This window comes from Poecilia mexicana, unplaced genomic scaffold (assembly GCF_051168715.1).
Source record: "Poecilia mexicana isolate PSO_F unplaced genomic scaffold, ASM5116871v1 scaffold_6, whole genome shotgun sequence".
Taxonomy (NCBI): domain Eukaryota; kingdom Metazoa; phylum Chordata; class Actinopteri; order Cyprinodontiformes; family Poeciliidae; genus Poecilia; species Poecilia mexicana.
This window is the reverse complement of record NW_028263375.1, coordinates 11,076,837-11,148,746: the sequence shown is the minus strand read 5'-3', so window position 1 is coordinate 11,148,746 and position 71,910 is coordinate 11,076,837. Positions and strand designations below refer to the sequence as shown.

At 39.4% G+C, this 71,910-nt stretch overlaps 3 protein-coding genes across 3 annotated transcripts; all 3 read left to right on the top strand.

The window, feature by feature from the left end:
- Window positions 1–24,071: 24,071 nt before the first annotated feature.
- Window positions 24,072–29,528, top strand: skor1b (SKI family transcriptional corepressor 1b). Its single transcript, XM_015010192.2, has 7 exons — window positions 24,072–25,775; window positions 26,096–26,189; window positions 26,303–26,407; window positions 26,508–26,567; window positions 27,011–27,085; window positions 28,384–28,458; window positions 28,810–29,528. The coding sequence occupies exons 1-7, from the start codon at window positions 24,072–24,074 to the stop codon at window positions 28,905–28,907; spliced, it is 2,211 nt and encodes a 736-aa protein (XP_014865678.2). The 3' UTR covers window positions 28,908–29,528.
- A 480-nt stretch (window positions 29,529–30,008) lies between these two features.
- Window positions 30,009–40,088, top strand: pias1b (protein inhibitor of activated STAT, 1b). Its single transcript, XM_015010180.2, has 14 exons — window positions 30,009–30,067; window positions 31,505–31,937; window positions 32,117–32,201; window positions 32,324–32,371; window positions 33,144–33,234; window positions 33,342–33,476; window positions 33,589–33,694; window positions 35,002–35,075; window positions 35,287–35,447; window positions 36,119–36,252; window positions 36,345–36,522; window positions 36,836–36,972; window positions 37,109–37,146; window positions 38,055–40,088. Exons 1-14 carry the CDS (start codon window positions 30,044–30,046, stop codon window positions 38,379–38,381), a joined length of 1,971 nt encoding a protein of 656 aa, XP_014865666.2. The 5' UTR covers window positions 30,009–30,043; the 3' UTR covers window positions 38,382–40,088.
- An 829-nt stretch (window positions 40,089–40,917) lies between these two features.
- Window positions 40,918–46,160, top strand: morf4l1 (mortality factor 4 like 1). Its single transcript, XM_015010182.2, has 12 exons — window positions 40,918–41,071; window positions 42,549–42,595; window positions 42,685–42,752; window positions 42,839–42,925; window positions 43,071–43,148; window positions 43,232–43,257; window positions 43,365–43,456; window positions 43,587–43,688; window positions 44,265–44,353; window positions 44,472–44,644; window positions 45,535–45,619; window positions 45,701–46,160. The coding sequence occupies exons 1-12, from the start codon at window positions 41,032–41,034 to the stop codon at window positions 45,783–45,785; spliced, it is 972 nt and encodes a 323-aa protein (XP_014865668.1). The 5' UTR covers window positions 40,918–41,031; the 3' UTR covers window positions 45,786–46,160.
- Window positions 46,161–71,910: the final 25,750 nt, after the last annotated feature.

Below are 71,910 nucleotides of genomic sequence, written 5' to 3'. Positions count from 1 at the left end.
ACTGTATCTTTAGTTGTTTACTGGACTTTAAATGCCCTCCAGTTTTCATTAGTGTAACTCTTTAAAAGTAATGTGATTATGTTAAGAAGGGATTTTATACCGACTCGCGCAACAATGGCAGTTCTTTTTCTATTTGACTTTTTATGTACCTTTGGGCATTCACGTAGTTGCTTATCTTCAAAAAATGAACTTCACAGTGAGGATCTTTGATTAAAAATTATTTTCCATTTAAATGACACTCCATTCCATAAGTGTCGTTCTAATAAAGTGCAGACAGTTTTCTTACCAACCAATTTTCTCCTATACATGAACATCAATAGCTATAGTTTTTGTCAAGGATACAGGATCGGGAGCCCCATTTAGAGTCTTTAACAGGAATGAGCCAATATCAGAGTACCGTATTTTCCGCACTATAAGGCGCACTGGATTATAAGGCGCACCTTCAATGAACGGCCTATTTTAGGACTTTTTTCATACATTAGGCGCACCGCATTATAAGGCGCATAGAATAGACGCTTCATACTCTATTATTAATAAATTAATAAAGAAATGGTCCCCAAGTACTTTATATAGTAGGCTGCCCCAGCCGTTGTTTCACTCACGGTGTTGCGATATTATGCCCAACTGCTTTCTGGGTAACACAGACCAACCGACACGCTGCCGCTGCAGTCTCTGTCTCTCTTCCCCTGCCCCTCCCCTCCTTTAAATGTATTATCAAACTTTATTAACAAACCAGTGTTCTGACAACTATCCCAGCATGCACCGCGCACTACTTCTTCTACGGGAAAAAGAAGTTGGCGGCTGCTTACCATAGTGGACCAACTAGTAATCAGCCTACTGCATGTCTGTGTAAACATGACGTCTTTCATTTCGATCTGAGTTAATTAGCGTAGCATTTCTGCCGGATTTTCACAACATATCAGCCACGACAATGGACAGGGGAACCAACAAGTTCATGTCATCTTTTTTGGACGACATCAAGGTGTTTGAGCCACTGGATGCCTCCAGCATTGTGTGCGTCACAGCTAACAGCTACCGATAGATGAGGAAAACAGCAGATCCTCACACCCTCAGCATAAATATAGCTGTGGACAAGATGACTGATGCCTATTGTTCTTGCAAGGCTGGGTAAGTCGGCATTCATGGTTTTGATGGTCCACAATGTACATTAGCATATGTTTACTACTGTAGCTTGTGTTTGTGAGACGGTCACGCACGTGGTAGCTGCACTGTGACCTAAAATGGGCATTAGCCAATGAAACGCGGCCCCTGTGGTAAGGTCCGTTGCTGGACCTGTTGTGGCTCAATATTGGTCCATATATAAGGCGCACCGGATTATAAGGCGCACTGTCGGCTTTTGAGGAAATTGAAGGTTTTTAGGTGCGTCTTATAGTGCGGAAAATACGGTAATGGGATGATAACCTTGAGCAAAAACACCTGCTTACAAAATTGAAATACTGAAACACAACTGCCAGCTTTAATAATCAAAAAAATTATATCACATTTGTCACAATAGTGTTGACTCTTTTTACATTTTTGTATTCATTTTCTATTATTCCTTATTAGATCTGAAGAGTTGGGCACGTCTGATAACAGTGCCTCATGTTTTCATAGTGATTCTAATGTCAGCATTAGATGTTGTGAAAATCAAGGCTGAAAAGCTAATGCAGTAATTTAGTATTAAGTTGAAGTAAATTACAATATGTGAGCACCAAAGGAATAGCATCTGGTGTTATCTGAGCACCAGAAGAAAAAAGTTTTTTCTTTTCTTTTTTTTTTTTTTACAGATCTGCACAGTAGGATAATACATGTGCAAAAATGTACAATAAACACTAAATAAGTATTGTCGAAGTATTGAGCTTAAGATAAAAAAAAAAAATTGTGATCATCTTTAAGCAAAGATTACTGTTGTGTTTTGTTTTTCTCCTGCACCACATACAGATTTGATTTACACTGTAACATATGCTATTTGATGTCCTGAGATTTAATTTCAATAGACTTTTGGACAGGCCACAACTTGGAGACGCCATACAGTTATTAGCAACATTAGCTTCTCGCTAATATGCGCTTCAAAGAAGATTTAATCTAAAGTGTAAGGTGTGTTTCACTTGTAAACATCATAAAAAAACACCTGAAAAAAATGCAGATTTGATCCATTTTAACAAAGGAAAAGATAAAAGCAAATTTATTAATTTTTTGAACATATGTGCATAAGCTTATTGCACACTTGCATAGCAATAAGTAGAGCAGTGGAAAGTGTTGCTTTATGGCCAATAGAAATAAATAAAACTTGGGAAATCTTTCAATTTTATGGTTCCTTTATGTCTGTATAAAATGAGCTGTACAGTGAATGAGGAGCTGTTTTTCTATGCTGTTAAATGTGTTGTATAAGCAGATAAAAATAATGTTTAAAAAATTAAAAAACCTAAATCTAAAAATGAAAACCTCTGATATTTACTGAGTCTTTAGTGAAATACATGACTCCCTCTAGATTTGTATTGGTACTGTATATGTTTTTGACATATGTAACCAGTTCTTTGCCTATCAAAAATATTTATAATTTCGTCACCACACTGATTTTCTTTTTTTTCTTTTGCTTCTAAATCATATGTTCACCTACTCACTCCTCCCTGCATTTGCTCCTGTGTTGGGTTATGAAATGTAGTCCTTGCCAAACATTTTTAGGATTTTTCTGTGGAGATATTTTGGCTGAGACTCCTAACTGAGCTTCCCCCCAACCCCCATCCCCATCAACCTTTTGTGACAGAGATAGTTCCTGTGGTTTTGGACAGAGTTTAATGGATCTGTTGGCCTTTGCATTTCCTCCGCTCCTGAAACATGGGCTCAGCTGAGACTTGTGCAGAACACCATCCATTTACACCTAATGGCCGTTGCCTTTTTGATGTGTTGAGTTGTGAACAACAAGAGTCCATTTTTGTGAGCCTGTGTGTGGTTTGCGTGTGAAAAGCTACAAGGACAAAATGCATTCTGCGTTTAATGAGTGTGGGCCAAAGGGAACCTGGGTAGTTAAAACTGAGAGTTGGCGAGACTATTTTGTCCCTTGTTACCTGACTCTTCTGTTGCACCTTTAAACTACAACATGCCACTAAACTACTCTGATGGTCTCCCAGGACCGATATGGAGGCAGCCGCCCTGTGCGAATGGAATTGATGGACCACATTAAACTCTGAGCTTCATCCTGCTTAAATGCTTTTGCACTTTAAATCTTTTCTTTTGCAGCACGGTGGGAAGAGCACACACTGTGGAAGATTTATCAAAGGGACTGCCGGATTGTCACCTGAGCAGTATATATGTGTTTGAACTGCATGAACAAAGATAAATTCCCTTTGTTTACACTGAAGCATCTCCCAAATGCCTCCCTGAATGTCTGCTGTTTTCCTCAGAATCTGCACTGAAATGTGATTAGTTTAATGCACGGAAAATATGGATGTTGTAATTACCATTTGCACAAACGAGACACTGGCTTCATTGATATGCTGCTGCTGATAAGACAAGAGCCTGGCAGTGAGACAATGGCTGGGGCCACGAGGGGCTCGCCAACACCAGGGACATAGGACTGTCCTACCTCCTCAGTCAATGCAAGGGGACCAACAAAGGCTGCCCGTCATTCACCGCGCACAGACGTTTTTAATTAATTTTCACTCGGCTCTCCTCAAAGTGCTTACGTGGGGATGTTGACCCCGAGATCTGAATGTAGATCCTCAGCTCCGGCTGTCAGAAGGTCAGCCGTATGGACTCCCTGAGCTGGAGCCCTGTTTTCTATAGCTGTGGACTCAGGAGGCCGTGATCATTGTCCTGACAAGAAGGTCAGCGAAGAAAATGGCAACGCTGTTTCATAAGAGCACGCCTCACACGGTAAACAGCACCAGCTAACTACTTCATATCAAGGTTATCTGGAGCAGCTATCCACTGGTATGCCTTGAAAAGACTCAACAGGATGTGCTGCTTTTATTTATTTCATGTAAAAAGGTCGAACAGGAGAAGCTGTTGATAAGATCTTTGGGAGAAAAAAAATTTAAAACCATGCAGTCACTTTAGATTACAAGGAGTAATATGACTAGTGACGTTCCTTTGATATTTCTCAATGATAAACCATTCAGTTGTGCACATGTGAATAGTGAAACCTGTGCATGTGGATTATGCTATAACAGTATTCCACTTTATGATTTGTAAGTCAACTCGTGTTTCTGTTTGGCTCAACAGATCAGATTTGAAGTTTGGTGCAAACTTTTGGAGGGCCACATTTTACATTCACCCATCTAAAGTACGAGACCCAACAAACATGGAGCAAATCAAAATGAAAATAAAAACAACTTTACAAATAAAGCCACTTTGGTAGTGAAAAATATCCATCCATTTTCTTTACACCCTTGTCCCTCAGTGGGGTCAGGAGGGGTGCTGGTGCCTCTCCAGCTATCGTTCTGGGCGAAAGGCGGGACACACCCTGGACAGGTCGCCAGTCTGTCGCAGGGCAACACAGAGACACACAACCATGCATATACACACTCACACCTAGGGGCAATTTGGAGAGGCCAATTAACCTGATAGTCATGTTTTTGGACTGTGGGAGGAAACCAGAGTACCCGGAGAAAACCCACAGAGAGAACATGCAGAAAGACCAGGGCTGGGAATCGAACCCAGAACCTTCTTGCTGCAAGGCAACAGCTCTACCAACTGCGCCACTGTGCAGCCCGTGAAAAATATTAAATATCAAAAATAATTTTCTTATAAACCCACAAACATTGATTAGCTATAATTAAGAAAGAAAATTATTCTCAAGTTGTATTTTAGTAAGTATATCCCAATGGCGGCACATTCGACTTAAAGGTTGTTTTTGGATGGCATTTTTTCCTGAGTGAAGAAAATTCTTAATTGGAAACTTTCTTTTGTCTTTATAGAAGATTATTTTTACTTAAAATTAAAATTTGTTTGCTCTTTGAAACATGTTGGTGTGAGGAAAAAGTAGAGAAGGAGACAAATACTATTGAAGACGGTCAAAGAATGGAAAACTGAATACCACCAAGTTAAGACAACTCCATTCTCAAAACTGTCAGAAATGTTTATAAACATACAACATGTTGTCATATGCGCATTAGATGGCATATCATACAATATAAATATTTTGGTGTCCATATTAAGGCAGCAGTAGATCATAGTCTGTAACAAAAATGTTCCCATTTGGAAAACAAACTGAAAAGCACAAGTTGGGTAAATCCAGTCAACTGTTTCAAAAGTAATGCGGTGTAAAACAATGTCTATTATTACAGTTCAGGTGAGTAATATTTTATTGATTTTCACACTATTCAACAGACCAGGAAGTTACAGACCACTTCCCATCCCTTCACTGTCTTCAGCGAACACATCTGACCATCTGCAAATGTGACCTTGGTTTAAAGATGACATCGTTGAGGTTCGCTGACTGTTAACATTAAAACTCTCCTCTACAAGTGAGATATTTACTAATCATACCGTCATAACAGAACTCCATTTGGAAAAAAAAAATAAAATAAGAATCCACCTATCCCCTTAAGTGCCATTCTCGCACTCTAAATGCGAGAGTCTAAATCGGGTCAGCCAGAGGATAAGCAGGATGGAAGGTCATCAATGTGCTGTTGTCTTAAAGCTGTTCTTATTTGGATTACTACACAGCAGTGGTCACAAATACTTTGTAAGTGTATGGGCCTGTATGTGTCCACCTTGCACCCCCTGTAGAGCTTTCTGATCTGCAGAGGCTTTGGTGGATAAAAGGAAGCAGGATTTGTGATATTTGTTGAATGTTCCAACTGTGGCCTGGGGAGCTTTTTAAATAAGTGCCTCTGGTTTATTCTTTGGTTTATCTCTGTGTTAACCCTCTTTTGTCTCAGTAGGGTACCATATTTGGTCTGATTAGCAAATGTTAGAAAAGAGGGTCAGGTGGTGGCAGGAGATCCCTCTTCAAAGCCATGTCATCATGTGAAATGCTCCTTCTTTCACCTTTCCATGGTCAGATTAAACTTTTGACCCAATGATCTACTTTTATCTCTCTGTTGGCCATATTAAGATGTCTTCTGGTCACATTTTCTTTACTTTTATGTAACATTTATGCCTCTAGACGAAATCGGTCTCAAATATCCTGGATTATTATTTTGGTGTAGATTTAATATGATCTCTGACAAATATTTTAAGATGTCAGAGGAATTTTGTCTGATTATTTTCAAAATCTTTTTGAATCTGGCCCCGGTGGCCGGGGTAAGATGTCTTCTGGTCCCTAAAACTTTTAGATCTAATGGTGGACCATTTTGCTCACAATTAATGCAGCCCCCCTCGAGACCAAGAGCCTATAGGCTCATGGAAAATACTGAAGCACCCCTTCAGGCAGCCAGCTAGACGTGGCTTTCTTCCCCGTCACTCACATTTGCCGTAATGGCACGAGAGCCTCGTTGGCTATTCCCAAACGTGGTGTGTTTGCACGAGTGTGTGCGTTCGTGTGTGTGTGTGTGAGAAGAGAGAGAGAGAACCCACTGCCCCAAGCATGTCTCATTCAAAGTGCTGTCACTCCTTGCTTCCTGGCATCTATTAACATCCACCATTATCATGCTAATCTACATTGTATGATTACATAAAGTAATTTATGCACACTTCTACAGAGAGACTATAGTTGAATGTTTTTTTTTTTTAAAAAAAAAACATTGCACAATTTTTGACATTTTTTCTGTTATGTTTTACTTGTGCGTTTTTTACGACTTTGCTTGTAAATTATCCCATCAAAGGTTTCAGTGTCTCTACCTGGTGAGAAAATAATAGCTCAAATCGCAAACTGAGCCATGCTGCTTTGTTCATGAGGAGAGGACTTTCCCGGCAGTTCTCTTCAGCTCCGTATCGGAAGTGGCAAAAATGTGTTTTGTGCTGAAAGTGGAGGGCAAGAGATGAGCTCTCTTCCTCATTTATTCACAGCTAGTGGACTAATTAGGAATGCAGAAGGCTGTTAAATTAAAACTGAATTGCACTTATTAACATTTTAACTACCAACCCCACCCTCTTTAGACACTAAACAAGGACAGTTTCAGCTCTAATATGCCTGAAGAATCCCGCTGAGGCGACTCTTTATGCAACTCTAAAACAAAAGACGTTCCTTAAAGTAAAATCTCCCTTTTGTTTAAACAACCGAGCACTTAACATTCTGCGTTACACGCCGAGGCTCCCTGCACGCTGTCAGGAGATGCACCACCAGAGCTTCTCAAACTCTCTGCTTAATGGAACGCTATTTGTGGTCAGATTGGATGGCTAATGGTGGTCCCTTTGAGGGTAACTCTCCAAATTAAATAGCATGGATTCACATCTGTCAGACAAAACCAGGAGGCTCTTTGTAATCAATGACCCAAACCAAGTGAGGCTCCATGGGGGGGCACCTCTGCTATGATGGCAGAGAGCATAAGAAGCCACCGGGGATGGAGGCGACTCACCTGCCCTAACCGAAGCAAACAAGAACCGGAGGAAGAAGCGCCAGCAGGGTTTATGTACATTTATAGAATGGGTCAAACTGCTTCAGCCAGTCACTGATTTATAATGCAGGAGTGCAATGTGACTAAACTGTAAGGGGAATTCTTGTTTTTCTGTGCAAACATTGCCGTCGGTGTTGTGTTAGAACGTCGAACCCCATTAATTTTATCACTCCCCCTCTCTTGTTTCTCTACGTCTCTAAATTTTGTTTGGAGGAGAGACTAGCGAGACCTCCCGCTGTTGTGGAGAATTTCCTCTCGTTGTTAATTTTCCCCGCTCCATATGGCGCCGCAGACACTTCACCTGCAGGCTGTGGCAGGCTGTAGCAGGCCGCGTGGCAGCCAGAAGACGTCCTCGGGCTCAGGCTGTCATTTACGCAGGCCCGTGCATCTGTCTGAGCAGAAGAGAGCACAGCAGAACAGAGTGAGTTCTTACTGGATCCGACGCTCCTCGTCCAATTTAATCAGATTCCTAAATATCCTTTTACAGCCTGACACAGGATAAAATCGACACAATTCTTTGATTTTTTTTTTTTTCTTAGAATTCTGTCTATTTGATGCTTTTAAGAAAACAAAAAAAAGCACTGCTTTATCTTCTAAATGTTCTTGTATCGTAATTGCTACATTAGGCTTTTGCAGTCATATAACGATCAGATGTCTTTATGCACTCAAAAAACAAACATTGGCCCCATTTTTCCATGGATTTTCTTAGTTGATACAGCAAGTTTTTAAGAAAAAGCTATTAGAAATGTCTGATACTGAGGTTATAAAGTTACTAAAGTCCTTTTCGTAAGACACAAGATAAAGCGTCAGAGTTTTCTCCAACTGTTCAAAACCCAGATGCCTCTACCCTGATCCTTTGCTGCACACTGTTTGTCAGCTGGCTTAACGATGGCCACTATACACTTTTATCTCAATCACAACAAAAAGAAATTTGTACGATTTTTTTCGGAAGCGAAACTTGTTTTCAAGGGCAGGTAAAGCTTTCATGGCTCAGAAATTAAATCACTCTTTTGCTGTAGCTGAACAGATAGCCCGATTGATTAGCTAACATCAACTTGTATTCTCATTCTTACTTTATAAACAGCAAAATACAAAATTTAGCAAGTAAATTTATGGAATCATTTCTTTGTCTTTGTTTCATAAGAAAAATAATAAATTTGGTATTAAACTTATCATAACTATTAAACCACAGACTTATTTTATATTTATATGTGCCATGAGAGTCTCCCACCAGCCAATGCCTATGCCAAAATGTGCATCGCGTCTGCGTGCGTGCACGTGCGTGTGTGTGTGTGTGTGTGGGGGGGGGGGTGTGCGTGTGTGTGTGTGTGTGTGTGTTTTCAGGGGCCTTGGAGTTCGCCTATGGCAGATCCACGGAAGAGAGGGTTTCATCCTGGTTTGTCATTGATTAGAGAAGGGTCTTTAATTCCTTCCCACCCCATGTTGTGATTCATTTGCATTTTGTGTCAGGAGGTAATGGAGTTTTGCTCCACGGTTTGCTCTGAAAAATCTTGAAGATGTGGCCTAATGTGTATGCAGCCGCTAGCAAAGAGCTTTCTGATTGATTAAGTCTGTTGCGTTGGCTCATTTTTTCCCCCTCCTTTCTTTCTCGTCTTTGATTGGACTACATGCTTCTCAAATACTTGCGTGAGAATAGAGATAAGACTTAAAAATACATGTCAAGATTATTATTAGACAAATTTGTACAAAAAAATATATAATTGCTAGTGCTGTTTATTTGTATTTTGATTTTGATACATATGCTGCTTAATAGCCAGTCCCTTGTAGCTAAAGCCAACTGTAGCTTCAAAGCAGCCAGTGTCAGTTTTTGAAATGAGTGACATGGCTCTGTGCCCAGGGCAGAATGACTGTGTAGTGAAAGGTGCCATTTATTGTTGAACATTTTGTACTGATCCTGCTCTAAATTATACCTGCTAGTAAAGATAGCTCACTGTAAGGAACTGACATTATATAGTTTCAATAAGATGCACCATCTGGAGGTGAAGGGTCAACCAGCCCAAACAAGAATAACAATCAAAGATTAAGAAGGAGTGTTTTATTAAATTTTCAGATAATAAAATGCAACTGAATTAAATTACCCATTAGATTTTAAGTATTTTTATGATTATGTCAACAGTTAATTCATACGCCACTACAGCAAAATAATAAACTGAGACACAAACGTTCAGCCCAGATTATAAGTGTTATGTATCTTGAAATAAAGATAGAATTTCTAGTTGGAGTTATCTAATAGGAATCTCATCTTATTTTGTCTGGATTGGGATTTAAAGTTAGGAAAAGCACCGATACAGTTGGATTGGCTTGATTTTGGAATTTAAGGATGTTTATTTTTGAGCAAAGATGGAAAAATATTGGAATTAAATATGTATCACTGGCATGTCATGTTGTGGGTCGGGGTTAAATCTGTGTGCAAAACTTTCATGACTCCACCACAGAGAAGCAGAGTGGATTCCTGCAAATTGCTTCAAACTTGTTTGAAAGTCAGCTGGGCATCAATCAGGGCAAAAGAGGAGAAGCATGGGCATTTCATCTGTATATTTACTCCTGGTCTGCTCTATTCATACAGGAAAAAAATATCTTTTCCACAAAAATGTACAAGGAACCCACAAAACTCCAGTATCTAAAACAACCTGCACTCACACAGTTACCTATTTATTCATCCAATTGGATTTCTATTATATTAAAGTGCGGCATCAGCACTCAATCACTTATTGTGAGATGTGACTCATTCATCTGATAAATATGTAAATTGAAAATGTTTTATAGTTGATAGCCAGCAATAATCTCATTTGGAGGACTTAACACAAATTGGATGAGAAAGTGCAGCTCATAACAGTTAGCAATGAGTGAATTCATGTCTGAATTAAAAAGAAAATGAACAGGGGACAGAACTCCTCTTTTTTTTTCATTATTACAAATGTTAATGAAAAAATGTTATTGACTTGAACAAATGGAGAATACACCTGGAAATGTATATTAAAACCTCACTTTCCAATTTCTCTCTCTGTGTAGTTTGCAATTATAGTTATTTCGGCGGCAGTGGGGGGAATTAATTTTCCGTGCAGACTGATAGCACGAGCGGCGTAAGGAGAATGGATATTGTGCAGGATGGGGGGTCTCTGGGTATTTACAAGGTGTGGAGGGAGCAAAGCTTTATTTAATTGAGAGGATGAATCAATAACAGCTGCGGCGCTTTTGTCGGACAAGGCCTCGCGAAATGAGCAAGTGATTTAATGTGGACAATCTGCAGCCAGACGGACGGCTGATTGAAAATGTTTTCGTTCTCGAACATCACGAGTGGCTTAATGCAGGTGGAGAGCCTCAAAAACTTTTTAAAAACCCATGAAGACCGGCACTTTCTATTAATTGGAAGGGTTTTTTTTTTAATTATGGCTGAAAAGTACCGGGAACAATTTGTCTCTCGATGATGACAAGCTCTCTTGCGGCTTCTTTGTTGCTTCACGCCTTTTTTGAAATGCGTGAATATTTTTTAAATCAAGAATGAATAGTTTCAACATGTCCTTCCTAATTTGAAGTGATCCATTTTGTTAAAGCCATTACCAAAAAAATCACTTGCTGTTAATGGCTTCAACACTTGTGTCCTTGTGAGGGTTTTAAAAGTGTTTTTTTCCCTTTTCTTTTCCTTGTTCTAACTTTACAGAAACTCTTTCCATCAGTAAGAAAAGCTCTCAGACATCTCCCCAGTTCGGCTCCCTTTGTTGCCACTGGATTTTTGGTAAATGTTTTCTCAGATCTCACGTATGCATCATTGCTCCCACGCCATCACTGAAATCCTTTCTAGAAAGAAGAAGAAGAAGAAAAAAAAATCAATCTTAAAGGTAAATTAGCCTCCCCTTGCACACTGGCAGGCATCCCAGTATGTAAATTCATGTGCTAATTCACAACATGATTTCATCTGAACTTACAAGCAAATGAGGTTTTAATTGAAAATAAGATCTTCTGCAGAGTCCCTCACAGAAGACGTGCGACGATGGGAATGACACTTTTCCCAGATTGTTTTTAAGACACAAAAAACACTTTTTTCTCTCTCTCTCTCTCTCTCTCTTTCTCGCTCTCTCTTCTTTCAAGCCATTTACAGAACCGTTGTATGTATCTCAATGTTTGCCCACATTCTCCAGCTCCTTGTCCGTGCGAAGAGGACTGGCTATTAGCATTTGTATATTTTCATTATGCTAATGTTGTGTTAGCAACATGCCCACAGATTGCCACCACTGGTGCAGTCATTCTGTCTTGCTGAACATAAAGTGGCCGAGTGGGTCATTTTGATTATGACACACTAATTACATATTGCCCCCACCACAAAAAATAAAAGGGAAGTCAAAGCAACCCACAGTCTTTAACGATAAGCTTTTATGAGTTGGTCGAGAGAAAATAGGAGAAAAAATCTCTACCTATGGTCCTGACGGCTATGCTGCACACATGCTTCACTGCTTCCCTTTAAACTTCCTAAATTGTGTTTCACAATAAATAGATGCCCAAGCCTTTAACTGCCAGTATTAAATTAGATACCATTAGATGTAATAGAAAATTCTCCCCCTGTAATATTTTCATAAGAGTTTGAGGCATTTGATTAATCTGACCACATTTTATTGCATTAATGATTTTTTTTTCTCCCTTCCACTCTGCTGTAAAGACATCGCATACAGGCTAATGCTGTTTTTTTTTTTCCTTCTCCTTCCTCTCTCTCCCTTTCCCCTCTCTGCTCGCTCTCATTCATCCTCAGCCGTTATTGCAATGCATTGTTGATGAGGTGAGTCGGCGTCTTATGTGCTTTCACTCCTAAAGTCATTCCTAATGGAGTGGAAACCTTATATTTTGTTTCCTAATGAAGCACAGGAGTGGCAGACAGCTCCGCTTGGGCTGTCCTATGGCTGCCTGCAGGTTGAAGCCACCGGGCCGAGCCAAGCAGCTCCGAGGGAGCCAGCAGGAGACGCCAGGCCGGGCCAACACACACCCTGTTCATCAGCTTACACTTATACAGGCAGCAAAAAGAGTGTGGAGAAAAATCTACGAGGAATAAATAACTTTCTGAGTGGGAGATGGATTTAGATCTCTAGAGTTTTCTCAACTGCAAGTGAAATTCTGCACTGAAATTTTTACTTATGTGCAAGTGTGACAGACAGCTTGATTACAGAAAGCCGTGTGCTTATTAGGACTGGGCTGAGTCTCGTGAACACGTGAAAACACCACAGTTTAAAGGCATTTCTGAAAAAAATAAAAATTAAAATGAAAAAAAGAAAAAGACATTATCTAATAGATTTAATTTAAAAGATTATGGCAACAACTGACTCCTTTGGTAAGATAGCAAGCAAATATTACCTTTCTGTGGTCCCTAACTGGTGACTGGATTGGAAGGTTTTCTACGCCAGCTAGTATTTTGCTGTGGGTCCCACTGCCAACGGTGTTTCTTCACTTCAAGTTATCCTTCTTCTTTGTCTTTACTGGTTTGTTGGACCCCTCAGTGTGCAGGTACCTGCTGCCACTATATTTTGTGCATCAACAGCTGGTTGCCGCTGGCATCTTTCTTGGATCGCGTTGTTGGTACCTTAGTCATGCATAGAGATGCCACATTTGAAAAACCTTAACTTTGTTCAAATCTTTCTCAGAATGGTCCAGGTTTCATGTTTGGAGAAGGAAAGCTGACGTCAAAGAACATCAGATATATCCTGGCTTTCTGCCAAGTGGTGCACCATCAAAAGATTACCGAAGCCCCCCTATTGAACGCATCTTCTTTTCCAACACTAGTGGAAAAATCGGTGATCCTTTAAAATCTTAAAGCCATCAGGAAAAACAGTAGCACTTTGATCTCATCCCAAATCATCTTGAGGCTATTCAGCTGAGCAGAGAAGATATTGTATAAAATATTTGTAGCCTCTATCTGATCATTGGTAAAAATTGCATCTTCAACTCCCAAACTAAATAACATCAAATAAACACTGAATTTTACTCTTTTTTTTTTTTTTTTTTTTTTTTTGCTGCAGTAGAAAGCCTAGTGTTTACCTGCTTATCAGACAAACCGTAGCTTTAAATAACTTTAGCCTAACAGTAGTGATAAGTGGTGCTTCTTTAGTTTTCACTGAAAGAATGAGCCAATTTGTTTTTTGATAAGAGATGGAAAGCTTGATGACAGGCAGTGTTCAACAACAATTGGAAGAAGGAGACCACCGCTCTATTCTCCATACAACTTGAGAAAATTTTTGACACTTTTTTTGGCTTTTCAAGGACTATGATCTGTAGAGAGAGTATGAAGAGGAGTTTTAGTGATTTTGAAGCAAACCGATAAAACCTTTGTATAACCATGATACCAATAACAAAACCATGTCTAGCAGATGAAAATATTCTCTCTCAAGTTTCAGTTTGTCATTTTTTTTCTTTTAAGTTTAATCCTATGTTGCATGTTGAATGTAAAACAAAATGTATGTCCATGATAAAGTAGCAAACCAACAGGCATAACTAAAAAAGTCAAACAAAATGCAATCTCTAAAGATGTGTAATGTTTTTATGGATACTGTCTCACTAGAGAACCCATAAAGATTAGGAAATTATCCAAATGCAGGCGTGATGCAGACAGGACGGTTGCATACCAGAGCTTTTACTGAAAATTCAAAGAACTCACAACAAATTAGCTGGAAGCACCACAGAAGAAGAGCATCTGGAGACATACTGGCTTGGCGGCTAGTAACAGGTCAATAGAGTGAATAGAAACCTGGAGGATAACTGCTGACTGATAACAAACAGGCCACAGCTGTGAAGGAAGAGATGATCTGAAGGGCACCTGAGGAAGGTAAGTGGAGAAAATGACAAAACACCAGCTGGCAAAACAATAACACAGGCATCATCAGGTGGTGAATAACTATAATAGAAAACATGACAACACACAAAAGTAACCATAAACACTTAATGACAGTTTGCCTGTCTAATAGGAAAGCAGCAACACACTGCTTGACTTGATTTACAAAAACTAGCATAGCTGTGCTAGTTTTACACCAGCTGTTGTGATTCCAACTTTTTCTCTTAAGTCCAGATAAATAGTTCATCAGGACTTTTGTGTGTGTGTTTTTCGGTTAGCAGAGACTTTTCTCATTGTTGTTCCTTCCCAGTTGATAAAACCTAAACAATGATGTTCTGGGTTCTTCTGTGTCTGGATTGGTCGCTGATTTGCTCCTGGTGCCATTTGTGAATAATTATTTTATATGTGGTTGGCTGGAGTCAAAAAGCCTTAGAAATGTCAAATAGATGTCAATGACCTCTTTTTCTTCTCCTCTTGAAGTTTTTAAGCTGTGGATATTATGTCTTGCTCTTATAAATTGGCTAACCTTGCTTCTTGTTGTCAGATCGGGTTCTGTTCAAATGATTTCTTGATTCAACAGGCCAGGTGGCAAACTGAAGGAAAAACACACAAATTATATTTTCACATATGTCAAGTTTGGTTTGAAAAGCCTTTTTCCCTTGAGATATTTGGTGGTGACAAAATCTAAAGAAATCTATAAAAGAGCAAAAACGTGTTGCAGCTCTGCATAAATGGACGTCAATTAAACAAATTTGTCTGACAAAGTGCCTTGATATGAATTTTGTTCTAATTTTTCACTACATAAATAAACTTAATGAGTGACAACATCAAACTTGGACAAACAAGGTTTCCTCATCAAATATGGGTCAGCCATCATCACGACAGTCACTTTTAAAGTGACATTTGGGCTTAAGCTTTGATTTCCCACATTTCTTTTAAGATATTGACAATGTGGAACAAAGCAGCCAAACAAAACTACAAAGGCCAAGAGTTATCAGTTTACATAATGTGAGAATATCATTTTTTATTTTTTATGTTTTTAAATGGCAGAGGTCATTTGTGGTAATGCGCCGTTACGCCTGCTTTACATCCGACATCTGATGGCTTCCTCTGTACCCTGATGAGGCTGCCACTTAACGAGTCCAGCATCTGGCTACTCAAAGCTCTTCAAACTGTAAAAGATACGCCAAACTAAAGAAGTGCAGCGTGATAGTGGAAGGTCCTTCAGCAGTCATATGGATTTGCAAACCCTGCCTGTTCACCATGTGCAACTCGGTTTAAGCAGAGCAGAAGAAGCGGTTGCACTCTGAGCTATTCTGAGCTGACGTTTCACAGCAAGGTCACTTTTAAAACAAAATGTCTCCCTCTCTATCTGGGTCACAGCGCATTCTGCTACTTTCTCCGAAACTTCCCTCCTTCCTTTCTTCCGCTGCACCACAGCTTATAATTAAACACACACAATTATCCCAAATTTAATGGGATTTCAGGATCGGGCTTTTATTTAAGAGGTAATGAATAATATTTTAATTGCATATGTAACTGTGAGAACCAAATGTGCTTCTCTCATCACGTGTAATTACTACCACATATTCCTAGTGCGATGTTCTGAGAATGCATTCAGGATCTTGCGGGCGCCTCTTTTTCCCTGCATTTCTAAGGTTGATGAGCTGCAGTAATTGTAAAACGACTCAGTGGGTGGAAGAGAGGAGGAATAAGCACACTTGAAACATATGGACATGGTCCTATTGTTTTCTTTTGATGTCTGTAATTAATGATATAATGCATGGCACTGAAGTGGTTTGACCTCTGATACGACGATTATTCAGAGTGTGGCAGCATCAATCAAACTGTGCTTTTCTCAGATCTATTCCTGCGCAGCCCCTCAGGGACAGACGGAGCACCCACTGTATCCTCATTTGTATTCAGCTGACCATGGCCTCACTATGAATGATTTAGACATCTATATGTCAAATGTAGTCATGTTTCGCCGCTGCTGAAGTTCGTATAAAAAACTTAAGTGGACGGTTGGCTGCCTCAAAAATAGGAGAAAGAAGTCATTTTCTTCACAGTACTTTGGTGTATTTACTGCTTGTTTGCCTCTGTCCCTCCACCCTGGATACGACGTGTATTTTACTCGTGTCGGGGGAGATGATGTCTCTGTGTCCAGTAATGACGGGCTCAGTGGTGTTATTCAGCCTCTCCGCACCATAATGCGAATGTTTGCCTTTTGGATGGAGGGCTGGCCAGATTGTTTTGGCTATTTGGAAGAAGCGATATGCATCACTGCCCCGCCCGAGGACAGAGGCAGGGGTTGATGTCCCACTCCAGCAAACATCCAAGGCCCTCCTTGGGACGGGCGTATTAGAATAAGCTGTTCCATTGTTAATTTAAATGGCTTAATGCATCACTCTGAGGTGAACAGACTGATGTGAGCGGCAGAGGAACCCCGAACAAGTAAGAAGGATTGCGATGCCGACGGGTGTTTCTTTAATATCAAATCATATTGAGTCCTGTGTTACTTCAGTTTTTCCAAAGGCAGCTTCCAGGTTATTAGCATAAAGCTGCGGCAGGATTGGTTTGTTCTCTGGTCCTTTAATTTTACCACAGCTCCCAGATGTTAAGTCTTTGTCTAACCGCTGATCCCCGGCTGATCTACGATGTTGTCTGTATTCCGCCTGCAGTCCGTTGTGGCTGTGTGTTGTGTTATTGGGTCAGGTGAATCTATCAAGGACAGAGAGTTGGGCAGTTTACACACCAGGGGGATAATTACAGGGTGATTGGTGTCCTCACGCTCTCTGCTCTCACTATCTTTGTCTCCTTCCTGCGAGCTTTGCCCTTACATAAACGCACACAGCATGTGTCAACTAACAAAAATAAATAAAAAAAGGACAAAAAAAAAAAAAAAGGAAGTAAAGCTAGGATTCAGGAGCTCTTACTTGTCCCATCTCTGGGGCCCACTTTTAAACATCTGTGTTTGTTTGATAGAAAACCTGTGCAGCTATTGTTTACAGATGCTTGTGTACTTATTTACACCAGCTCACTGAGACGAACACAAGAGACCGCAGCCATGTATTTCTCCAGCAACTCATCCCCCTGCTGTCATTAACCTAACCCACTCACACAGACTGTTCATCACGATTTCACACATAAGGATCTCACTCCACCCTGATTCCTCACAACTGCATGTCCTTTCTGGGACGTAAGCTGTCGCTCAGGTTGAATTAATTACTTTGTGCAACTAATTACTATTTTGACCCTTAATGGAACAGCTTGACAGTTTTTGGAATTGCGTTCATACAAAAGCGGCAGCTCCCAATGACAGTGAGAGAGAGGTGGCACCACGGCACAGTGTTTGGTCAGAAGTTTACATACATTCAAGTTGTTCCTTCTTTATGCTTAACTTTAATACTTAAAAAAAAAAAAAAAAACAACCGAGAATTAGGAAATGTTCATCTTTAGGGGATTTTCTCTAATCCATACAAGGTCGCAATTATACACGCAGATGAAAATACATTCACCAACAGTAATATATTTAGATACAACCAAAATTTTTAATAATAATTAAAAAATTATAATAATATGTGGATATGGTATGGGAAAGATATCACAGAAAGATTGGGTTCAAGGCATCTAAACAAATCAGTGAAAGTCCCGTCTTTTTGCAAAACCTAAGAGGTGTAGATTTGGTCCCAGGTCACCAGGTCCAGTTTTTCGTTTGGGTTTGTTTTTCCACTTTTTCTACCTGAAGCTCCAGGATGAGTCCCTGTTTGTTGGTTTAGTTTTTTTTGTTTGTTTGTTTCTTTCTTTCTTTTAAATAGCCATTTTGTGGAAAGGTCAATGACACTTGACGGGTGTAACAACTGCCCCGTTCTCAACAACTTCCTAATTTTTAAAATACATCATTCCATATTAATGACAAGTGTCCAATATCAACTGTCACATGTGGTTATGTTAAATATAGTTTCGCAATTTCTACCAGTATTTTCTGAACCATTCTGGTTCATTTCTTAGCCATTGCCTAGTAGCAACTTTTTTAACCGCTGCCATCAAAAACTTTTTAGAAGACGTGAAAGTTCTGTTGACCGCTCTTATAATCTGAGATAGATGCCTAAATGTTAGACATCTTTGGGATAATGTGTGTTTTCTGCAGCACATTTTAAACAGCACATTCCCATCTACATTTACTACATCTTGTATTTCTAGGACTTGTGTGATTTCTAAAGATTGCCATGTGAAAACACTTCATTTGTTAGACACTGTGATGACAAGTATGTCGCACACTTCCTCACTTGCGGGGTCTTGATGGAAATATCTGGTTTGCTGTTCACACACATATAAGCTCTTTACACTTCCAGATTTTGAAAGCTTGTCAGCAGAGGAAAACAGTGTTGTGTTTCAGCACCCCGGACAGTTCCTCTGCAGAGACCGGCTGGGCGTTCGAGACCCTCCAGTTGCCCCTTCACTTTGAAAATCACCGGGGAACCACCAAGACGGAGTCCAGAACTGAGATTTACCACATCCCAGCCATGAGCGTGTGCGCCCCAACTAGTCTATGCAGTCGCCCGACTCCTTCCCCCTCACTCGCATATCATCCACCCAGAGCCATTCTATCTGTATGGAAATTTGGGCTCCACAGCTGGAATCCAGCAAAGCACTGTCATCTACTAATAGTTATTATCGCTTTGGCCTGCTCTCTCTTAAAAAAAAAAAAAAAGGGAAAAAAAGAAACCCTCCAATACAAGCACATCACATCTTTATGGTAATGCCCTACAATATAGCCCCCAGCTATGGTGCATAGACCTTTGTTATCATTACGATAATTCCCATTCTCACTTGACTCCTCATTACACTTTTGAAAACTGCTTGGGGTTGGGATGTAGACAAATTTCTGCATCTTCCTTTTATTGCACTGCCGCACACGCAAAATTTACATCCCCACCATATAAAGGCAGCAAGAATGACAAAAATAAGTTTAAGAGATGCTTTTAGCAATAAAGAATTACTTAAAAATACTTAATGCACATTTTCACATTACATACACAAACCTTAGCGGATTTTGTAGCTTATTTTACATGGAATATCAACATTGTAGTAAAGGGGAAGAAGGATGACACTTTCCTTTCACATTTTTTTACACAGAAAATTCTGAACAGTATGGTCCATGTTTGAAATCACCCCTTTTACTCTGACATCTCTAAATAAAAACCTATAGCCTTTAACAGTTGCTTAATAAATGGAGTCCATCTGTGCATAGTTTAATCTCATTATAAATACAGCTGTTGTGTGAGGGCCTCAGAGGCTTGTTGGTTGAGCAAACAGCATCAGGAAGACGGAAGAGCAGGTTTAGAACGAGGTCAAGTTAAAAAACAGAAGAAAAAAGCTTTAGGTGTCTTATGTAATAATTTTATATTCATCAGTAAAAAAATGACCGAGTATTTTGCCACTGCAAATCAAGAGTCATGCTGCCGGGATTGTTTTCTTCAGAAGGGACAGTGACGTTTGTCACATAGCTGATGGGAAGATAAATATAATTACAGGGAAATACAGCAATAAAGCCTGTTATGGAGGTTTTGATAAAAAAAAACAACCTAACATTAAACACAGTGCTACAACGGAATGGCTTAGGACAAAGCATATGTATTTGCTTAAATGGCATAGTCAAAGTTCAGAGCGAGCTAAATCCAATGAGAACTGAGAAAAACCTTCAGTGTGAACATGTGCACAGCTGGCAGAAAAGCACTCTAAAAGACTCAGTTTCATTTCAACGTGTATTGACCACATTTGCAAGGTGCTGTGTTGATTTCTTTGTTTAATAAAGGAAAATAAATCATCTTTCCTACAGTTGTACACTTCATTCTCTTGACTCATGGAGGCTCTTTGTCAGCGAGACCCTTTCTAACATACCAGAAGATATGGCTAATAAACGTTCCAAGTGTTTCAAAGTAATTTATTTTTAGCAGTGGATGAGATGAAGCAAAGGAGGTTATCTTTGTCGAACCAAAAAGGCGGTTGATTACCTCCAGATTACTGCCTTGAAGAGCTTCAGCTCAGCTCTGCATTACAAGGAAAGCTCAGAGAAACACGGCAGCATGTGTCCTTGCTCCTCTCCATGAATGCCCACACAAGGCCCCTGGATAGACTCGCACATACAAATAGTAATAATTGCAGAGTGATTGGCACAGCTTGTCCCGTGCAGCCTGTGTCCCACTCTTGAAGGCTCTCCTCGGAGCACCCTCATTGTCACGCAGCCTTTTAGCACCTTTGTTCCGGCCTTCCCCCAGGACCTCACAGCTCACCATTGGCAGATGAGTCCCGCTCTGTGACAAAAGGGTCCCTGTGCTCAGTCTCATTTGATGCAGTGATGAACCCCACCCCACCTCTCTCCTCCTCTCTCTCTCTCTCTCTCTCTCTCTCTCTCTCTCTCTCTCTCTCTCTCTCTCTCTCTCTCTCTCATTTTCACTCCCTTTCCCTTTTCTCTCTTTCTCTCACACACATACATGCACACACTCAATAACCCGCTACACTCCACCTCCTTGGAAGATGAAATGTTCCGTTTAGCGGTGCACGATGTGGGGGTCAGGACCCAGGGGTGGGCTTTTAGGAGACAAATAAACATCCAAGCAGGAGAGGGGTGATGTCTTGTTTACGCATTAGCAACCATTTAGCAAGTCTTACTGTTTTCTCAACACCTCTCCTGTGGCCTCTCAAACAGCTGATCTTCCTCCTCCAGTTGTGCTTCGACATCTTAGAGTCACCTGCGCCGTCCATTCCTGCCTCTGATCAGCCGTAAGTGACAAATCCTGCATCCTGACTCATTACGACATGAAAGCAAACAGGAAAGATCCAGAATAATTAGCCTGCAGCACATTTTCCTTTAAAAAAAAAAGAGAAAAAACACTCCTGATTATTGTCACACCCAATCAGGGAAACATTCACACTCACAACTGCATCATTCTAACACCATCTAATGAGGTGATGACCAACCACTTGTTATAATTGCTTCAGTCTCCTTTTAATTTTCAAGCTTATTAATCATATGTAGGGTTATTTAAGAATGCATAAATTAATCTTAGATTAAAAAGCCTATCAAAGACTCAAAACAATTAAAGAGCAAGGTAAGATTTCCCCTGGGCTGCCACTTTTATTTTAATAGAGTGTTCAGGTGATTATCATACTTTGATGCAGCGCTGTGATTAATGCAGAGACACTTTTAAATGAGCTGTTCTGCTTCACAGAGAGCTGGAATCAGCTCGAACCTGACACTGACCTCACTAAGTTGTTTTCTTCTTATTTTGTTTTGAATTTTTTGGGTTTTGTAGTTTGATTTTTTTTTTTTTTTTCATTTTTTTCTTAAGTGCACATAATTTTCTGAGGAAAAAATAATGTCGGATTTATCGTCTTTTAAAATACGGGCCAAAATTGGAAATGTATTCCTGAAGTGGATGATGTTAAGAATTGTAAAAAGGTTTATTTAGATTGTTTTGCGCACTTGAACGAGTGTTTAGTATCCTTGACCTTCATTTGGATTGATTCAAGTCACTGACAATGAAACCCTCCGTTTTTACGATCCATTGCGCTGATGCCCCTCACTGATGCTCAGTGATCGGTAGATACTCAGGTGAAGGGCAAAGCTGTACTCCCATTAAATTTGGTCATATTTTCATCCGCCTGTTTCAAATTGTTTCTTTTCTTACACGGATTTTTTTATTTTTTATTTCATAAATCAGTTTAAAAATATTCTGCTTCATTCCCAAAAGCGAATGAGATTTGTAGATTGACATATGTGGAAATTATTTTTAAAAACAAAACAAACAAACAAAAACATGGTGCGGTTTACATAAATCACATTTGAATATTACGCTAATAACATCTGAATTAAATTCAACATTCAGCACCTGCATGTTGGAAGTAAGGTTTTATTTATTTATTTGTTTGTTTATTTATTTATATACTTAGTCAAGACCTGCAAATTCAAACATATGTGCATAAATAATTATTTTTTTCCCAAATCCCCACGAAAGTGTTTTTTAATTATTATTCCAATCCAGTTTTACTTATAAAGCAATTTACATTAAGACCACCGTGCTGTATAGAATACATAAAAACATAAATTTTACAAATGCTACAAGAAAAGCCACACAGAAATATGTATGCATTTTTAATTTTTGGAGTTTCTCATAAATTCACAACCTGCTGATATCACAAGCGTTATGTTCATCTAAATTTTATATTGACCACTGCAGCAAGATGTTTTTAACTTATTCTAAATATTTCATATTACTATTCATGTTTGAATATTACTTGAAAAATATAATAGAGTGGATATAATAATAATAATAATAATAATAATAATAATAATAATAATAATAATAATAATAATAATAATTTTATTTCAGTTACTGCTCCAACATTGCATCTTCACCCACTGAGTAAATAATTACGCACAAACTGTCATTATTGCTGTGTCCAGCTCTGTCCCGCTGATGTCACTGAGGCCAAGCAGAACGTGTCACGTTACCTTCATCAATATTATATCAGCGCCTGTCGCAGCGCGGGGGGGGACACATGAAAATGATTAACCCAAAACCTTTTATTGACTTTCAGGAAGTTTAAATGTCGGTCGCCGATGGCGCATTGTGTCTGATTCTTTTCTCTGAGCTGAGGGGGAGAAAAACACCGTAAAAGCAGCTCACAAGGAGGGAACCTCAGAGCAGCTGTTTAATATTATTCTCCGGGCACGAGTAGTTTGTAAACTGTGAATACGTGGGAACCCAGCACGTGACGGAGGCCTGCACCAAGCATTCATCCACCGCGCGCATGACAATGTGTCAGAGGGGGGTCTGCTGTTTTAGTGAATCCCACATGCAGACTCCCGTTTATTCTATAAACAAACACGCCCGATATCAGTGTAAAGGTCGTTTAACTTATATCGCTTCGAATAAAGCGCTTACTTTGTTTACTTAGCTCCTCTTAGAGTTCAGCACAGACCTTCGGGCTCACACCAAATCATCTTCATTGGTCATGAATCCATATTTAATGCGGGCTGCTCGTGGAAGTGGGAGTGTCTTGCCCTAAGTTTTGCAGTCACTTGATTGCTGTCGTTGTCGGTGGGGGTAAAGCGACTGTTAGGTGAGGGGGGGTGGGAAGGGTGGCGGGGGGTGGGGGGGTGCGGTCTGTACTACAGTCTGCGTGCCATGTGGACACCGCTGCTCCTGGTGGCGCAACACAAACCGTCCGCGCACACAGACCGCGCAGCAGAGAGACGGGAGGACACAGAGCAGGAGGGAGGCGTCCCGCTCCTAAAGCAAACACATTTGCAACCTCCAGCATAGACTTCTTATTATTTCCCCGGCATTCATTCGATCACAGTCACTCGATTTCGGAGGTGATCTGAACAGGACCGTCAAAGGTGAGTTTAGGAGACGGATTTCTTGAGCACAGATGCGGTCTGGGTGTCAGATGGAGGCTACTTTGGAAGCCGCGCGCATGTGTTGTCATCTTTGTAGTTTGCAGGATTGCTCAATCATGACTGTAAGAATTAAAAAGTCACGGACAAAAAATAAAAAACTGCGTTGTAGAAAGACTTGTGATAAAATACATACTAGACATTTGCGTAAAAAAAAAAAATCGAAAGGTTCTTAAAAGCAAAAAGGTCTTAATTAAAACTCTTTTAAAGACGTATTGCAACTCATGTGTCCAAATTAAATGTCATCTTTGCAGCCTCCAGGTCTCCAAGGATGGACTCCATACCTACGGGACGAGACACCACCAGCTCTTCGCCAAACTCCAAACAAGAACTTTCCTACCCCAGTACCAACTTGAAACCCAACCAGGTCGGCGAGACCGTTCTGTACGGAATACCCATCGTGTCTTTGGTGATAGATGGTCAGGAGAGACTTTGCCTTGCGCAGATATCAAACACGTTGTTGAAGAATTACAGCTACAACGAGATCCACAATCGACGCGTGGCCCTGGGCATCACCTGCGTCCAGTGCACCCCGGTGCAGCTGGAGATCCTGCGGAGAGCCGGGGCGATGCCAATCTCCTCCAGGCGCTGCGGGATGATCACCAAACGCGAGGCTGAGAGACTCTGTAAGTCGTTTCTGGGAGCGCACTCGCCTCCAAAACTTCCCGAAAATTTCGCCTTCGATGTGTCTCACGAGTGCGCCTGGGGAAGCCGAGGAAACTTCATCCCGGCCAGATACAACAGCTCCAGAGCCAAGTGCATCAAGTGCTCCTACTGCAACATGTATTTCTCCCCGAATAAATTTATATTTCACTCTCATCGCACTCCGGAGTCAAAGTACACGCAACCGGATGCGGCTAATTTCAACTCCTGGAGGCGACACCTCAAGCTGTCAGACAAGGGCAGTCCCATGGAGATCATGCACGCGTGGGAAGACGTGAAGGCCATGTTCAACGGAGGAAGTCGCAAGAGGACGCTGCCGGGGAGTGGTTCTGGGTCCAACTCTCCTCTGAAGCTGCAGGGGCCAAATCGATCCCAAGACTCGCCGGAGATCCCCGCAAAAATCCTCAGCTGCGAAGACACTCGGGGTGCTATGACCAGCGCCCGCAGCTACCCGGTCATTCCGGTGCCCAGTAAAGGCTTCGGGATACTACAGAAAATCCCTCCGCCGCTCTTCCCTCATCCCTATGGCTTCCCAGCTTTCGGTCTGTGCCAGAAGAAGGATGACGGGATAATCGGCGAGCAGAGCAAAGCGGGGCTGCCGGGCGTCCTGTGGCCTGGCACCAAGGACAGCGCCTACCCTTCCTTCCCCATGTTCTGGCCCACTGCGGGCCCTCTGCCCATGCCCCCGTACGCACAGACTCCACACAAGCCCCCTCCTGAGCTGCTGTGTCCTAGGCAGACAGAGGTGGACATTTCCGAAAGCAGCGACCGCAGCACCAACACGTCCAAAGACAGCGTGGTGGACACCGACCGCTGCTCCAGCACCCAGTCCATACGTAACGAAGACGACAAATCCGGGGACGAGGGCCGGCCCGCGGAGGGAATGAGCCTCCCGGCGCGGAAACTCAGCTACGTGTCCGCTTTCAGGCCCGTCATTAAAGACGCCGACTCCATCGCCAAGCTGTACGGCAGCAGGGGCGCGTACAACGGCTGCCGCACCGGCTACTTATCACCTGATTTTTTAAGCGAGAGCTCCAGCTACCGGTCTGTGTCCCCGTGCGTGGACAGCGAGGGCGAGCCGGACGTGGACGTGGAGACAAACAGATCGCCAGAGGAGCAGGAGGACCCCGGGCCTCGGACTCCTCTTGGTTTGGCGCACAGCGCTTCACCGAAAGACTCGGAGTCCTCAAAGGGCGCAGAGGGAAGCGAGAATGAGGCGCAGAAAATGAACCTGCAGGTGGCCCAGTCCTCTGACAGAGAGCTGCAGAGCAAACAGCTACCAGAGCACCACATAGCAGCACCTTTCACAGAAGTGAGTCAAAACTACTAATAAATTAGATTTTTTTTGTTGTTGCTGATTTGCCTGTAGTATGTCTCTAGTTTTTCTATTAACTTTTTTTTCCATGTAGAGGAAATTTGATAATAATTTCCAAAAAAAGAAAAAAAAGAAAAAACAACAGTCACAAATAATCCAATTATTTTGAAATAAATATATTAAAAAAGTTTAATTGAGTACAGTTCAATCAAATATTATTTTTATATTTATTTATTTATTTATTTTCTTTCTTTCTTTTTTTTTTTTTTTTTACTGAATTTCCAATATTGTCCTGAGCTCGGTTGCCTTTGCTTCAGGTTTACACACCGGACAGAGCTGAGCTGCAACAAAGGAGCAGCCCGTATCAATTCAGACCGACCAATTACCTGACGGCAGTACTGACTACAAACGGTAGATTATTATTGTTTTTTTAATTATTATTTTAACTTTTAAAAATGCGGCAAAAAGGCAAATAGATTTTTTTTTCACTTATATTCATTTAAATTTCTTCTCTTTTTTTCAAGACGAGAGCGCAAGTAAGGAAGAGCCGTCTTCCACAGTGGAGGAGATTGAAACAAAATCTTTTAATGGACAAAGCAGCGACGAGAGCCAGCGAGAGCCGGATGAGGGTGAGCTCGTGAGAGAGAAAAATTAAGTTTTTTGCTGTATGTATGCACACTTTATTTTCAGAATAATAAAAATGTTGAAACGTAATTTGTGTGAATCCAGGTGAGGACGCGGCAGCCAGAGGTGCGCCATTACGCAGAGAGTTCCAAAGTTTAGCAAAGGGTAAGATGACTGTTTTTATAATTATCATTCTTAATAGTAATCGTAGTAGCAGCAGTGTACTTTGAGTAATAACAATTACATTTTCAATATTTTGTCATGATACAGATAAATTGAATCAAACTGAAACCAAAATAGTTAGAAGAAAAAACAACAACCTAAAAACAAAAACAAGTATCTCGAACATTCAGGTTCAGCTTGATCAGCTTCTGATATCCTCAGATGTCCTCAAAAGAGGAGGGATGTGCTTTCTTTTCGTGCCTTTATTTTTAGACTAACAGTCTCAGGAAGCTGTGCTCTGAATTTCCATCCTAAGTGATGGCGATGATGATGATATCCTCATCATAGTTAAAAATAGAAAGCTGTCCTAGATGTAACGCAAAAAGCTCCCAGCGCCTGTTTCTCTGCTCCTCCACTAACGCTTCCTCTTTTGCCTGCTTTTTTAGAGGAGCTGCAGAAGCAGCTGTTGGAACAAGTCGAGCTGAGGAAAAAGCTAGAACGCGAATTTCAGAACTTGAAAGGTAAGAAGACACTTTAACGCAGCGATGATTTGGATTTCTGTCTTCCACCAAGTGCAAAAGATTTATTTTAGGGTTTATAATAAAACAATACGTTTGTTTTATTTATTTATTTTTTGTCACTGACATGAATTGGGTTTTAAAACAGTTAAAATGTGTTATTGGAACTGAATACATCAGAAAAATCTATTGGCTGGTTCTCAAACTATCACAAATCTATCCCCACATAAGAAACTAAAATTAATGAACAAAAAAAAAAAGATTTTAATGACAAAAATAACAGCACTGTATTTCTCTCTAACACATTTGCAAATTCTGCAATGTTCTATTTTTCTTGTGAAAAAAATGACAAACCAAATACCATTTAAAAGTGGTCTTGTGCTATATTCTTGGAGAAGAAACAATCGTTGAACTCCCATTACTTTTCCAGTAAAAATAACATGGACATATTCAGCCTTTGTGAAACACGTTGATTAAAGAGGGTAATTCTGATCTTTAAAATTGTTTTATAATGTGCAAATCTTTTAGTACCGTTAAATCGTTATGGTAAAGGCTTAAACCGCTCTTAACATTTGACTTGGGCGGTTATTATTATTATTTAATTATTTATTTATTTTTTTTGCCCTTATTTTATATTTTTGAACTCTGGTTTAATAACATGTAAATACTGCTTTTTCCTCATGTGATATTATGCATTGTTTCAAACTAAAGTTAGAGTTATTCAATCACTCTGATAAAAGGATATATTTTCTGCAAACAACAACAAAAAAAACTTACAAGATTAACAAAATCGCAACATTACACATTTTTTTTCAAATTTCTTCGAATTAGTTGTAAACATGATCTGCTTTCTAAATAATTCCCAACAATATATCCGTCTTCCACTTCTAATGTAAATCTATAATTAAATGTAGTCATGAGACATTTCTGACCAGTGTTCATTATCAAAACAAGCAAGATTGTTATAACGCAAATTTGACGTTGGTCACAGTTCAAAAGATTTTTTTGTAGCTCTCGCTTTGGAACAGCGCCCTCTATCTGCTGTTAAACAGTCTGACAGTGCATAGTTGCAATCCGGTTTGTGCAAGCTTCCTGGCTTTATTTAAACCTAAAATTATAACAAATACGTTAATAAAGTGTGAAGGAAACCCAGCTATATGCTTATTTGTGTTTTTTAATTGTGATTTATTTGTGATTGACTGACGTTATCTTTTGCTTCTTTAGCTCTTTTTCTTTCTTTCCTTCTTTCTGTCTTACGTCCGAGCGGAACACCAAATTTAATGTTGACTTTTACTTCATAGATAATTTTCAAGATCAAATGAAAAGGGAGCTTTCCTACAGGGAGGAGATGGTGCAGCAGCTTCACATCGTCAGAGGTGAGAGAAATAAAGCAAATGAGGAAAAACTCATAGCAGAAGTGTTCAAAGATGTGTGCGTAGTTTAACTTCAACTCAATTTGCCTCATTCTGTCCGTTTTCAAGATCTTGTATACGTTTACTAAAATTTAATTTACAAATAAGATCTATTGCGTCCTGTCTCATGGCATAGCTGAATGATATTACCCTCAAAGCAATGATCAATCCGCCAACAAAAAACGTGAATTGCTATGTGGTCTTTTGAAATGTCTCTCAACCATATTTTATTGTAAATAAGAGCACGGATATTGCGTATTTATAATTTTCCGGAGCCGTTTGCTTGTGCACTATTGATTGTTTTTCTCCTTCTAGAAGCTCACGACGCTTTACACCATTTTTCCTGTAAGATGTTAACTCCTCGCCACTGCACGGGATCCTGCACATTCAAATCTCCTCTGCTGCCGCCTTGAGTATTGGACATATTTATTTGTAAGGCAGATGATGGGTGAAAAGGATCCATCTACCGCTCGTGTTAAACACCAGAGGTTGGAAAAAAAAAGTGGAATATAAACATCAGCGGAAAGTTGGAGGAACTGAACTGAAAACAGACCAACCTGTAATTATTTGTAAGATTGAAAAAAAAAGTGTATTACCACCCTCAGTATTTATGAAACCTTCCTGCATACGTTGTAATTTGTTTTATTAAAATTATGCCATCAACTCATTTCATTTTTGTGGCAAAGTGCAATGACAGTGAATGTCCTATCTTGAAATTAATTATCTATGGGTTTTTTGTTCAGAAATATTTTTTTTCTCTTTTCCTCTATTATAAATAAGTATGTTATTACTTTTTGTCTTATTTTTTTAGGTCAGTCACTCACATTCAATTAAATGCACTTTAAATGAGTCACGGGAAATTACAGCAAAATACACTGTTTGGTATTTGTATTTGTTTTTAACGAATGGGAAAAACACATAATTTAGAGGAGGAAATCTGTGCATCTGCGTCCATATATTATAATAAGAGTAGATTATTTGTCCCTGTAACATTTGTTTTCATTGTTGAAGAATAAATCATTTTATTGAAGAAATGTGGCACATTTTGGCGTCGGTGTGGTAATTACTCTTTGTATTTTAATTTTTAAAATCAACCCAATAATATTATCCTGGGTAAGTGCTGCTTTGTTAGACTAAAAAAAAATCAATATGTTGCTGATTGGTCGAAGTAAGTTTTCACTTGTATATTGTGGTACCGTAAAGTAACATAAAATGACCCAATAGCCTATATTGATTTTTTTAAACAAAAAAAGTCACCCAGCGTTCTAAGTTTTCGTCTGTTGGTAACCTACAAATTGTAATATTTTCACCTAGAATTATCACGTCTAATAACTAATGAGATCATTCAGACAAAACATAGTCAATTTTAGTTTAAAACTATTTAACCACTAACACTGTGTCCGTTTTATTCAATTATGCTTTCCTTCATAGTTTTAAAAACATGCGAGTGATTACTAGCGTTGCAACAGCGCCCCCTTCTGGGATTCGCAGAACAACATTCAGTCCCTTGAGGGAGACTGTGTTGCGCATGCGCACCTAATGTAACGAGATGGCGGAGAGTGCGGAACTGAAGGTAAACCTGCTCTGTATATTAGCTTGCCGAGTAGATGTTTCAGTCACTGAAACTTGCATTTTAACGCCACATCACTCTTGGTATTCGACAGCAAAGAGCTAAGTTGGGTTGTTATGGAAGTATATGGTGAATAAATAACTGAGCAGAAGGAACCAGAATACCGTTAGCTTGCGGCTAAGCTCGTTAGCATTAGCTTTGTTATTGTTGCCGACGTTCCCGTTAGATTTCCCCTGCGGTTCTCCTGATCAAAATCTAATGTATCGCTTTCATTAAGGATGAAACCGTAACGATTGCCAGTGTTTTAAATTTAACAAAGCAGCAGTTTCGGCTACCTTTTATTATTTTTACACTAATGTTCGAACGGTTATCTGTTGAAAAATGGGCCATGTCTATTCCCTGGAAGAGAAGCGCATGTTAACTTGAAATATTGCTTCCTTTTTCTAGGAATGGCAGTCTCTGATAGCAGATCTGGTTATATTATAATGCTTGGGAAGTATATCCATTTAAAAATACATGGCGAAGGTAAAAAAAAAAGAATCTGGTTTCTTTTTGGGCAAATGACAGCATCGCATAGCCAGTGGTAGCTAGTGTATGCTAACTAAATCTGTTATCTTCCTCTCCATCCTTTTTTCATACATTGTTATTGTACCCTCCGCATGATAAGTGCTTTCTTTAATTTTATGAAACCACACTTATATGTGCAGAAATGCTGCTCCTGCTTTATAATGCTTTATAATAGACATTTACTTTGACATAATTGTAGCTGTTAAGCGACATTTATTTTTGGAAAAGAAAAAGGAAGCTTATGCATTGAAAATAAAACACCTGCTATTCTTTGTATAAAGTACATTTATGCATTCTTTCAGGCTAGGTCTAAGGTGTTATGAGAGTGTTTACATCTAGATTCGTTTCCTCGTGAAATAGATAAAATAATCCAGGTTTATAGCAACTTCAGAATTGTCTAAATTCACATATCAATAAGATGACATATCCAGAGATTAGAATATGCTAAATTGACCTTGATCGTGTGCGACTAGTGATTGGCACGACAAATATATAAAAGGCTATGTTTTTTTTACCCTTATTTATTACATGCATCAAAACTATGAACTCACTCCATCTTTGGCCTCAATGCATTAACCAGTAACATGTACTATAATGGTCTTTAGAAGGAGTTAAAAATTAGTTAAAGCTTAGATGCATATGCTTTGAAGCTAAAGTATGGATAATCTGATAATTTCTTTCAAACTACTACCTCTATATTAAACCGGGCAGGAGAAGGCTGATGGAAACATCTCTGTTTTATAAATGTTTCATATTAAAGAAGGACAAGTGCTACAGGTTATTTAATAGAGGTAGTAGTTTCATAGTGGACTAGAAAACTGCGTTTTCCCAGTTTTTATAGATCCTTTTCCCCACTCTTCATTTTTCCACCAGCAAATGGTAATGAGCCTTCGAGTTTCTGAGCTCCAAGTGTTGTTGGGCTATGCAGGACGGAATAAGCATGGGCGCAAACATGAACTTTTGACCAAAGCTCTCCACCTACTCAAGGCTGGCTGCAGTCCTGCTGTGCAGATGAAGATCAAAGAACTCTACAGACGGCGGTTCCCAACCAAAATGGTTTCGCCAGTGGACCTAGCTCTTCCCGTTGTTCATTCTGCGTCCAGCTTGCCCACTGGCCTCGCTCAGCTAGGATTCGACAGCCACAGCTCTCCCTCACCACTGCTGCCTGTTTCTCTTCTCGGACCTAAGCATGAGCTGAGTCTGCCTCATCTCTCCTCCGCCCTTCACCCTGTACACCCTGACGTCAAGCTCCAGAGATTGCCATTCTACGATGTTCTAGATGAGCTCATTAAGCCAACAAGCCTGGGTGAGTGCACAACCAGCTGCTCAGCTGTGTTTATAGTTATAACATTCCTCCTGCTTGAGCATACCAGTGAAGCTTTGAGATCACAGGTACAGCTAAACAATGAGTCGTGAGAGATGTGCACAAAAAAAACTTTCTGTAGTTTCTCGTCTGACTTTGTGTTTCTGGCTTCTTTCTCAAAGTTTCAGACAACAGTCAGCGCTTCCAGGAAGCATGTTATGCCTTTGCATTAACGCCACAGCAAGTTCAACAAATTAGCAGCTCAATGTAAGTGAGAAAATAAAGGCACATACAGTGTATAGTGCCGCTGCTATTTCAACATGTAAAATTCCTAACTTTGAATTTGTTTTTGTCATTGTATTGTGTAATAAACTGTTCTAACTTTTCAGGGACATATCTGGGACCAAATGTGACTTTGCTGTTCAAGTTCAACTAAGGTATTTCTAACACACACTTTATTTTGAGTATCAGTCTAGTGTTTGACACGTTTCTGCTTTAAGCTCTGGTTCTAAAACATACAAAAACAATAAAAGCATCACTGAAATCCTGCTTGTAAGTTCAAGTATAATTTAAAACCGTTCATACGTCTGGAACTTTTCTACATTTTGCCATTTTAAAAACACAAAAAAAATCAGAATCCACTTGTTTAGTAGATAAACAAACAGCGTCCTGAAGACCAAGGAGCGTACCAGACGGGTCAGTAAATAGTTGTAGAGGAGTTTAAAGCGGAGTTGAGTTGTAAAACAATGTCACAAGTGTTGAAGATGGAGGAATGTTTAGTTCTCTGCCTGAAAATGGAGCGTGAGATAACTCCAAACCTACTAAATAATGGATTCAAAATTCCCTGGCTCACTTAAACATTGAGCCAGGAGAGTGTCAATCAGAACAGCCAGCACTGTAACTCTTGAAGAGAAAATCTGTTGATGGAGGCATCCACTCCGTGAATCTGATCTTTATATGGAAGAGAGGAAAGAAGAAAAACACTGATGAAAAGGTTTTTGAGAAGTCCCTTAGCCTTTTTGTGCCTGAGAGTCTGAAAACTTGCGCTTTAAAAAATATCCCATTTTACATTAGTCTCTCACCAAGTCACTGTCATTTTGTTAAAAAATACTCTCATATCTCTATAAACAGCAATAAAATACATTTTCAGTTACTTAAGACATTTGTGTAAACCTTAATGATTTTTTTTTTTCTTTTCATCATTTTCAGATTTTGCTTATCGGAGACAAGCTGTCCGCAAGAGGACCATTTCCCCCCCAATTTGTGTGTGAAGGTTAATGGCAAACCATGTAATCTCCCAGTAAGTCCAAGCCTTATCTTGCTATGGTTTAGAGTTTTGTGTGGTTTCTTTTTAATTTGCTACTGTGAAATAAATGTTTTGTGTGTTTTATTTTTTTCTGTTTGCAGGGCTATCTCCCTCCCACAAAAAATGGGGTGGAACCAAAAAGGCCCAGTCGTCCCATCAACATAACGTCTCTAGTCCGGCTATCTACCACTGTCCCCAACACAATTGTGGTGTCTTGGACATCAGAAATCGGAAGGGTGAGATTACTGTATGAGAATGTTGAGAAATAATAATAATAATGGAGCAGTATGTGAGCCGTCTGCATGACATTTGTGTTTTTATTTATTTATTTATTTTTTTTGTGGTCAGTGTTTTTCTATGGCGGTGTATTTGGTAAGACAGCAGTCATCTGCAGTGTTGTTACAAAGACTACGGGCCAAAGGGATTAGGAATCCTGACCACTCAAGAGCCTTGAGTAAGTAAACACTTTGCTTAATAGTAAAAAAATGTTGAGCAATAGAAACAATTTAGTTTAAAGCCATATATGAGCAGTGTATTTCTCAAAGTATCAAATTTTGAGGGTTTTTTTTTGTTTCAAATTCTGATCTTGTGTTGAGAGCCAAGAAAGGCTTATTGTGCATTATGAATGTTGCTGGTGCAGCATGCAAGAGCACTCTGAGGCTCATCACAAGCTTTTAAGTCAATATCAGCCAAGTCAAGGTAGATTATATGTGACGGTGTCATAATGGATTCTATAGAAGAAATGGCTTCTTTTTATGACAGCACAAAAAGTTTAAGACCTTTTCCAGTTTTAATTAAAAACGGCTGTGCTGTAGGAATGGTGTGATTGTGATGTGCTTCACTGACAAAGACTTATTCCATAAAGTCATAATTATAATTTTCAGTCATCGTCTACCTCCAGATTTACTGTGTCTCGTTTCGTCTGGTGCAGTTTTATGACGCATGTCTTAAGTGACATAAAATTTGGATAAAATGTGACACAACCGTTCTGGCTGCAGAAGTTTTGACAACAGTTGAATATATGTCCGATTTTGTACCACATATGGAAGTGGTACAAATATTTTTATTAATTTATTTTTTTGTGTGTGTGTGAAAAGATTAGAATTGGGCCGCTCAGACTTCCATGAAAAAGTCGGATATAGGTCGCATGTGGTGAAAAATATCAGATTTGGGTCGCGTTTGCCTGCTGCGTGAATGTAGCCTTTGTTCTTTCTCTGCTTCAACACACCTGAGTCAAATAATGAGGTCAGCAGCAGGACTGGAGAAGTTGACTGCAGACTGAGGAGGTAACTCAGCTGCTTGACTTGTCCTATGTTGGACCAGAGACATGTCTAAATTTGGCAGGATGAGGGCCTGGATTTAAAGACCCTCCGCTGTAAACCTTTCAAAGAAAAACACATCAAAACCGCTTGAATTTTAAGAACACATTAAAGAGGAATGAATTTAAACCATATTTTACATTGTTTACATCACCTAGGTCTGTTTGTAAATGTTACAATGAACCATCCTCCGTCGCTGAACCTTTCTTCACACTGGCTTTGGAGATCTATAGTTCCTTTAAAGTGGTATATACAACATATGTTTACTGTATCTAAACTACTATATGATTTCAGTTGTTTAGTGCTCCTTTTTGTTGCTTTAATCCATCTAAATGTTAATCTAACTTCATTGTTTACTGAAGGTTACATAAATACGCTTGTGGTAAATATAGATGGCTAAGTCCACGTTTAACCTTTTTGTTTCTCTCTTTCTATCTAACAGTCAAGGAGAAACTGACAGCGGATCCAGAGAGTGAGATAGCGACCACCAGTCTACGAGTTTCTCTCCTTTGTCCTGTAAATACTCTTCAGTACTATCCCGCTCATTTTAAGTCTTTGTGATCACAATAGGGTTTTAATTTAAAAAGGAAATTATTTGTGCTGTGTAACAGATAGTATCAAAAAGAGGGACGGATATTAAAGAACCAAACAGTGTTTTTTGGGGTTTATTATTAGGAGTCGGTCACACTTTACTAACTGCTGCTTTCTTGCGTTTCTCTTTGTACAGCTGGGGAAGATGAGGCTGACCATCCCTTGCCGATCAATGACATGCTCACACCTACAGTGCTTTGATGCTACACTTTATATCCAAATGAACGAGAAGAAGCCGACGTGGGTGTGTCCGGTTTGTGACAAGAAGGCTCCGTATGAGCACCTTATTATAGATGGGTGAGCGCCATCGTAATTCATGTCAAATCTTCTAAAATTTGGTTTAAAATATCTGCTATGACTAGAACGCCCTGTCCCCTTAATTTTGTTCATAAAACTTAAAATTATTGTTTTTTTAACTCTACATCCTGGTAGATTATGTCTGGAAAGGATAATTGTGGAGCTAACTGCGGAATAACACGGCAGAATATTTTCATTGTCTTCAGAATGTAAGAAGCACTTTTCCGTCGTCTAAAGTTTGTGTAACGTGTGGCCTGTTGCATCATTTTCGAAAAACATGTGTATTGCAGTATTGTTGTTGAATATTCCAGGGATTATTTCATCTGAGATTAATCTAAATAATCCCAATTTCTCTCTCTTTCTTTTCCATCACTAAATTGCGGCCATCGTGGTCATGAAGATACAATCCATCAAATCAGCCAAATATATTATTTACCTCATAGACCATTAATGTATTGGGCTCCAGTTATAACAACCTCTTAAATATTGCAACAGAGATTACACTGTTGTACATAGGGATATTGCACCGGCTATTACATTTCAACATATTGCCCAGCGCTACTAATAAATATATATTGTGTCTTGAAGGAAATTGATCTAAATTGCGATGAGAGTTAACATTTTGGGTGAAGCTTGTGTCAAAGGTGTTTACAGGTTGCTTGTTTTCACAGGTTGTTCATGGAAATCCTGAACAGCTGCTCTGACTGTGACGAAATCCAGTTCAAGGAAGATGGAAGCTGGGCCCCCATGAAGTCAAAGAAAGAAGTTCAGGAGGTGTCGGCGTCCTACAACGGCGTGGACAGCGGTGCGTAGCTCGCGCTTTCCGCAGCCTCACAATCCAATATCGATCCTTGAACACAGAGTGACGTTTCTTTCATTTTGTTTTTCTGTGGGTAGATTTGTCCAGAACAGACTCGCACGAGCATAAACGAGGGTCGTCTAACGACAACAACAAGAAAGTGGATGTGATTGATTTGACACTGGATACCTCCTCAGAAGACGAGCAGGACGACGAGCCGCCTCCCAAACGGGTCTGTCCCTCGCTCTCTCCAGTCTCCCCGCCTCCAAACAAAGGGTAAGCTTCAAAATCACTTTACTTTTTGTTTAGAAACATCCCAAAAATTAGAAGATCATCAAAAAAATTGATTTATTTTAGTAATTTAATTCAAGGAGTGAAACTTGTTTACTGGCAAATAAAGCAATATATTTCAAGTAGTGATTTTGGTTAATGTTGAGGATTATGGCTTACAGTTTATGGATTAATACACATCTAGTAAGTTTCCCTTTTTGAATTGAAAATACTGAATTGAAATACTTTACGACTCTTTTAATTTAGTGAGATGCACTTGAAATGTCTCTGATTTTGTGCTGCATTTGTCTGTGATCAGAGTGTTGAACCTGCACAGCCAAGCGTCACCCGTGGCCAGAACTCCCAGCATGCCCCCTGTGGAGAGCAGCTACATTCCTCCCCCGCCTCCTCTTATTCAGGACTACCGCCACTATTATCACACAAGCGATCTGCCTGGTAAAGCTGGTGCTTTCCCCTAATTTCACTTAATCGAATCTACTAAAAAGTGCATTTCCAAGTAATTTTACCGCTTCTTGAATCAGAGTGTTATTGAAAAGGTGAATGAAGTTTTATGTTTTATTCTTTTTTACAGATCTGAATTTTTTCTCCTTCCTCCAAAGTGACAATCAGGTAGGTCATTTATACATTTTCCTCTTACATCACTGGATTGAGTGATGTTGACAATTAAAACCAAAGACATTTATTTTATTCTGTAAAATATGATTTAGATGATTCCATGATGATACCTTAAACATTATACATGTTTCTGTAAAAATCATCTTGCAAAGAAAAGAATGTCACTCTTTTTACTATAAGTTAGCGTTTGTTACTTATAGGTTTTGTTGTTTCGTACCCATCAGAGGGACATTTTAGAGCTGCTTTTGATATTAATTAAAAAAAATTATCTTTTCATAGACTACTCGGGGTCAGTTCATTCAAATATGTAGTAATAGAAAAAATTAACTGACATTTAATACCGCTCTGAAAAAAGTAATTGCCTAGTAAATATAAGTGGTTGAGCCTCAGCTGTCATCAGCTGGAAAATGAGCCTTTCTACATCAGTGTGGAGAGATTTTGACTCACTCCTGTCTGCAGAATTGTTGTAATTTAGCTACATTGGAGGTCTTCAGAGGAAGTTTGAAGTCGTGCTATAATATTTACATCTAAATCAGATTCAAATCCAGGGGCGTCTTTTTATTTTTTTCGTACAGGTTCAGGTTGGCCTGGAAAAACGTTTTTTTTCTCATAATAAGTGAAAGCGGTAGTATTACTTTGTTTTATATTAGATCTTGTTTGACTTGAAATATCTCTCTTTAAAAAAGAAGTGAAAGATTTTCACCGCACTACAAGCACGTGAGCATGAAACAGTTTGTAGGCACGAAATAGACGTAAGAATTGAAATGGCTATGTGATTTGGCAAAGCAGCAAATTGAGCCAACCCCACTAAAACATTGAGTTAAACTTCGTGTCGTGTGGCTTGTGCACTGTGCGTCGCTCTACTGCTGGTGGCTAACAATGCCCCCTTTGTGTCGTGGAAGCATTACAACATGGTGATGGCTGCTGCAGCGGCCGCGTCAGCGTCTGCATCGGAGGACCACGACCTGCTCCTCAACCGCTTCCTGCCCTACAGCTCCTCCCAGATGCTGCGGGAGCAGTCGGCCACCCCCGGGGGCAGCACCCTGGCGACCGCCAACGGAGGCAGCAACAGCGGCAGCACCAGCAGTTTGGTGTCTTCCAGCAGTCTACGGGAACGCGACAAGGAAAGAGACAGCCACGGCCTTTCTGGATTGTCACGGTCCTCTATGGAGGCAGCGGCGGCGGCGGCCATTTACGGCTCCTTATCTGACGTTATCTCTCTTGACTAGATCCACGTCGAACTGAAGCACAAGGGAGACCTCGAACAGGAGTTCTTTTGTAAATATTAAAAGTGGAAGATGAAAGAATACAGTGCTATGTACAGAGAGGAAAAATCTATTTTCAATTTTACTTATGATATGTATATAAACTTGGGACGCCTCTTGTCCAGTGCGTTACTTCGGTTGATATTTTTGTGTGAATACTGAAGACTTTTTCCACACCTCTTCATGTGGTCTTTGATTATATTGTAGCTTTTGTACCTGGTTTTTACAGTTTGTTTCGATATTTTATGTCAACGGCATTATTTCAGCATACATGCACAGTTCCCGGGCAGTCAACACCAAACGGGACATGTTTAGAATATAAAGAAAGCAGGCTTGTTGTTGATGAAAGGTGAGCCTCAGCAACACGGGAAAATGTGTAGCACTTTATGTTCTAAATGGTGTCATCTTTGTCATAATGTTTTGACAGCAGAAAGATTGGCCATTTGTTTTATTTTTTTTGCCATCATTGTACATTTATTTTCTCTTAACACATTCATGCTGTGGTTGTTGTTTTTAAATAATTATTTATGATGTAAGTTATATTAGGTGTGTGCTATTTTTGAAAGAAGCATTCCTATGCCTCTTGGAACTGTTGCCACTAGAAATGCAGGAGAGAGTGCGTGATTCTTGTGTTTCATTGCTGCGCTCTTTCTCTTCTCGCTCACCTTAGTCGAATCAAAGAACAGTGAACATTGTTTTATTGCTCAGACTCTACGTAATCTACACCTTAATTGGGAGAAAGCCAGGTTGATCAGACTGTTTCAGTGCGTGAATGAAGGGCACTGGTCCAGCTAGCACTCACGATTGGACCTCTATATATGGTAGATATAAGTATATATATATATATATATATATATATATATATATATATATATATATATATATATATATATATCAAATACTTGCAAAAAGTTAGCATTTTTCTTTAATGTATAGCTGTTTATTTTGTGTATTACTCAAAACTTAATAGAAAACTAGACAGAAGTGACCAGCTGACAAATTTCTGCTCCACATACAAGACATGGCTAGTTTCTGGTCAGTTTGAAAGGCTATAGCTGTGTTTATTTTATTTTTTTGTTTAAGTAAGTTAATTACATTTCATTATTTTGATGTTTTATTATAGCACTTGTTTCCTTTTGTCTTCGTGCATCGAATCTGTGTGGAGCAGTTAAGCGTTACAGTTCCCAGTTAGTTGTCTTCAGCTTTCTCTGTCTGCTGGTTACCTGCAAGCTCACCTACTTGAGTGCTATGCGATTCTGTAGTGAGGCCACAGGATACAGTCTCTTTTTTTTTTTTGGTGTTTAATGTATTTGCAACAGCCTTCAAGATTACTGTGATAGTTTAGGCTTTGAGTGAATCACAACATACATTTTGGCCCAGAGGTAAAACAACTTTAAAGTCATTATGAATGCCTCCCTTTTTTGTTGCTTTTCTCCTTGACTTGTCTTTATGATTAGGTTTATTTATTATCATATATACTTTCTGCATTGGTTTGATTCGTGAATATGCATTGCTGTCATTGTATGTGATATTTCTTTTGTAATTATATAATTATTGCTATTTAAAAATATCACTGTTGCTTGACATGCATTGTAACATTTTTAGTTTCTGTCTGTTTTGCTATAAGATGATGTCAATAACTCAATAGACGCTTTGATCATTTTGAAAAGAGATGAGATCTACTGTGCTGATTGATATTGGCAAGGATTTAAGCTTGTAGAAAACAAACAAAAGGTCTTTGCAGGCTTAGTTCTCTAAAGATTCCTCAGTTACATGAGGCATTAAAGAACATTTCACATAATTTTTAAACAGTTTACATAAGTAAAGCAATTGGTTGTCTAACATATTAATTATAATCACTAGTTTGGCTGTAGCCTGCTGGATAAAAAGGTTTCTACATTTGGATAGGGGTAAAGGATGTTAAAACCTGAAGTAATTTTTAAGTGAACTTTAATGTCCAACACTTTGTGCTATTATAATGTGAGAGACATTCATTGACACCTCTGGTCAAGATGTTTAGACCTAAGATAAATTTATGTTTTATTGCAACATTATATTAGGGAAGCACTTAGTCTTCTCAATTAATCGAAGAACTTTCCTGTTTTCACATTCTCTTGAGTTTGTGATTATAAGAGGTAGGATGCTTTCTCCATCTAACTTCACAGATTTTGTTAAAGATCTGTATATTTGTGGTTAAACCTGTGTTTATCAGTAAAAGAAACAGGTTTAAAAAAAATAGTAAAGAAGAGACGGTATTTGCTCGACACAGGTTTGATTGAAAGTTAATAAAATAGGGAAACATCAAACTAAGATTCTGCATTGGTGGGTTGAAGATAAAGATTAGAAAGTCAGGATTAATAAAGAAAATTAATAAAGAAAAACTTGATTTGACTTTAAGCAGTTTACTTGTGAAGTCCTCATTATTTCATGCTTGTCGTTTAACATTTTTCACTTTCGTCCCAGTAGGTGGCGGTTACGTATCTTATGCTGGTTGCCAACCACCAAAAAACATCCACAGAAGAAGAAGAAGAATGACGTCATTGGATAGCGGCGCCGCGGTGGACTGGAATGGGACCTGAAGATTTTCCCCAAATTTTGATAGCTTAATCCATGAATGGCGCCGAAACAGGACCCGAAGCCTAAATTTCAAGAAGGTATGTAGTTGTTTGTTTGTCGTATTGTTTCGTGTGAGTTTCTGTCCGCTTTAAAGCGCCTGAATATTGCAGTTGTTGGAGGTGGAGCGGCTAGCCGTCATTGTTGTTGCAATAAAGATACAACGGGTTGTTATTAATTAGATTTGATAGTTTTAGCCGAGTATCCATGGCTTCAATAAAGCTTCTGATTTAGAGTGCATTGTGTTAATTTTAGAGATAGTTTTAACTTCATTCAGATAGCGTTAGCTACTGAGAGACTTCACCGCCCACCTCTGACAGTATTTTACCAAGCTAACCGTTAGCTCAAGTCTTGCTAACTTTAGTCTTTCTAACCATTGTCTATTGTTGCCATTTTGAATATATGAACATACAGATAGTATTATAGTTTTTTTTAAAATGGAAAAGCGAACCAAGCTAGGAATGCCACGCTTACTTACAGCTGAAAAATCCGTACTTCGGAGCAGAAGTACCCGCCAAGAACCGAATTGTTTTGTTTGATAGCTTGCCATAATCTTCATATCGGCTCGGAAGAATATACATCTATGACGAGTAACTGTTTTGAAAGTTAAAGCTAAAATCAAGATAAATGCATTTTTTGATAAAGTACGGTGTACGGAAGCCTAGAATGACCATAGAAGTTATTTGCAAGATTTAAAAAAACTACAACCTGAGACTGTTTTTTTTTTTTTTTTTTTTTTTTTGCACTTCCGGTATATTTCTTCAAAGCTAAAAGCCGGACAAAACAAGCAACTCAAAAATGATGTATTGCAATGTTCGCCTATTTCAAAAATAATTTATTCGGGTCTAAAGAGCAAGTGAAAAGTTTTGTTTTGTACACAATTTTCGGAATTTTTGTAACTTCCGTCTGGTCACAATTAGTAAAATGCGTCTCGCCTTCTGAAGGCGCTTACCATTTCGTTCTTTTGTTGTGTTGTTTATTTTAAAGCCAAAATGAATCAATTAATGTTTGCCTGGATATACTTATTACCACTTTAGCAATCAATTAGCTAAAGTAATCATTAAATATCTTTATTTAGTTTAACCAAGAATACTTTTACTTGTCTGCATAATCCCTAGGAATACTTGACACAGTGGGTAAGACATTTTTTACACATAATGTAGATGAGCAGAGACAAAATAGCAACATGTTGCTATTAAACAGGAAACAACTTGGCAAATTGCTCCAGAGCCTCCATAAGATCACAAATAAATGACACAATGATCTGGACTCGGTTCAGTTTCCTTTCCTTGAGTCAGAAATTAGATAAAATATTTTAAAAGTCATCTGTTCTTTTTTTGTTGCGTGTTTTTTTAAGGAACTAAAAAAAATGTATGTAGATGGAAAAAGAAATCTTAGAAACAATTTGTAGGGTCATAAGAAAATAAAAAAGCTTGTCTGGCGCTAAAGCATATTCTTTCCCTGTTATTGTTTTCCATATTTCTTCAGTGGAACTTAATTGTTTTATTTCCAATGCAGGTGAAAGAGTGCTGTGTTTTCATGGGCCATTGCTCTACGAAGCTAAGGTAGGCCGCCTTAGTTAAACTATTCTTATAAACACTCTTGATGTTTTTTTTCTTTCAATCTTGACAGTAATTGGTAATTCTCTTTGCAGTGTGTTAAGATTAATATCAAGGACAAACAGATCAAATACTTCATTCATTACAGTGGTTGGAATAAGAAGTGAGTGTTCAGCTCAGATAATAAATGTCTAAACTTGCATATTTGTAACAGTGGCTTGAGTACTCGAATAATATTTTCTCTTTCAGCTGGGACGAATGGGTTCCTGAAAGCAGAGTTCTGAAGTATGTGGACAGTAACCTTCAGAAACAGAAAGAGCTTCAGAGGGCCAATCAGTAAGTCCACTATGATGTCATGCGTTCAGTCTTTTCCGTTTGATTTAATCTGTTTTGTTTTCTCTCCTTAATTATCTGGAAAATTGTCTAATTTCATCAGAATCACATGTTCTTGATTAACTAAGCTTTTGTTTTCTCAATTTAGAGACCATTATGTAGAAGGGAGAATGAGGGGAGCTGCACCGAATAAGAAGATCCCTGCTGCATCGCAGAAAAATGATGTGTGAGTGATTATTTTTTTTCATCTCGTCTTCTTTTTTCTTTATCAAACTTTATAACTTGAGTTGTTGTTTTTTTTTTTTCCAGGAAAACCAAAAAGAACAAACAGAAGAGTGAGTATATATGTTGCTTTACGCTTAAACATTAAAAAGTATTTAAATTAAAACAGTTGATATTTTCGCCTGCATTAGACGTGTTAAGTAAATGTGTGTGTTTGCAGCTCCTGGAGCAGGAGAGGGAACAAGTTCAGGAGGAGATCCAACCCATCCTCCCAGGAAGAAGAGAGCACGAGTTGACCCAACTGTTGAGAGCGTAGGTTCAGGATTTCATATAATAACTATGTTCAGAACATAAAAACAACATATTTTTGATCCTTGAAGGACATCATTCATATAAGTTGCACAGATGAAACAATGTTTTGTTTTGTTTTCCTTCTGCTTAGGAGGAAACCTTTATAAACAGAGTTGAAGTTAAGGTAAAAATCCCAGAGGAGCTTAAACCATGGCTTGTGGATGACTGGGATCTGATCACACGTCAAAAACAGGTAAATAATCAACATTTTGTTATGTTTCCATATAGATTTCTAACCACACTTGCGTTGCATTTGGTAAAGAGTCTGGTAAAAAAAAGACTCTTTAAAAAGTTCATGATTCCAGTCTCTTTAATCATTTAACCCCAGAGGTTATGGAAGAGAGAATATTCCTCAGAATTATATTTTCAGCTATTTAAAGCTAAGATTTAAATAGCTGTAGATATGTACAGATTTAGGTAGGTGGCTGTTTTTCTTCATCCCATTTCCTGGCTTACAATGACCAGCACTTGTCCAGTCTGCGTAAATGTCATGTTCTCTTACATTTTTAAAAATGGCTAAAAGAAATTGGTCACTGTTGCATCACCAGGCAAACAGGAAGTCACGTATTACTAACTGAAAGTTTTTTTGACCCTTGTATTATAATTTTTTTCCCCCGGATGGGTAAATAATAAATATAGATGGATAAAACCAGAGTAAGATTATGCTGCAGCAATAAAATATATATTTTTTAAAGCTTTTAAGAGTTCTAGTAAGTAAACCACAGAGAGAAGCTTCCAAACAACTATGTTTCAATTTGTTTTTCTTCAGCTTTTTCACCTTCCAGCCAAAAAAAATGTTGACGCTGTCCTCGAAGACTATGGAAACTACAAAAAATCAAGAGGAAACTCTGACAGCAAGTAAAGACTTGCCTTCATATTATTTTTTTTTTCCAGGATTTGTTTTATAGCCAGCTCCAAAAATGCCAAGAGAAACCTAAGTCTTTACCGGTGCAACTTGTTTTCCTTCAACACCCAGGGAGTTTGCTGTGAATGAGGTGGTCGCCGGTATCCGTGAATATTTCAACGTCATGCTGGGGACGCAGCTTCTCTACAAATTTGAGCGGCCTCAGTACGCAGACATCCTGGCAAACCACCCCGACACAGCCATGTCTCAGATCTACGGCGCGCCTCACCTACTCAGACTTTTCGGTAAACACTCAAAAACAAAAGAAGAATCTTTATAAAGAATGGTTGTGAAGAGCAGCAGTCAACAAAAATTAATAATTCGGACGCTTCAACTGCTTTTAGACTCAGTTTCATCTCCTACATTTGGGTTGAGAGATTTTCAGAAGAATTAAATCGACAATGTATTATTCAGTTGATTATTTACATACCTTTTGCCTCATTGTCAATATCTTAACTTATTACTGAAAACTTATTACTGAAAGGTGTTATTTATCATCAGTATTATATTTTTTTTCTAAGATTATTGATAGAAAAACGAAATTAACGAAAAATGGTGATCAAATGTCAGACGAGACAGAATTTAGGCCATAAATAATTGAATTATTATTTTTGTATATCATAACAAGTTAATAAATGTATTTGTAAGTGTTTTAGTGATGGTATATTTTGATATCTAATCAAAAATTAAATGCAACTAGAAATTATGTTGGAAGCAGTATATGATTATTTAATCTGTTTTTAAGTTTTCTTATAGTTTTTGTGCTGCAGTGCAATTTGAAATAATTTAATGTGGCTCGTCAGGTAGATCCAAACACGTGATTGGTTGACCTCCATAGCAACCATCCCCACTGACTGGTGGATGGCGATATCAGATACATTTACAATGTGTCCCAGCATAAGACCATGACATTTACATAAACAATTACTTTTAAACGAGCTATTTTTGTGAATGTAGTGCATATTTTAGGTAATAACATTAATAAAATATAAAGTAAGTAAATGCTGCATTTTTTTTTCTTCAATGTTTATAAAATATATTCCATTTGACTCAAATTTTAATTATATAGTTTTTACACTTTTGTACCTCTTTATTCCAAAATCCATTCAAAGGTTGTGAATTGTTGTTTTGACAGTGAGAATTGGGGCCATGCTGGCATACACTCCCCTGGACGAGAAGAGTCTTGCATTGCTTCTCAGTTACCTACAAGACTTTCTCAAGTAAGTACTGGTAACTTACTTATTCAACAAGCCTTCAAATGAAGAATCTGCAGCATAAACGAGCGTTTGTTTCTTTTTCAGGTATCTCGTTAAGAACTCTGCGTCACTCTTCAATGCAAGCGACTATGAAGTTGCTCCTCCAGAGTACCATCGAAAGGCGGTCTAAATTTTATTTTATTTTTTTAGTTAGATCTGAAACCTTTGCGTGTTAAAGATCAGAAAACTCTTTCAGTTGGAAAAAAAACCCTTTGAAGCACAGATTTTGTAACATTATTTTTGCTTCTCAGAAGAATCGTGTGAATGAAGTTGGTTTTTTTGTTTTTTGTTTTTCCAAGAGGAACGCTGCTGAGAACTTTTTCCCCCGTATTGGTATGTTTTTGATTACCGCTTTTATGTTTACTCTGTTTTTTTTTTTTTTGTCTGAGGCTGATTCACAAATTTGGACAGCACCGTTTTTTTCTTCTATTTCTTGACTTGAAACAGATACTGGTTACAAACATCCTGGAAGCAGTTATTTTCTAATAAAAGTCTTTCATTCGTTTCCTGCTGTGCTGTCTTTTATAGTCCCACTTGGTTTGTTTGACATCACTCTGCTATTCCTTATTTAATTAAACTGATATGTATTTAGTTAGTAACACCTGTCTACCAAGATCAAATATAGACTATAATTTATTAGCTTTCTGTGTGTGAAGATGGAAATTTTGTTAATTGTCTTGAGGAAATTAGTTCAATCAGAGTCAGTGTTTTGGCTAGAGGGAGTGTGTGAACAACAATTTTTAACTTTTGCCACGAGGTTGACAAGAATATACTTTGATCCAAGTCATTCTAATTTTGCTCCCTTTAAATGATTTTCTTCCAGGATTGCTCCTTACTAAACTCTTATCGAGTTTCTTATCCACTCAGGAAAAACATTCATGCGCCATAATACTGCCACCACCATGTTTCACTTCAGGATGTATTTTTGTTGTGTTATAAGTCCTGACTTTTAAACAAACTGGTTGGCGTTGAAGATAATTATGAATGGAATAAGATATTGATAATTAAAACACTCGGGAAGAATTTCAAACAAGCTTACCTTGCATATTTTACAGGTTGAATGTCTGTTATGAGACATTAACTTTCAAGACTGTCATATCTTGCTCTGATGGCTTTTACCACAGTGTAGCTCTGCAAACATCTAACATAAAAGGCTGGTGGAAATCGTTTTCTGCATTTGCTGTTTTTTTGTTTTAAAGAACATAGAATATATTTTGAAGCCAGCTCTTGCTCCTTTCTGCCTCCAGCTGTTATCAACCCCCCTCCCCCCCCCCCACACACTGTTGTGTCTTCACACCATGAATGAGAGAGAAACCAAATATTAGCTTGAGGCTGATTTGTGGTTTCATCTGTCAGACACTTGCATTTATTATAGCAAGAACAATCTTAACTCTTTTTCTTTCTTTTTTTTTTTTTTTAAAGAATTTGTTTAATCCAAGTTTCCCCAGCCCTAACCAGAAGCAGATGTGTTTTTACTGTAGAGAGTTCTCACTTCGCTGCACCCTGACTGCTTAAAACAAAAACGCCATAAGGAAGAGCGACATTTACTGAGGCCTCCTCTGAAAAGCCACTTGCCTGCTCCTTGTTCCTCTTGCGTTACTGCCACAGCTAATCCTAAACATGACACAGGTCCGGCCACCCTCTGGGCCGTCACGTAAACCAAGAGACAAAAGAGCCATTTAGTGGTGTCATTATTCAGAGAGGGACAAATAATACATTGTTTGCACAAAACAGACACCACTTCTTAGTGTGAGGGGATGGATGGTTTTTAGCTATTTTTCTCCTGGTAGTTTCTGTTTAAAACGGATTCAAGATTAAAATCCTAATGCACCAGAATAGCTCATGTTGGAGGTTTTGGAGATAAAGTCCAGACTGAGATGGTTTGGACGTGTTCAGAGGAGGAACAATGGTCATGTCGGTAGAAAGATGCAGAGGTCAAAGCCACTGGGGAGGAGGCAAAGAGGAAGACCAAAAAAGGAGATTTATGGATGTGGTGAAAGAGGACATGAAGTTAGTTGGTGTGAGGTTAGAGGATACGACTATATGGAGACGGATGATTCGATGTGGCGACCCCTGAAGGGAAAAGCCAAAAGAGAAGAAAAAGATTTATGAGCACAACTGCTAAGCATGTGTGAGAAGCCTTGAGATAAATTCATCTTTTATTGCACTGTCTAAAATTGTAAAAATATGGTTTTAAACTCTGTCGACCTTATTTCTTTTGCCACAATTATCAGTAGCCCTGACAATTCCTTTGAGATAGATGGATAAATAAATGTGCACATAAACACAGCTCTGGAAAAAGTTAAGAGACCACTTAAAATGGTCATTTTCTCTGAATTTACTTTTTAAAGCTATACAGTATGTTTGAGTAAAATGAACATTGTTCTTTTATTTTATGAACTACTGACATGTCTGAAATTTCAAGCGAAAAAAATATTTATTTGCAGAAAATGAGAACTGGTCAAAATAATGAAAAAGATGCAACACTTTCAATCCTCAAATAATGCAAAGGAAAAAAACAAGTTCATATTAATTTAGAAACAATACCAATGTTTTAACTCAGGAAGAGTTCAGAAATCAATATTTGGTTGAGTAACCATAAGGTTGTGTGTGAAAGAAGTGACAAAAAGTATTAAACTTTTCCCAATGTTCTATTTTTTCAGATATACCTGTAAATTCCTTGAGCTTAAAAAAATTATTGCAAATTATGGTCTAATAGTTTTATAATGTATATAATAAATAAATGTATTGCAAATATTAACAATTCACATTTTTAAATACTCCAGATCAGACAAATTTGCACCAGCAAAGAGTTGCAGTGCCGTTTGGAGTTGAAGCTTATTTTCTTATTTCTACGTTTTGGAGTGGATACGTGAGAAATTTCTGTTCTTCTAAAATTATACATGCAGAATTTTGGAGTTCTCTTCATAAAATTCAATCCAGAGCACTTCATGTTTTCTCTTCATGTGACCTGATTTAATCCTTCCACCTATAAAGTTTGTGTCAGTTTCTACTTTAACCACCAGATGGCAGGATTGTCATCCTAATATACCACCAAGCACGCATTTGTTGTTGGTATTTTCCTGATTTTGGTGTTGCTTTCTGTTTTTTTTTTTTTTTTTTTTTTGATTGGTTGTACTGTAACAGAAGCTCACTGATCCAGTGTCTCTGGAGAAAGATGATATTGTTTGGAGTATGTCATGCCAATAATAATAATTTTAAAAAGCCTGCTAACTCAACCGGGCTGCAAACTTAAAAGAAAATCTTGCAGAGACTCCAAACAGCTTGGTCTTATTAGACATCGAGTGTTATCAGCTTATCTTGCTGATGAAAGCCATTTGTGTTACATATGACTCCTCCAGAGCGTATCCATCTGCTCCGAGCTCAGTCTGTGTTTAATGTGGTTGTGAATGTTTCCCCAGACTGGGACTTAGTGGTAGACTAATTACACAACGGGCAGGCAGCCTCGGTTGTACACCACTGCCAGAGTCTTGTGTGACTGTATGTCATTAGTACTGGAAAAGTGCCTCGGCCACAAAGGGCTGCGGTCACCCTGGGCCTTTAAAACATGAAAGCTGCCATGCCGCTCCTCTGTAGAAGGAATTTGCAAGACATAAACAGACAGTAAAATGGAAAATCACATCTGAGCCTGTTTGTTTTCCTGAAAGGAGGCCAGAATTGGTAATTCTTACTCAGATTCTTTCCAATAACAGTGAGCAGTCCAAATAAAGGACAAGGACTATTTGATCCATCTGTTTTCACTGTGGCGTAGTAGTGGTTTTATGCTTAAGATCTCAACTTGGCTGGGCGGAAAGAAACTGCAGAGTCTTGAGAACACATTGAGGCCTTATTTATTTAATTTGTACATTGGGTTTATCACCTGTGTTGTGACTATTTCTTTTCTACACTAAAGCCAGCTGCAGAGCATGTAGTATATTCACTCTGTCACCATGTGTTTACAAAGAAACCCCACTAGGGGAATTACAACATATATATATATTTTACATGTCACAAAAAATACAGACTTCATTCAGCTCCGTTTCTTAACACACAAATGCATTTTTCTTACAAATGTGGCACAATTTAAAGGAAAACGAACAGAAGATGTATTGGCAAGAATCATCATTACATTCTGGAAATAATCAACCAGTTCAGACACAAACTTTCTTGCTTGTTGTGCAAATACTGTTTGCACAAAAAACTATTAAAAGAAAGAAAGAGTAAATATAACAAAAGTTTGTTTTTTGAGGTAAATATCTATTAAAATATTTCTGAAGTACAATGAAATGTACAGTCCAGGGGTTAGAATACTTTTTTATTTCCCTTGAATATTTTTTGCTAATTACCTCACAATCATTAAAATAAACAAACAAACAAAAACAAGTTATCCAATTTCATGTTTGCATGGAAAAACTTTTAAATCGTGACTTTTTTTGGTGGGCTGCACAGTGGAACAGCTATTGGCACTGTTGCCTTGCAGCGAATCCTGGCTTGACATTGAGTTATAAATTCGTCATAAATACTGTATAGTTTGTTTGTTTTTTCCTGCCAACCAAATATTGAAATTCACCTTTTCTGAAAAAGATGCACAGCGAACAAAAGAAGCCTTTCTCTGAAACATATTCCTACAAGTTCTAGATGACACACATGCAAAAAATACCTTTTCTGTCAAACCGTGTTATGTATTTACATGCTGATAGGATCTTTGGTTCCAACTCTATGTTGGCCAAAATAATGCAGCAGAACTGCAAAGGCCCTGAGCTTCACCTCGTCTAGTTAGTGTCCAAGTGCAAATTAGCCCTCCAGCGAAACAGTTAAATGCTAATTTAATCTACGGGGACTTCACTTTTTTTTTCCTCACATCACCTTGGTGGAAGAAAATGGTGCTTTCTTTTGATGTCGAGCAGAGATGTAAAACGCTGTGAACTTGCAACTGAATATCTAAAAAGATAACCCTCCGTCTCTGTCCCTCATTAGGCAGAATGTAGAGCTAAAACACCTTTTCATGTCGCCACAGTAAACAGCTTAATGTGTACCTCTTTCATCTGCTGCTGCCCCAGAGTCTCACCGCTGCTTTGATCCACGCCTGAGTGTCTGAGCACGATCACACCTCTTCACACACACACAAAAAATATGTTTCCATTTTAATTTGGATTTTCTCACAAACTCGTTTCTCAACACCTCCACTAGGACGATGAACGCAGGGTGAACGCATCTATTAATTTTTGACACCTTTGAGGAAGTTTCTACAAAGAGCTCTGGAAGCTTTGTTTTAGCCTGCTCTCAAAAAAAGTCTAATTTTCTTTTTCTTTTTTTTTTTTTTAATTTACCAGGCTTATATATTACATTATATATTACATTTTCACCAGTGTTTAAGTGGAGGATCAATTTATATGAAGATGTTAGTTATACATTAACTGTGCAAATAACAATTTTTTTCTTTTTATTTATTAGTTACCAATGAATGTAAACTAATTACACAAATAAATCAGGGTTCTGTAATTGACTGGAAAGTGATGCACAACATTTCTTCACCCTGCAGAGGGCAGAATTGGCTGACAAATTAGTAATTAAAAGAAGACAGCAGAAAACACTTACAGTTTCTAAAAGAAACCATGTGTGAACATCTACTGGATGGGAACGCCAAAAGTGCCACAATCAGATAAACAGACAAATAATTACATAATTATTTGTTCAAAATAAAAATTCAAACAAAAACAAATATGAAGGGTAAATATTTCAAAGGCAAAACTCATGTAAATGTCAATTACACTATAAAATATAATTCACTAATTTCACCTCAAGTCCATTTCAGACCAATCATCTTCTCTAAATCAATGTCAAACCCGCCCACTTATATGGAATGCCTCTCGGGGCAAAAAAGCGTGAATATTTCACGTGACTGTGTACAATGCGAAGGCAATGTGTAAAATATGTGATGTTTACCTGTCTAATAAGTGTCAAAATCTTGCATAATTAACATGTAAGCTACGCATAAAATAAATATGCGTTGTTTGCGCAAACAGCCTCTGGTAATGTCCCTTTTAGGCAACGGAACTTCCTCTGAGTTTTAGTCGCAACTCTTTGGCTGTTTCTGATTAAGGGCTAAAGCAGTTTAGCAAAGATGGGCCTGGGGTTCGTCCCACCCTTCTATCCATTTCATTAGTAAATATATAAGCAGATTGAATGGACGGTTGCACTGGACTACTCTTGTTTTAGCTTCTTAATCATATCATACAATACATACATTACACAAAGTGACATGGACAGTTTGAGTACCGAGGTCAAGACAAATCCCTCACTCCGTCAGCACAGTTCTAGGAGATATAGCTGTCATGGCTGGGGCCTTCAGATGAAATGTCGGCATTAAAGGAAGGAAAAAATATATTTCTAAATGCTTAAGTTAAATTCCATCTGTTCCTGCAACAGGGTATATTTTTGTCTTATGTTTTTTACTTGCAATAAATTCCATAGTGTTGCGGTTGTTGTCCACAGTAATAGCTTTTGGATTTGCCCTGGCAAGCCTCTCCTTCAGCAACCCAATATATATTTTTGAGAAGCCTAAGAAAACTCTTTTGTTTTATCCAAAAATCTCAAATGACGTTTAAAGGAGTCTCTGAACATAGTCAAAAGATAAGACGGAGATAAGATAGTAGTCGTAGAAACGCGATGGTTTGGGCTTGCTTATCTGCCTCACTACTTAAAAGGCTGTTGGAGCTACTAAGAATAGTTTGTCAAACTTAAACGAGCTTGATGTTAGACCACATGTTTGAAGTTAAATCTAATTAGTTTTTGCAAATTTGATTTTGTTGACTAAATTAGAGAAGGTATTCCTTTCCTCATTTTTGAAAATCATAAGCTATTTTGTGTCCTCTGACATTTTCAGCACAAATTATATGTTGGCAAAGTAAAGGTGAATCTAATAAAAATAATATGTCCATGTTGACTTTGGACTTAAGAAGTTGACCAACATCAGCAGAAGACATGACACCCCACATCATCACTGACTATGGAAATATCCACTGGACTTGAAGCAACATGGATTCTGTCCCTCTCTCTTCCTCCAGACTCTGGGACTTTGATTTCCAAATGAAGTACAACACTTTACTTCCATCTGAAAAGAGAACTTTGAACCACTTTGCAACAGTCCAGATAAGACGCTTCTGTTGCTGTCTCTGGTTCAGGAGTGGTTTGACACAGAAATGCGACATCTGTAGCCGACATGTGGGATTCATCAATGTGCAATGAATCTTGATGAGGTGACTCCAGTGTCAGTCTGAATGAATTTTGCTTGACAATCCTCTCATCCAGGTGCAAATTTTCCAACCACAATTTTTCCTTTCACTCAACTTTCTATGAATATGGTTGAATACAGCACTGAAAGGAGGCAGCTTCTGTAACGATGACCTTTTTGTGGCTTGCCAGTGATTGTCCTCTGGACATCTGTGAAGCCAGCAGTCTTATTCACTTGCAACATTTTTGAGTTAATTCAATGATTAGACTGTGAAGGCAATGGTTGCAAGTTGGCTATATCACTTTTTCACAATATGCACATTTCTGAGACTGACTTTTTTTTTTATTCAATGTCTATCTGGGATCTGGGATCAATAAAGTACTTTTGCATTTAAATTTTGAGTTTTCGTCAACAGTAAGCCATAATAAACAAAATTACAAATAATAAGGCCTTGAAATATTACTGTGTAGTGATTAACTTTCTACAATGAGTGACCATGAATATTTAACTTTTTCATGATATTCAAACCTGCATACAATATACAGCAAAATAAATCTTTTTTTTTTTTTACAGATGATATATGCCTTCGTTTAAGTAAGAATTTGTACTTGTATAAATGATGAACTGCTTTCCCTAAAACAGCCAGACTGTGGCGTATATAGTTCCGATTTCCAGGACTGTGGAGCTGGTATCTCATTAGGAGGCCTGAAAACTTGACAGATTCTCCTCCAACTGCGCTGTCGGTCAGTTCCGGGCCGGCGGATTCCTTCTGACCTCGACATGCCACAGCGTTGCCCTCGGTGCTCCAACTACCCGTGCTGCTTGTTGACAGCTGCTCCCTTTAGGAGCTGCTCGGGACTGGCCTGATGCTGACCTCCTGCCAGTCCACTGAAGGCCCGGCAGAGGCAGGCTCAGACCAGGAGGAGAGGGCGAAGTCGAGGCGAGTAACAAGGAGTGTCAGAGAACGCATGAACGTCCACAAGAACACATAGGGGAGTTGAGGGAAAACTCTCAACACATTTCCACTGTGCAAATCAGAGTGCAAACTGTTAATTAAAAAAAAATTACAGCTTTCTCTTTGCCTGCAGGTACTTTTCCTAACTTATAAATAGTTGTTAGGAGGTAGAATGACACAAATGTTTAAGCAGTCGGTGTCTAATTTGCAAGTCGATATAATGCGGTATGAGCTGGCCTCATGTTGAGCCGACTGTGGGAACACAGAGCGGTGTATGATTATAATTTTAGAGGAAAATGTTAGGTTTCCTCTCGGCTCATAAATAGTCTATCATCATCGAGTGGCACACGGCTGAGCAAAAAAAAATTACCCCAGAATTTTGTGCTGCACATCAAACACAACTGGCAGAGACTCAATTAATGATTAATATGCCATCTGTTGGTGGCGGTGGCATTTCGAATGTGAAAAGGACTCCCATCGGATGTTTGATCACCTGATGCAGTTGTGTCGGAACACAACAACAAAGCTGTTGGAGGCGCCGTTGAGCGAGTGAGCTCAAATGTTTTGAGCCACCTCCTCCATGATATCATGAGATATTTATTGTTACAGTGGAACAGGTCTACGGAGCCCTCCCAGCAGCGAGGCCCGCACCCAAAGCAACGCTCCGTTCACACTTCGGCGGCGAGGACGTCGCAGAAGCGGCCATGACGGCGTATTCTGACCCGGAGGGCCAAAGAGAGACAGGAAGCAGTTGGCTCACGCTCAACTGAAGCGATGCATGGGACTTTCCCACACGCCTCGGGACGCTCCTCTTCCAGCCCAGTCTGTGGTTGGAGCGTGTGTCTGCACCACTTCACACCAGGGAGAGTAAAAGGAGGAGGAGGAGAAGGAGGGAGGCTTACTGTAGAAGTTGGAGAAAACTTTTCAGAGGGGATTCATTGCCCCTTAGCAGAGAGAACAGCATAAATTATTTGCGCTGGCAGATGTTCACAGACCCAAATATGCATGAATTTGTAGAGCTGGCAGGCTTCCCTCAGCCAAACTTACTGCTTTTCACGATGCGTGCAGAAGCAGTTGTTATTCTGGCTGTTTTACAGAGCGCATTAATCTGAGCTGTCAGCACCACCAACCACTTTGGTGGAAATTATTTCACTCCTTAATAAGGGAACTCTGGTGCTATATTACATATGGCGGTCGGACGAACATTCTTGGTGGGTCTGTCATCATGTTGCTGTTCTCCAACAGTGAGGCTTCTGTGTTTGGCCCGTAGCACATTCTGTAACCAAGAGATGAAAAGAATACTCTAACTAGACATTAAATGGAACCGCAGCCTCTCAAATTCTCACTTTTGATGGCGATGTGGAGTGCCTCCTGCCAGCAGGAAGGAGAAATTCAAAATTGTGTTGACTGATCAGTGTAAATTGTTTAACTGAAGCCGAAAACATCTTGAAAGCAAACTATTTACCGGAATATATTTCCAGGAAATCAGAATGGGAAAAGAAGTGTGATTTTTTTTAACTGACCTCCGTCGTGTGATGAAATAGCAAAAACCTTCTGTTAATTTTTTTTTTATTATTATTACATTTGACAGACATCCTGAAACTCAGCAGCTACTCCACAACTGAGACTTGACTGAACAGCACTGTCATATTACAGTAAATGTGAGTTCACATAGCAAGGATTTATAGACAATTCGCCAAGCTAAAAAGAGAAAGGCAGGATATCTTTTGAGTGCAGTGGCTCGGAGACCCAGCACTGGACTCTGGGTAGTCTGGTCTACCTGTGATGATGTCTGCTCTGGTTTTCACAGACTCAGACTTTAATGTGCTCAAACATGCATCAGACAACATTTCCGAGCAACTGCGTCAAAAGAATACTTTATGTTGCCAAGCCATGCAGTGGTTGCACAAGTCTAACATTTCTATAAGTAATCAATCTGTCCGCTTAAACTGCACTGCATTGACGTTGCTGTCAAACAGCTTTTCAAAGACGCTGTCTGCTGCACAACTGAAACTCCAATAATCCATTTTCAGTTAGTTTAAATAAGATAACATATTGTATTGATGTAAAAAGTTACCTCAAACTAATGTTACGTATTTGGTTAGAAATCAAGTGAACCTCCGCCTATTCACAGTTCAGTATTCGCAGTTTCACCTATTTCTAGATTTTTTTTTGTGTAACTTTATTCCTAAAACCTGCCTATTCTAGGGTGTTTTCGTTGAGCATGTAAAATATTCTAAAAAAAAATGTTGCTTTGGAAGTTCAAATACAATAATTGGCACGCTATTGGTTGGTGTTTGCAAAGCAGCCAATCAAGGAGTGGCATTTATTGACCTTGGTGCTGATTGGCCGAGGAAAAGCAAATCATTGCTGAATATGTAAACATGTATGGGTAACATTTGGAGAGAACCAGCAGACAATATGTGCAGACATAGAATTAGAAAGTAAAGCTAAAATTATGCACTTTACCACCTGAAAGACCTTATGCTTACAAACAACAGCCATGGTTGCCTTGAAGGTCTGCTTGTCAATTATCTTAAAGCTATTGGTTGTTAACTGGTGCATAAACTGTTTTTTTTCCTTTTCACTCAGTCTTGGATTGACCCTTTTCTGACTGGCTAATATATTTTAACCAACATCCTGAGGAAAATGTTTTGATTAAACAAACTATATTTGGTGGGAGAGGAATTTTTTTTATGCTTTACTTTTTTTGTGATCTCATCTTTTTCTGAAACGTTGGGGAAAGTCAGAGTGTTCAATCCATTATTTTCTGTTATTTTCTCAATACACAAGCAAGCATTTATTTAACATAATTCCCATTAAAATATTGCTTCCCATCTACAGCAGTTGGAGGCATGTGACTGTACATTTTGAAACAGGCAAAGCCCTAAATCTTGTTCAAACAATTATTTATCTGCTTTAGAAACAATAGAATGGTTGAGTTGGATGTATTCTAGTTCAAAAGTTTGAGATTTTCTATCTCTTAAGTATAATACTACTGTTTGCTACACAAACGCTACATGCTTACATGAAATTCTTGCAGTAAAAAGTACATCTCAAGTTATTCTGTGGTGCTTAAAAGAGGATTTATAACTTAAATAATCACACCACATTCAGAGGTTTCTGTTTTCTTCGCAACAAATGTTAGCAGATATTAAATTCGGAGCACGTGGCACTTCTCAGTGGCTTTTACCGTAAAGTTTTTGCAACAGCTTTAGACTGTTACCTTGTGCATGAGCTAAAGTCTTTATAGTTGTCCCTATTGGGAATGGATTTTGAAAATACATGTTTCAGAGAGTTATGCGATTAGTTATTCTGGCCATACTGGGCTACAGTCATTACAGCGGCTCTACTGAGCATTTTGAAAAAGGAGTAATTTGTGACTGCAGTGCGCTGCCTGTTGAGGTAAAATATCATGTTGCTATCTATTCAGTCATTTTTATAGGTACTGAGTCATAAACCAAATATGCTTCACACCTGCATGGGAAGCACATAACAAAAAAACATAGCATAGTAAAGCTATCATCAGTGCTTGGAGATGCAAATAACAGCAATAAAGACGGATGAGACAACCTGAAACTGTCACGTTGTATCTAACTGCTGAGGGAAAAATGACTTACAGCCTTTTCAGCCAGAGAGCTTTGGCAGACTGCCACTTAGCTAGGTCCCCCTGAGGGCCCTTACTCGTGAATCAGAGAAAATGGGAATTACACATATTAAAGAGGGTAAACGTCAGTAATCACAGCATTGGGAGGGTGCTTGAGGACTCATCAGGCATGCCTTTTTTAGAGACACTTGTTTCAAGGAGCCACGGCGTTCAGAAGCCGCCGGCAACGCCAGGATTACACAGTTCACCTTATGAGATTCCCAGTCAGCACACCTGTGTTTACACCTCAGCTGTGTCTGGCCTACACACCGATGGAATGCACTGCCGAAGCACCACCTGATCCCTCTGAAGCGCGCTCGGCTTACGCTTTGACATATCGGTTGTTGTCTTCTGTCCATTGATATTTCCAGCCTGTTTGCCTTGCATTGACTGTTGTGTGGTCCCTCGCGGCGGTGGACCTGGTGGTTTTTGACATGGGAAAGTTTGTTTGTTTGTCTGTCTGCTCTGCAGAGGTCATGCGGCGTTGTGTTTGTTTGGCGGGTCAATTGAGTCCACTAACAGTGGAGGCCTGAGGAGGAGAAGCGACGGAGGGAGAATCACACAGGCTTCCTCTCCTCCCTGTGTGTTCCTCCTCCGCTGGAGATGGCCAGACCACAACTCCCTGATAAGATTTCTGGAGTCGCTCCACATGACTTACCGCTGTTGGTACTTTGACAGAAAACAACCCTCAAGGGAAACTTAGGCAACCATAAATATTTAGGCATCAGAGTGCTTTATGGAGTTTGTTGTAAAAGGATTTATAGCAGCCTGGGAGGCGATGTATCAGTGTCCCAGGACCTGAAGCAGCCGGTGTTTACAGCATCGCATGTGAACTGAACCAAATAAGCACTTGAGAATAAGGAATGCAAATACCTCAGCCTCTCCAAACAGGTTCCAGAAAACAGGTGCCAGGAAATCTTGGTTCAAAAATCATAATGACCAGCAGAGACGACTCACAAACAAGTTGAGTCAAGGCCTTATATGGGCTGATGATAAGGATTATGAGGATCTGGTGCAAAAACACAGAATGACTGCCAGAATGTATTCACACTCTGATGGGATTTAGAAGTAATCTGGATCTAATTTATGTTATAAAAGAGAGGTTAAGACAACAGTTACAATTAATTTGTTGTCATAAAACTGACTGATCTTTTGTCTCTGTGAATTCTGGATTTGTTGTACTTCCCCCCCACCCCGTGTTTCTGTTAAGACAGAACAGTATAACAATTAACTTTCTGACGAATTTTTGAAGAGCGTTTGGCTAATTTTTACAATTTACTTTTTGCTAGACTTGTTTTCTGGTCTTCTCTTTCTGGTTATTAATAAGTATGTTGTTTATATTTTTTATTTATTTTTACTTTTTTTACTCAATAATCTTAGCACTGTCAGGTTTTTAATAGTATTTACTCACTACTCTGGGCATAAATACAGGCAGGAACGTGGGCAGGTCGATAGTGTTTGCAACAACATTCTGCAATAGAGAACCTCAAAACTGTGGTTTTGATGGACTCAACTGAACCCAGATATTTAATTTTATCTCATAGAAATTCATTGCTGGTCCATACATAATGAAAGCAGTTCCAATTAGCTTATTTCTTTGTTATACTTACAAATCTATCGACATAATATCACTTTAGTTTATGTTTTTAAATGTGCAACCTTTTGGATTTAGGTAATGCAGCCAAAAAGATGCAAAGTAATGTCCACACACAAACTTTATTGAAAGCAAAAAACCCAAACAAAGAATAAAATTCACAAACTACTTTTACTTCGTTCCAGCCTTTCACACTCGTTGGGACAAAACTAGAACTCTGAACAGAGCTACACAGTTTCTTCATTGCGTCCTCCTTCCCGTAGGCGCAACTTACTGAGCTGCAAAATTATGGTCATTCCGCTGCAAAAGTTGACACGTGCTCCTACTGCTTTTCAAGATTAAACTCCTAACTTCACTCATCCAAACTGTGCAGCTCTTTGATTGCAGATGGAAAGTCTGCCAGTCCATTTCAGTGGAGTTTTACTTAAAAACTACATTCCTCCTACGACACACACGTAGAAACCTCGTCACAGAAGAACACATCACTAGTTGTTAGGCTTTTGACTATGGTTATTTGCAAAAACATGTTTTATAATATTATGTGTGTAAAAAAATTGTTCATGGAGTTCAGGGAGTAAAGCAAGAGACCCGTGTACAGATTCTGTCTCAGTTTTGAGTCCCGGCCCGTTGGCCTTTGCCTCGTGTCTTCCCTGACTCTCATAACCCACTTTCCTGTCAATCCATTGTCATGTGAAGGCCACCAGGACCAAAAATGTTACTTGTTAGCAAGCTCATATGGTGACAATCCCATGGTTGCTCAATTATTGCTGCTTATTGTTATGATGACGTGTTGAATAGGGAGCGTCAGAAAGTGTCGGAGGTTCTTAAAGCGACAGTGGCCAACTTCAAGGTGTCAAATACTTTTCACTTATTTTTGGTACATACAGCTTTTTCAAAACAACTGAGGGTAACATAGTTACTTGATTGTGCTATAAAATGGCTCTGTGTGCCTGTGAAATACATAATATCCCTCCTTTAAATTGACATATTAAATCATTTTCCTGCCATACTGATTTAAATGGGTCCAACACATTTTAAGACCAGTATGGAACCAAAAAGGTTGCTCTCTTGTGACCCTGCTAAACAAATCACTAGGATCTGCAGGCTGCCTTGGCAGTCTTCACCACCACTCTTCCTTACCTTCACTCTCCTCATCAATGTTTCATGAGGGTGTTATCTGCATCCCTCTCATCTCTGCCTTCCACCTCGGGTCCTGTCTACCCTGGCGCTTTCATCTCTGTCCTACAGGGCAGTCGGACATCTCGTCCACCATCCACGCTGCCCCACAAGCCTCAACCATCCTCGCGTCTCCCTCTTCATCCTCCCCCTGTTGCTTTGCTTCCTCCCCGCAGGGTCACACGGCCGCCCCGTCCCAGATTGCCGTAGGATCAGGATTCCTCATTATCCTGTTAACTGTACATTTATCTGACAAGACAGGGAGAGCGAAAGCGACCCCCGGCATCATTAAGCTTTAATGGACAGCCTAGAAATGAGGGAGACGCCATAAAAGCAGGAGCCGAACCAGAGTTTCTCTTTAATGTCTCTGATCGCCCTGACAGGATTATTAATCAGGAACTAAAGGAATTTAAAACCTTTGCTCTTGGCTTCCTCACTTAGAGTCTTTAGCTTGCACCATTACATAGCAAGCCAGGGTCAGGAGGTCTGCAGCTAATTGGTTCTACAGGGCTTTGAATAACAATGAGCTGAGCCCAATTACTGAACTACAGAGAGGTGGAGATGAGAGGAGAGGGAGGGAGGGCCCAGTGGAACAGGCTCATAGAGGATGCAGGGAGGAGGAGGAGACGGGGGAGGCTGTTTTCACGGCTGCCGTCTCTCTCCTCCTCGGAGTGGGGATATTAATGAGATCAGTAAATGAGTGCTGGCGCAGATGAGGATGTGTCAGTGCAGAAAAGCAGCCGCCCTGGCCCTGTAGGACAGCAGCAGCTCCTCATTCCCTATTCTATTTGACTCATAACGAAATATGTTTGCCACGTTCTTTTTGTCCCAGATTTTCCTCTTTCTCCGTATCTCGTGTTCATTTATTAGTGATATATATATTTTTTCTTTTCCCTGACATAGGGGATCTGTAGAACTGCGGCGCTTTGATGGCACCACAGAATCTCAGTCTGCCTTGTAACGCATTAATGCTTGTCTTCGGGGGTTAGTATTCAGCTGCGGTTAATGCAGTTAGTCCCAGTCGTTTAGAAACACTTCACCACTAAATCTGTACTCACTTAAAGAGGCATACAGCAGACGATCTTTCCCTGATTGTCTGACCCCTGCTGCTTGTTCACATCAACGCTCGTTTTTCATCCTCTCACTGACCCATTTTTTGCAAGCTGCTGGTCAATTTTACAGTTCTGCAAAAAGAACGAACACATTAGTTTTCAAAACCAAAAGATTTCTAAAGGGATTTTGAGTTAAATAACTGAGTCATAACTAAAATCCAGTTGCCCTCAGAAGCTACACCAGTGTCTAGCTTAAGCTTAATGAAACTTATAAAGGCGTCAGGGGCTTGTTGGAACATTAGTAAACAGACAACATCATGAAGCAACACATCAGGGAGGTCAGGGAAAATATTGTGGGGGCCTGTAATTAAATTCACATTGTGCATGTTTTTGTACTTCCATTTGGGTCTCTGCTGCTTCTAAAAACAGTCCAAGGGCATAAAAAACACCCAGCATTTTTATAGTAATAAGTTAATGTTTTGTGGTGTCCGGAAAATGAGCCATTTCTTAAACCTCCTGTTTTTTTAAGTCACATTCGACCAGCACTGTGCCATTACCTAGTAACTCAAACTGAGCTAGAGCACATTTAGTTAGCTGGTTTTTCCTGTGAGTGCTGTACAATGGCTGCTGGAAGACACAAATGTTTTGTTGTTGACTTGCCTACCCAAAACCACATGCTGTATTCCTGTTGGTTTTGCAGGAGGCTCTTCTGCTTTTCAAAGATCTAAGAATGATTTTGTGCAAAAGAACATAACAAACATGTTTTGTACAGATAATGGATCAATCCTAATTTGTTCAAGGAAGCGTAATAGGTGTTGATAGTGAAACGCATAGAGAGAAATACAGGACAAATCTAGAATATTTTAGGGTGGGCTAAAATATCCTAAACTTTTTTAGGGTATTTACTAAAAACAAATTCTACTAGATAGAAAAACAAATCTAAAAGAGTTAGATCAAAGAACATTGATGCTAGATTGCCATAGGTTCAAAGGCCAGACCCAGATTTGATGAGGAATTGGTGAAAATATCTGACAATTATTGTTCAAAGATTTTCTCCATCTAATTTAACAGAGATTGAGCTATTTTGAAAAAAAAAAAAGATAAATACAGAGAAAAATTTCTCAAGTGCACAGCTGGTAGAGACACATGTACCAAAAGACCTGTAGCAAATGGTTGTTCTACAAAATCCCTAAATGTATTTTGAAAGAGAAAGAAAGCAAAAAGTAAAACAATTTATTCTTGGTCTTAAATCCAGGTAAAATAGATCAACTTTAGGTCTCAAGGACTGAGTACACTTTCACAGGACGCTATATACAGTTGTCATATAAGCCAGCACATATGGATATATAACAACCGTGGCTGCGGACGGCTAAATGATTTGAACAGCAGGATTATCAGATTTAGATAACTAATTTGTTCCAGCAGCAAAATGGCTTTTCAGGATGTTGAAAGGAGTCCTTTTTTTTTTTTTTTTTTCCCATTTGTGCTCATATTTTTGTCCGCCCTTGACGCTTTTGCATCAGCGTTGAGTGTTAGGACTTTCAAATTGATCTGTGCTTAAATAATCTCTTTCAAATTCATGAATTCACAGTGAGCAATCCCCTCTTCTGAGCTTTCATCACTTTCAATAAACCCCAGAGAAGCTGTCATTACGTCTCAACCTTCCCGTCCCTCTCTAAACCGTCTCTGAAGGGCTGCAATTTGGAAATGTGATTTAAATATCTCTCGGAACTGATAGCTGGTATTTACCTTAAGTCCCTCCCCTCCGTGCCCCAAACTCATGCACCCACCTATGACATGCTGTCGTCTGACAAAAGCCAAGGTTGTCAGCTGCACTTCCTCTGCTTTTGTCAATGACAATAATTGCCTGAGGCAGAAAGTTTAGCCCTGACCTTTCTGGATCAGGAGGCATGCAGAAATCCTCTGCGGGGGCCTGCGTCTCTGCACGCTTTTGTCGCTTCTTTTTTAACAGCAGGATTTCTCAGAGATGAGAAGGATTCTCTTTGCTTACGCTTTTAATCGGCTATAGAGCACCAAAATACTCCAGCTGGAATGAGAAGCAGATAAAAGCCTTCTTAACTCTTGACAGCAAATGAACTACAAATCCTTGAGCTTTTTGTTGTTCATTCTTCAATTATGTAAGCAGCACATCTGTGTCTTTTTCTCCCCTCCTCGGTGAGGATGCTGTGTACACACAAATAAAATTCTGGACAGATAAAAGCCTGAAACATCGAGTAAGCAGCGGACTCTATGTGGATGATCTCCCGAGAAACCGGTTTGAATATTCATCGTCGATGATTGACTGGCTTCACGAAGATTTGTGCAAGTCTTGCAAATGCACTTCTGAGATCCCTCCTCTGCAGCGTGCTTGGATACAGATTATGCGAGCGAATCTCATCATTATAAAAATGGTTGCGGGTGCCATTCACTCCCAAACAATCCTCCGAGTCTGCAAATGTATTCTGAACTCTCGAATCTGCATATTTGCATACTGTAACAGGAGATGCAGCTGCGGTCTCCAAAGAGTTTATCATTATTTCACATTTATTTTGTCTCCCTAATTACCTAATTAATTCTGTTGTTTTGATTGTGGTGTTTACCGTTTGTTTTGCGGGGGCGTAATCCTGTTCTATTTGTCTGTTTGAAGAAGGAGCAGTCTCGCTGAATTATTCATGCCGCGCTCCAGCGACAGCACCAACCGTTTAAATGATGAAGGCATTTGTGAAATCCTCTCTTTCACACACACACACACACACTCTTTCTTCTCACTCTTGCCTTTCTCTCTCTCTCTCTCTCTCTCTAAATGCCCGAGGCGGTGGAAGTGTAAGGACGGGAGAGGATTTCACAAGGATCACAAGAACACCTCAAATGAGGCGACGGGAAAACATGTCCCTCTAATGTGTCTGACCGATTTCAGAGAGAAGGCCAAAACCCAAAGCCACGTTCTAATCTCGCACCATTATGTGACCTTTCATTTCCACTTCTGACAGGAAGGAGTGCTCCACCCTGGGCATCAGACGTGTGTGAGTGTGTATGTGTGCATGTTTCTGGCTCTCTGAGCAAAAACGTGGACACTCGAGTCGACACAGGCGCCTCCCTCACCCCCAGGAGAGCTTGCTGATGTGTCGAAATGGTGTTCACTGATTGGATATCAGTGTGTCATGTGCTGACCGGGTATCTGCTTCACACCATCAGCTGTGACTGCTCTTGGTGTTGACTATACTTGATAGACCACAAGGGTCTGGCAAAATACCCTTGCAAAAAACTTGGCAACCTTGATATCAACAATAATTCCTGCCTACTGGTTTGTGGCTGCTCTTTGCTAGAGATTCACTCACACTTGATGATCTACTTTGCAGAAGCACTCTTACGAGTGTTCCTTTTTGCCACCTTGTGGTATTTTTGTCTAACTTGGTTGTCCACATTAGTAGAGCGATATTCTCAGCTAACGGACTTTGGAGACGCAAATTGACGACAAGACCAAACTAGTCAGCCACCTTGTTATCAGTTGGCATTAAAAACGTCACTGACGACCCTTAGCTTAGCTAGTACTTTAGGTCACATTTGTTGACTAATAGAGCATAAAATGTCTGGTTATGGCTTTTTGATAGTAGTAGTTCTCTAGTGCAACTAAAATGTGTCAATTATTTAATAAGGACATTAATAATGTACTTATAACGTCTTATAGTTTGATACTTTTTGACCTTGCACATTAATTAGAAACACAAAATGAATATTAGTTAACAAAAAGAAGCCATTTCAGCATTACTTGTTAATTGAACAGTAATGTGTGCTATTGTACTCTTTAGTGCGACAAAAACCTTCAAATTAGTTACATTTTTTTTTTTTTAGTCTGCACTAGTTGACTAGTCTTCACATTTGAATCACCAGAAAACCACTTGGCATAATCTGTGTTAACAAGCCAACACAGATCACTGCTCTTGAATGCTAAGTAGTTAACTCATCTGACATAGTCAGTGCATCGCAATAAAACTTCTGCTCCTACAAGTTAGCATTAAAATGTTGAACTAGCAAATCTTCAACTAGTCCAATGTAGGTATAAACTAGGAGACAAGAATTAGGGCTGGTACCAAAGATATTGTTTGCCATGCTGATCAGCTGAATCAATAGATCTATGTCAGACTTACTGGCATCTGGTTTACTGTCTTTTTTTAAGGAAATGCTATGTCTTCTCTCCCAGTGTGGTCTTAATGGTGCTCCACTTTGTCATGAGAGAAAAGGAGAAAGGGGAGGCGGAGGGAAGTGACGGCACTCTCTGGGGATTTTCTGTTTGCAGTGTTTACTGCTAAACCCTTAAGGACTTACAGGCACTTTCATCAGCTCTCAGTGGTACATAATACACTCTTCCCCGCCTGTGTTCAGGCAGCTTTTAATGTCTTATATTACTGTCACTCTCCTGTGTGTTTTTTCTTTCTTTTTTTTTTTTTAAAGCTGTATACAACACCTTTAAGTCCCATGGGTCACTCGTGTGTCTCAGTCAGGCCTGACTGCCATTTCCAAGTTGTTGCACACTCACATTACTCATTTACATGAATGCGATCCTAGACCAGCTGTCACTTGTTTGCAGATTCTCGCATTGTTTCCTCTCAGGAGCATATTGTCCTTTTACATAAGCAAATGCATAAATGAAAACTTTCTTTTTCTTAATGTCCAAGTTTCATCATATTTTACAGCCAGGAAAATATTTAATTTTGAAAGTATGAAGCACAAGTAAATCACAATTGACATTTTTATTGTTTTTCAAGACTCCAGTCTTGTTTTGGTGAAAATCTTTAAACTGATAAAAAGGAGAAATCCTATTGAATTTTTCTAAATTCAATAGAACAATCCAAAGCTGAATAAGCAGTGGATTATGTTTCGTGTAAAGGCTGAGACTGATAGCTTGGACAGGGAGTCAACAGCCAGACCACCTAGACAGCCATTGCTGTTGTTTTATGAACATTTGGTTTTTCACTTGTTTCTTTTTTTTCTCTTTTTGTGTACTCCTCTCAGGCAATAACATCACCTATATGAAAATTTGCTTTATGAACTGAAGATACAGACTATGCTATCTCTATTTTTGTCGGGCATCCCAAGTCATGTCCGAGTTTGGAGACACAATTTACCATTGCCTTCATCAACTTCTGTCTCCAACTTATGTTTTTTCTAAATTTAACATAGTTTTTTGATTTTGTACATGAAAATGAATGCAATTGTCCTGACCTACAAGTATGAACACAAACAAAAAGAAAAAGTTGGAAAGATGATGAAACATGTCCTTTAGGTTTCTGTTAAAGGAAGCAATTTCGTGAGGCGCTCTCACCGGCGCTGACTCCAGGCTCAGACAAAGCCTTGAGCAAACGGTTAGTATAGTTTTATTTAAAATCCTTTTCAATGTGTTGTTTTCTCTCTGTAGGCTTGTGGATTCTGCATTCTATTTGATCTGCCCTAAACATACATCTTTAATCTTCGCTGCAGGCTGTGTGAGAGAGTATGTGTGTCACCGGAGCCTCTCCGCTGAGGCTTGAGGCCTGCTTTTTTTTTTTTTTTTGCAGTGCTGCAGCCCCTCTGGGAGACCTGCAGAGGGCAGCACACTAAACACACGTCACCTTCTGCAGCAGCTACGTTGCACCTGCACACAGCCATCACTATAAGCATACATCTTCATTAGCTCAATGAAAGAAGTCAGAGGAAAAAAAAGAGATAAGAAAAAAATAGATAGAGAATGAAACCATCGTGGGCCCGCAGGGTGTTCTACTGTTTGCTCTGACACAGAGGACGAGTTATGCTAATTGAGAGTTCTTTGCATAATTAGAGAGAGAGATGGAGGAAAAAAAAAAGTATCATTATTATTAGGGGGAATAGCCAGACTGAGGGTAATTTTAAGTTTCCCAGCAGGGTGCAACCAGGGAACAGAAGAACCGAGGACACAGTCTCAATGTTATTCCTGCTGTCTTTTGATGCAGGCGGCATAATTCATCTAAGATACTTAGCCTGAGTACGCTTTAATGATGATGACTTTTCCCAATGTGATTTTTTGAAAGTGTTTTAATGTATTGTCTTCACAGCGGATTTGTTTAGTGAAGTAAATTTGAAGATTGCATATTAAGTTATCTACTCAAATTTTCCTCTTATGTTAAATGAGGCGTCCATTGTTACAACTTTTTCCAGACCACAATTTCCTGCTTTTGTTTTTAGCTGTTATGGGTCTGTGTTGAGAGCTGTGGAGCATCTTTTTTTTTTTCTTGTCCATCTGTAATGGTGCAACTGGGAGACAGCAGCTGGAGTCAAAACATAGTGCCAGTGTTGTGGTACTCGAAGTTGGTCTTGGTCTTAAGACCGGTCTTAAGACCATTTTTTGATGGTCTCGGTCTCGTCTCGGACTCGACCGCATTTGGTCTCGGTCTTGTCTCGGTCTCGGGCGCTGAGGACTCGGCATTTTATTTCAAGACCAGTCAAGACCGCAACTGTGAAAATATCACTGAACGTACAGCATTCTGTCCACTTTATTTGTTAACATCTTTGTTTTCAGTGGATGCAAAACGCACCGATTAAAATCCAAGCAACTATGTGTTTCTGTTACTCCCCCCACCCTCCCCACCTTAAACTCTCCCTCCTCCTCCCCTCCCCACCTTTCACTCGTGCGCGGCGCTCCAGGACATGCGCAGTGGTTTCCTCTCAGCGGCAGAAAATGCTTGTTTAATCGTCAGTAATATAATAGCGCTGCATAAATAGTAAGAAATCCGATGGCCACAGCTAACTCAGCAGCGCTTCGCTTTCACAGACGGTGGGGACAACGTCTAACTTTTTTCGTCACTTAGAAAAGTAGCTCAAAGAAGGTAGGCTCCGTTAACGTGATGTTATCAAAGCTAGCTGTACAGAGACACATAAGCATTGTGATGAAAAATGTTATCACTCACTGTACTGAATTATTTGTGCGGAGGTGTTGACTGACTTGTCGCATATATGGGACAACGCTATGTCCAAAAGTCTGCAATATAGTGAGGTGACATTCAGAAACAGTCGATTCTTCTCCATGGCTCTTTACTTATTAGATAGGACTGGAGTGTCACTCACTGAGAGCCGTTGTTCTATCAGATAGCCATACGCTGTCAGGATAGCATACATGCATTAAGCATTAAGAAATCCGACCGTCAGAGGAGTTGTCAGTTCACCATACGCAGCAAGTTATGATGAACATAAGTCATTAAATTGTTTTCAATGATAACTATATAGATATACATGTGTTGTCATGGTTTCAAAGTGTATTTAAAGCAGGTCTGGCTGCAGCTGGAGTCAGCTACAACACACGCCCGTGTAAAACTCACTTAACCGCTAAGTCAGGATGCCATACAACTGTTAATAACAAAGTGTATGACGATCTACGTCATGATTCTATGTTGTTGATTAAATGAAATTTTATGGTAATGACGTGTCTGACAGATATAGCCGGTGTTCTATCACATAGCCATACATGCAGTGAGTACCATGCCAGCGCATGCGCATTAAGTCTGACCGTCAGTGTAGTTGTCAGTATACGCAACAAGTTATGACGAAAATAAGTAATTAAATTGTTTATAATATGACATAATGTGATAACTAGATGGATATACATGCGTTGTTGTGGTTTCAAAGTGTGTTTAAAGCAGGTCTGGCTGCAGCTGGATGCCATACAACTGTTAATAACCAAGTGTATGATGATCTACGTCATGATTCTATGTTGATTAAATAAAATCATATGGTAATGACAGCGTATGCATATCTGAGCTAAGCGTACGACTATCTGACAACATATGCTGATCTGACAGAACACCGTGATCTGACCTGACAGAACACCCGTTCTTTGTTCTAGTAATGCTCTGTGTACACTGCATCATTATTTTATTTTATTATGTACGTTAATATTTAAATTAACAAATAACTAAAACACAAGAACAAAAGAGCACGCAGAGCATGCACATTGCTCTTTGATTGTTTTTGTTCAAAGTGGCAGCTGTAATGTCTGCCATGGTGTCAGACTACCTGGCTTCATGGACTGGGAGAGAGAGTGAAAACAGTCACGATGAGCGCCTTCTGTTTGGTTACTTCTTGCTTGTTGCTCCTTGGTCAGTGTTCATGGTTGAGCGTTATTTACCGTCAAGGCATTGCCTCAATTGCTATGTTTAATGGTGCAGACAGTGGTGGTTTCTTATATGAGCAATATGGGCAAATGCCCAGGGTGTTATGTTTTTAGGGATGGCACGAGACCATCACACTTTTTAGCACATAAATGGAATATTTAATATTGGTAAAATGTATTAAGTATTTAATATCTAGGTGTTTTATGGTAATATGGATCTTTCAGATTATTTTGAGAAGCAATTTTGATCATATTTTACATTTTATTGTGTCATGTAGCGCGGGCCGCTGGTCTTGGTCTTGACTCGGTCTCGACTCCCCTCGGTCTTGGTCTTGACTTGGTCTCGGACCCCAAAAGTCTTGGTCTTGTCTCGGTCTCGATACACTCTGGTCTTGGTCTTGTCTTGGTCTCGGGTTGGGTGGTCTTGAACACAACACTGCATAGTGCTGATTTCAATAAGTTATTAAAGGTTTAGTTCAGGATTTTCTAAGTGAGGTCTGGTTAAAAGGTGAGGTAATATTTTTCTGTGGTAGATAACTCTCCTGGCGTTTTCATGCAACACAAATCCAGAATAATATTCCCTCCAGGCTAAAGCTAACAACTAGTCCAAATGGCGCCAAGAGAGAAGCATACTTCTATCTATAACAGCTTTAATCATAAAATCATCATATTAGTTTATGGAAAAGCTGGTCTGTAAACCTTTACACCACTGTCACATTTGTATTGTATTGCATTTATAGAGTCTGATGTATGGGAAATTGAGGTTGAGGCTTTGCATCCCTGTAATTTTCCTGTGCAAACAACACACTGACAAAGAAGCAGTTAAAATATAGTATTATGCTGGATCATGTTGGAAATCACATTAGAATTGTGACATGATAAAACCTTAGTAGTTAATAGTTAATTAGAAAATGTAAATGTTTTTTTACTCTCTTCTTTTGTATATTCAATTTTTATTCCTGTTTTCTATATTGTTACATGCACATGGTCATTCGAACACTGATTTACATAACCTAGCAACTTCTAGGGACCTTTTGCACTGCTAGTGGTTGTCTTCCTTGCAGATCACTGTTCTTAGAATGTGTTTCAGACAGGAAGATTAAAGGTGGTACACCACCTCCAATCTGAATGCCCTGTGTAAATAATCATTAGTTTCTGTGGTAATGTGAAAACTGTTTAAAGAGTATTTGCATGAAGTGATTATAATGTTTTTGAGACTGGAGCTATGAGGATGGTCAAAATTCAGTTTATTTATCCTGAATAAATAACTAAATGAAGATGCAAAGATATGTATCTAATGCAGGTAAGATATTACAGCAACAGTAGATAATTTCTTCATAGAACCTCACTTTAAAAACCCAGAGCTATCCCTTTAAGGCTCTGTGAAATTATTATGATTTTTTTTCCCTCTCCTCTCCAAAATGTAATAAACATTGAATGCTGGGAGAAGAAAGTTGCCTTTCCCTCAGAGAACAGCACTTGAACTTGCTTTAAGACCATGAGTGATAGTTTATGTTGCAGTAAGTATTCCTTTCAAAGGCATTACACGACGCTGGGGATTAAGAGAGTGTACCACACTCATCTCATTTGTGTCAGGCCTGGGAAAAGGGGAGCTCTTTAAATACACACTCCACCAATAAGCCATGCAGCCCAGCATGAACACAAGAAGTGAGAAACATTCCACCTGCCCCAGTTGTTCTCCACCAACGTGGCCTTCTAATACTGTGCCTGCTTCACAAATTCAAGGAACATTCCCCCGCTTCAAAGGTTTCCTCTGTTTTTTTTGTTTTTTTTTTCATCTGTGTGCACCAGCCCACGGCCAGAACCACCCGATTAATATTTCAAAACATGTTCCTTGCTTCCAATCCCCTCCTCTTTTTCTTCCTCCCCGCCGCCCCCCTCGCCCCCCAGCAGCATCATCTCTTGCACATGCAGCCCATTCCCTGTTCACCACTTATTCTCCTATCTCAACCCCTGACACCACCACCCCCCTCCTCAAACCCCCCCCTTCCTCTCTCCATCCCCCACCTGCCTGCATGTTCGCCAAAAATGTGTGATGTTTCCCCCCCCTCCCTATCTCATGCTTTGCTGCTCCACTGCTCCCTTCAATCCGTTCGCCAGGATAGTATGTTTTATGGATTAATAAGAAATGATCCTGGAAGGTCCAGTCAGGCAGCTGAGGCGCCAAAAGCAGGAGGATGAAGCAATGAAGCAGAGGGGGAGAGGGGCAGGGTGCCGTCTGCAGTCGAATTTTAATGAGTACCAAGGGGAATATCCTTTTTTTTTCATGGGGTATCCTTCTGGTGCACCACTCTAAATCACTGTCACACAAACAAGGTATTCCCATCATGCCTCTGGTTTGGCTTGGTAACTGTGTCATCTTGTGGCGCAGCCACCTCTCCGGCACACCTGCTCTGCTACCCTAATTGAACAGATGATCTGCCAATTTGTCATGTTTATCTTCAGAGGCGTTCTGGCG

Bases quoted from the DNA above. Each gene is read 5' to 3' on its own strand.
- skor1b (XM_015010192.2), top strand. From the start codon at position 24,072: ATGGACTCCATACCTACGGGACGAGACACCACCAGCTCTTCGCCAAAC. The intron at 26,408-26,507 runs GTGAGCTCGTGA...GTGTGAATCCAG, and splicing joins CCAGCGAGAGCCGGATGAGG to GTGAGGACGCGGCAGCCAGA. The intron at 28,459-28,809 runs GTGAGAGAAATA...TTCTCCTTCTAG, and splicing joins GCAGCTTCACATCGTCAGAG to AAGCTCACGACGCTTTACAC.
- pias1b (XM_015010180.2), top strand. From the start codon at position 30,044: ATGGCGGAGAGTGCGGAACTGAAG. The intron at 32,372-33,143 runs GTATTTCTAACA...CATCATTTTCAG, and splicing joins GCTGTTCAAGTTCAACTAAG to ATTTTGCTTATCGGAGACAA. The intron at 33,477-33,588 runs GTGAGATTACTG...TTTTGTGGTCAG, and splicing joins GGACATCAGAAATCGGAAGG to TGTTTTTCTATGGCGGTGTA.
- morf4l1 (XM_015010182.2), top strand. From the start codon at position 41,032: ATGGCGCCGAAACAGGACCCGAAGCCTAAATTTCAAGAAG. The intron at 43,258-43,364 runs GTGAGTATATAT...GTGTGTTTGCAG, and splicing joins CAAAAAGAACAAACAGAAGA to CTCCTGGAGCAGGAGAGGGA. The intron at 45,620-45,700 runs GTAAGTACTGGT...TTTCTTTTTCAG, and splicing joins TACCTACAAGACTTTCTCAA to GTATCTCGTTAAGAACTCTG.